The sequence below is a fragment of the Ambystoma mexicanum genome, chromosome 1q (assembly GCF_040938575.1).
Source record: "Ambystoma mexicanum isolate Mex_15411 chromosome 1q, UKY_AmexF1_1, whole genome shotgun sequence".
Lineage (NCBI taxonomy): Eukaryota > Metazoa > Chordata > Amphibia > Caudata > Ambystomatidae > Ambystoma > Ambystoma mexicanum.
The window spans coordinates 521,541,134-521,613,222 of NC_090922.1; positions in this window are offsets into that span (position 1 = coordinate 521,541,134).

Genomic DNA, 72,089 nt, shown 5'->3' on the forward strand with positions numbered 1-72,089 from the left:
GTATATACATGACCTGTACACCAGACGAATATGCTAGGAGAGGGGAGAGCCTTCGGGGAGTGTGTAGAGCCTGGATGCCAATAAAGGTACACCGGCATGGGATGAGGCTGTTGCAAATGAAAAAGAGTGTCAAAGGTGGGATGAGTTACAGTATTCGTTACTTAAGTAACGAAAGGGGGGAATGTATGGGAGGATACGTCTGCAAGACTCCCTCCCTGACATGCCCCACCTACATGAGGTTCGTGGCTCATCAGGGGGCCCCTGTCACGAGGGCCCAGGTGGCGGGGTGACTGCTGACCGACACACAGGGCCAATCGTGTTGTACTGTAACAGACAATAGACTCCATTTTGGAAGCATCAGGACTCCATTTTAGATAATGGCGACCTGAACCTGAATGAGACAGCCTGCCTGCGAATGCTGCAGCTTGGGCCCCACTCACGGTGCACAGCGAGCCATGCCCTCCCCCAGCGCCTCCACTCCATGGTAGATCTGCTGAAGGCACGTTCTCACGAGCAACCAGACACGAACAAGTATCAGAACAAACACTGTATCATTTACCTTCCGCAGTACATCACTGTCCCGAAGTGACCTGACTAGCGGTTCAAGCCTGGAAAATAACAAAAAACCAACCTAACAGAAAAAGCCTCGGCCCAGCATCTAACCCTAATATGTAAAATATATGGTGTCAATACCCTCCTCGTATGAACCCCTGTCGATGTTTCCCAAATTAAGTGTCAAACACACACCAAAGCCTAACGATTCATAGGGTTGCTATGTTAATTAAACACCCGTGTTGGGGAAGTGATAAAAGTTCATAAGTATTGGTAAAGTAAGAATGACCTCAGCCCGTGTACGATATCATGTGCCTAGAAGACTCAATGAAAGAGCTAGATACAGCCCCCCACTAAAGAATGCTGCTAAGTACAAAGGAAGGCGGAAAAAGCATTACCGGGAATATGTGTGTGTTGTGCAGTTGGGCATGTTTAAATGCATGACCAAGAATGTAAATGTACTACCACCTGTGAACGTATTGCTTTTATGCTCCTGAGTACACCACCAAACCTAATGCTACCTCATGTGTTAGCCAACTGCTACCGTGTGTGATTGCTAAAATGTAGTCTTCCAATATTCAGTGATGTATGAAACACTGCCAAACGTTCATAGTCGTATATGAAATAGTACATGAATGTATAGACATTAACTTTATTAACCGTCTCCTCATTATGCATAGTGTGCAGCCCAAGCACAGAGAATTGCTCACACACACACACACACACACAAGGCCATCACCCCCTCCTCCCGCCAAGGTCCGCCAGGACTAGCTGGTGCTCGGGCAGCACAGCCTCACCTCCCCTCATTCCTTTGGACCCGCTTCAAGTATTCACCTCCCCCATATCCGAGGCCGTCATGGTCGGCCAAATGAAGTATTTACAACCCGGTCCTAAACCCCACCGCCTCAAGGGCTAAAGGTGCACCTTCATTGATCCAGTAGTTCTCTGGCTCACCCCAAATTAATGGGACTTGGAAAGCAGATATTCAACCCTGCACTAACATATCATAATGCAATTCTTCACTACATCTAACAAGACCAGAGTGACAGGGCAAGCTCACCTCATGCCCTTAGACCAGACACCCAAGTTTATGACACCCGGTCAACAGGTCAAAAAGTAACAGTGCCCTGATGTATTGGTAAAACTTCACCTTGCATGTGTTTCTCCAGTATCCTATTATCCCTTAGAGTAACATATTGCAGGATTTACAGGACAACTGGAATCATCTAAACGGATGAGTGTTTGTGTGTGTGGCCACAAGGGCAGAATGTTAGGGCATCCATCTATCAACGATACTGATCGCGCCTGGCCTGGCAGCCCCACCCGACGAGCCCAGCTGACCCATCCGCCCCACATTGGCACCACGCTGATGTCCACAAATCCTGGAGCTGCTTATCACTGCTGCGCCTATAGTTAGTCGACGCCACCCAATCCCCAAGACTATGTGCCCCCCATAGTGTGTAGGATTCATGACATGGTTTTGTAATAAATAAGACTGTCTTTGCTATTGTCAGACAGAGCGCTCTCGGAGCTTGCAGAGTCCTTTGCATGCCCTATTTGACTAGATAAAAAACCTTTTACTTTCACCCGCACTTGGTCTTGGTCTCATTCTCTCCTGGGGTGAGTCCTTTACTGCCTCTCTTTGTGGGGAGCGTATTGCCTTTTGGGGACGCTTGCTTTCAATGGTGTCAACCAGGGTCCTCAGAATCTTCTCTTGTGTTCTGTTATGTTGATGTTTGTATAGTGCCTCCTGCCATTGGTATGGCCTTAAAGTGCTGTGGTACATGAACACCCTTTGGGAGGATGTAGTCTGAGCAGACATGTAAATGAAAGAAGCGGTACACTACATGCAAACATTTATTTCCAAATCTGTGACAAGCAGAGAATTACTAGGTTTAAATCAATTGTTTTTAGCCATGCAGCGCATATTACAAAGGCATACGGAAGAGTGCTTTGTCACTTGCTTTGTGACAGCTGGACCGAATTTTGCATGGGGCCCAGATGTACTCTATGGGTTGCAGCAAAAGAGATGTTGAGGGTGATATGAGATGCCTGCCAATCCCCAGGGCAACTGTCTACAGTTGAGGGCCCTGTCTTGCAGTGACAACATTAAAAGTTGAAAGCCTACATCAGCAAAGGTTAAAGTGACAGCGTCTTGCAGTGGAAAAACTCAAAGTTGAAAACTCACAACAGATAAGTTCAAAGTGACTCTCAGAGTCACTCAGTGGCAGAAATTAAAGTGACAGCTTGAAAGTGGCAACAATCAGGGTTATTAAAGCCCCAAAGTGGCAAGATTCAAAACTAAAAACTCAACAGCAGCAAAGTTCTAAATGACAGTCTTGCAGAGACAAGATTTGGAGCGACAGAGTCTCACAGTGGTAAACATCAAAGTTAAGAGAGTCTCACAGTGGCAAAGTTCAAAATGAAAGTTTGGAAGCTTACAGCAGCCAGGTTTAAAGTGGCAGAATCTCACAGTGTCAAAAATCAAAGTTGAGGAAGTCCCACCATGGCAGGATTGAAAGTTAGAACTTGCAGCAGCTAAATTTAAAGTGAGTGGCAAAATTCAGAGTTGCAAAGTGGCAACATTTGGAGTGGCAAAATGCAAAAGTGGCAAAGTATAACAGCGATAAAGTCTAGCGGTGGAGCAATGCAAGAGTGGCAAAAAGCAACAGTGGCAGAATTCAAAATATTAAGACATCACATTGTGAAAATTCAAGATGGCAAAATGCGGGTGGGGCAGAATCTCACAGTGGCAAAATGATAAAGTGGCACAGTTTATCAGTGGCGGAATGCAGAAGTGGCACAACCTCACAATGGTAAAGTGTGAAAGTGGTAGTACAAATCTCACACTAGCAAAACTCAGATTGGTAAAATGCATGAGTGACAACATTCAAAGTGGTCAAATGCAAAAGTGACAAAATCTCACAACGGCATAATTCTTTGTAGCAAAAGCCTTCCAATGGCAGAATTCTAAATGTTAAAAACTTGTTTTGGGAAAACTCAAAACTAAAACTTGGTTAAATGGCCAACCAGTATAACACATTTCATTACCTCCGTCATAGTTTTATGCTCACTTATCTCATCCTCCCATTTTATTTAATCTCGACAAAATATCAGCTGCTTTATTTTTATTCCATGCAACATATCTCACTTCAAAATCATAGTCCTGAATTCCTAATGATAGTCTTGCTAACCGAGGCTCTGCCCAGTACATTTCCCTAACTATCAATACTTCCACTAACGGTTTGTGATCGATGTCAATAGCAAAGTGATTACCCAATACATACATACCTCCTATAGTGGTTTACACCCCACACACATGCAAGCATTTCCTTTTATATAACAAAATATTTCATTTCTTTTTCAGTTAACCTCTTGGACGCAAACAGATAATCCTCTCTTCTCCCTCTACTCTCTGCGATAACATTGCCCCCCAATCCTCATCCACTGGGATTTACCATAATGAAACCTCCCAAGTTGGGTGCTTTGCACACTCCAGCCGTAATAATTTCCACAGCAGTTTCACATTATGAGGACTACTCGAACAATGCTCCCTTTTTCCTCTATTTTGTTAATGGTTCTGTGATGCTCACAAATATTTTCATGTAGTTATTATATAATACTCTGCTAGGCCTAAAAAGAATCTTAGTTCATCTTTGTTACACAGATTAGGTGCTTCTTTTATGGCTTTAATGACATCATCCTTAGGCCTGTATCCTTGCTCACTTGCTACATGCCCAAGATATTCCACTTCGTTCTTCCTGTATTTCCTGTATTTGCTAGCATCAATCTTCAATCCTCTTTCCAGCAATCTGCCCCAAACTATTTTGATCCCCTCGCAATGTTCCTCCCGCCCTTACTGTACACTAAAATGTCATCTTGATACACCAAAGTTTCTTTTAAACCCTCCAACACTGTTGTCATTATTCTTTGGAACACTGCCATTGCAGACGTAAGTCCAAAAAGCATCCTGCAATACCAGAACTGATCTGATGATATGCGTACGAAAGGTCCAACATAGTAAACACATCAGCACCTTGCATGCAGTTTACCATTTCCAAGATTATAGGATGTGGTCTGAGAAACCTTAAGGTGTCTCCCTAGCTAATCCCTGAGGATCTGTCATCCAGGTAGCCAGGACACGGCCATCGCTATTGGATCCAGTTCCTGGGGGAGGACCAGTGAGGGAGGATCACCTGGATGGGGGTCCTCGGGCAGTGGGAGTGGGACACTGATGGGTGAGACACGGTATCCCCCTTCTTTCAATACCTTTTCCCCATCCTACCACGTAGGACATTCAAAACCACTGCCCCCCTCCTTTCTGACACAAACACTTTTGCACGGCACACCAGAGAATGGACTAACACCAAAGCAGTTTACCTAACATGTCCCAATACAAGGGATAGGCAAAGTAAGGCAATTGACCGAATCATACACACCTGACAGCCCTTTCCCTTCCCCACAGGGATAAAAGGTGGAGCAAGAGAGCACAGTACGAGCGAGGCAGACCGCACAACAAGACCGCTATCTGGACCCGGTAGTTCAAGAGGAGGGGAAAGGTGGCAAATATCAAGAAGCAGATGAGAGAAACGACTTTGCCCTCTTTGACAAACCGTGTGAACCCTACGCTGAAAGAATCGTAAGGCAGAGGACAATAGCCCAAGTATGCTGCAGCAGATGTCAATGGTACATGGAGCGTATCAATGCTTTTAAGACACAGCGAGAGAGACTCCTGCTTCCATGGTACCGGCCTTGACTACAGTTAAGAGGAACGCCAAGCGGTTCATCACAGCCGGTGAGTCGAGGGGAGATTCGATAAGAACCGGGCTGTGATGACTGAAAATCACTATGTGGCAAAGTCAGAACATCTTAAAGAACTGTAACATTGTAACGGGGAGACCAGCTGCAAAAGAGAGCCGGCACCGTGTGGGTTCTGCTCCATAAAACCCTGGTCAATCCCCATCTGAATGAAACTACAGATACCAGAAGGCTGTAGGAGAGCTGCCAAGATAGGTCAAAGTGGTCATACAGGAGGTCGAGTAAAATCGCCATACAGTTGAAAGCCTTTGACCTAAGAACTGTGAGAGAGCAAGGGAAGTTAATCCCACTAACATTGAAAACAAATGTGAATGTGAAGTTGGCAAGAGTGAACACAGAAGAGGGATGCTGATGGGGAGGGAGCAGTCTAAAGTTCCAAGAAAGAGTGTGTTGACAAGAGTAAACACGGTTGAGCGATATCCACTGGAACTGTTCAAATAAAAAGACATTAAGATTTGTAAAGGAAGGAAAAGCCAGAGGGAACCCGGTGGAGGGAAGCTAAAAGTAAAGAGGGGTCAGTGCCTGGAAGAGGGGGAACCAGGGGTGCAAAACCCTTACCCTAAGTGAAACCAAGAAACATACTTTCATTTTGTTGAAGGAACTTTTTCTTTCTTCTATGAATACGTCAGGCCCTAGAAGGCAAGAGACTTTCAAGAGAAATGAGACTTGGCCATCAAAGGTCCTGATAACTGCATGTGGAACTGTTGTCTCGTGCTGGAGAAGCATGAGAGTGTGCTGTGCTCCAAAGTCCCACCTTACCCCATGCTCAAAACATGGGGAAGGGAGTCCCAGGCTACTGCATCCTGACATATTATTTGTGAACACTTCTTTCTTTTTTTGAGAACTATCCCACACCCTTTTTGTATTAGTTGTAAGGTTTGGCAATAGTTTTCTTAGTATAGTCCCTTTTAATTTGACACAACGCCACTAGGACTTCCTTATTTTCATTTGATGGTCGACGCTTGTTCCCATCTTAGATTTACTATAGATTAGGCGTTTTTCCAACCTACATGCAGTTTAATAAACACCCTTGAACTGTGATCACTTCTGTTTGTCTTTACTTTTGCCACCATGTTGCCACCATGAGTTCCTTGCAGTGGATATTTGTCCATATTTGTCCACTCTTATGAGAATTCAAGTCCACCCATATATGATCCTTCCCATTCCTTTTATTTGCTACTAAAATGGGCCTGATGCAGGTCGGGGCAATAGTTTTGCCCTTTGAACGACTTGCGATGATCTCCATAGTTGGCAGGAGGTTGAATCTGATTCTCATAAGATAGAGAGTCTGGGAATCTCTTTAAGTAGTCCAGCATCTCACCATATACTCTCACATCATGCTCCAGCTATTTAGGGAGTTTGTACTTATTTGCTTCTTTCCCAGTGACTATCCAGCCAGTCTTTTTTCCACAACTTCCTCTTAGTTTTATCCGGGTTAGTCATCAGCTCTTCTGGTGAGGTTTCTGTTGATTCTAAGCGCTTTCTACACAAACTTTCCCAACATGAGCCTAATGCGTTGTCTCCCTTGGCTAGTTCATCGTGGATCATTTGGAAGCAAAAGGCAGGCTCAGGCAGTATAAATTTCCAGAAGAAGAATAGTGATTTATAGTCCAGAGATGCCCTAAGTAATATAAGGCCTAATTATCTTCTCACAAGTTGTATCAGAATTGATTTAGGAAGACCAAGGACATGCATCCAGAACTTCCCTTCCAGTAATTACCACAGCTGGCACGGGGTAGATAGAAAGGCCTCTGAACCGTATGTGAGTGCAGGAACCACCAACAGTGGTTTCAGGGAAAAGGCACAGAATCTGGTTTAAGGATTAAAGCTTGGTTAGCCAAAGCTTTCACTCTCCTTTATTAGGACCGCAATGTTGATCTTCTCTCCCGCATTAGCTGATATCTCAAGGCCCAGAAACTTGAAAGTTGAAAGACTCTAGCTTTTTCCCACCAATTGACCAGCTAAAACAGTGTTTTACAATGATTTTGTTTGTAGAATTAAAAGACCTTAGTTTTCCCTATGTTGATCAATAGTTTATTCAACACAGTATACTCTACCAGACGGGCCAATTGCCTTTGAAGGCCAATTGGGGTCCTCTCCATCAGAACTAGGTTGTCTGCATACAAAAGATGGGTGATGGCTTCTCCTCCTATTTTTGGATGGAAGCAGGTGCAAGCTTTCATAAACTCTGTGAGGTCAGAGATATATAGATTGTAAATGTATGGGGCCAGTAGGCATCCCTGTTTCACTCCATGCTACGTTTTGATTTTTCCACACAGTAGACCTTCAGCATTTAGCTGTATCCTGTGTGCAAGGCTTTAATTTGGGCTATATGTTCGGAGAGCATTTCCTTTTCATTAGCTTTCCCCACAGCCGTTGTCTGCTGATGCTATCAAAGGCCATCGAAAAGTCTACAAAAGCTAGATAACATTTTTTGTTCATTTTCAACATTTTGGTTTTCAACAGTGAAAGTAGAAATAGCAGTTGTGAGGTTCCAAGGCCTTCCGTGAATCCAAATTGCAGCTCATCTTGGTGCCCGGATTCATTTTCCCACAAATTCATTCTCTGTAAAAGGAGAGTGGCATAGAGTTTTCCAAAGACATCCAGAGCACAATTGGCCTGTAATTCCATTGATCATTTCCAGCGCCACTCTTATAGATCAGGACTACGTTCACCTCATTCCAAGACTGAGGGATTGATCTCGATGCCACGATAATTCCCAGAATTGAGTCTAGTATGGCCTCCCATTCTTCAGGGTTTTCTTTTAACATCTTATTCGACAGGCCGTCAGACCCAGACGCACAAGATGCCTTAACTCGTGTGATCAGATGGATTAGATCATCACGGTTATATGATAGGCACCACAGAGCCAGATTACTCAAGAGAGGGGTGTCTCCACTGGGGGCTGCATTTAGTTCTTCAAAAAAATCTGTCCATCTTGTTTCTTATACACCATTGATCAGTGAGCGATTTTGATTATGGCCTGTAGCGTTGATAGTTGACCATATCTCCCATGCGTTGCTTTTTTTCAACACTGCACTCAGCATGAGCTGGGGATCCCTTTTGAGTATCTCTCCCTTATCAACTTTCACCCAGTTCGTGCATCTATTCTTCCATCGTGCAATGCTCTTTCTGGCCGGTGAAGTATCTAGTCTTTAGAGAAGTCTCACTTCGTGTCTCAGAATTGCATTTTATTTGGCTAGTTGGATGTCATAGCCATGTCTCTGAGACTTGCCCGTGGGGAAGCTGCTGTATCTGGGTTTACAATGGGCCTCTCGCATTGGCAGGTAGTTCATTATATTATCGGATTTCCGTAGCCAGCCCCTGTTCAGTTGGTTGTGCAGAGTTCGGGCCATATTACTGACATCCTGTTTTAGGAGTCTTTTACTGCTAGTCTCCAGCTCAATAGTGCATTGGTGCTTTTTTGTTTGACACATTTCTTCCGTAACCCAGTGCACTCTGAGTAAATTAAGGCATACCTCTAAGTACTCCAATTATGCCAATTAGACTTCTGGAGATGAAAATATGTTCAATAACTGAGGATTGACTCCCCCTGTGCCATGTCGTGTTTTGTTTCTTGTCTTTTTCAAAATCTCTGTTTAAGATATGTCACTCACAAGATTTCATCAAGCGGCCCCATTGAACTCCTCTTCGAGTTTTTAGACGGAGGCAGTTGGACTGTCTGTGGCATCTCCGGCCGGTTATCCCCACAGGACATATTTAAGTCCCTGCACAAAATTATGGAGGTGTTATCCCAGTTATAGGGTTTGTCGATGACCCTTGCTGCATCTAATAACATTTGAGCGTCAGCATTCTTCTTCGGGTTCCAATATATGTTGATCAGAGCTAATTGCTTCTTTATTTTTACTGATGAAAGTCCAGTTTCTCCTCATTGTTTTAAGACTGTAAGCTGTATAAATGCCTATGCCTGTTGTAATTTGTGCATATCTGGATTACCGCAGGACAATATCTTGAATTGCCATAATGTCCTATTCTTTCTCATCTGTAAGATCTGTCATGTCCAATTTATTCTGTTCCTTTTCTTGGGAAAGATTGTTTCTTTCTCTTTCTGTCGATTTTCTTTGATTGTTCACCTTTCTTGATTTTCCTTTCCTTCAAAACACCTAATTTTCATGCTCTTTTCTCATCACATTTACTTGTTGAGTTAAAAGGGATACAAGAAAAGAAAAATGAGGCAACTCAGGGGAAGAGCGAAATAAACAAAAATTAGACTATTTTCTTTTAGAACACTATGCTAAACAAATTGAATCTTCCCCATATCACTTAAAATACTGGATAGTTTTAAAAAACCTGCTACCATCATGAGTCCCACCTTCTAATACCCCTCTTGGTATAATGATCTTTGTGATGTCATATTTGATGTCCTGGGTTTTAGTGTTAGCAATGCATGTAGATGGTGCGAGTTATGGTTGCTTAGCTTACTATAATGGGGGAATGTGCAGTGGTGTTTCATTGCACTGTGAAGTATAACATTCCTTTAGTGATTTTCTTTTACTGAATGTACATGTATATGTATGGCAGGAAGGGAAAAGAAAGGGGCTAAACAAGTGATGTCGTCATTGATGTCATCATTGACATTTGAGATGACATTTTTCATGGTCTGGGTGTTAGTGTTAGCAGTGCACAGGGGTGGTGGCAGGGTTGGGGGCTTAGTTTACCATAACTGTCGAATTTCAGGGCTTTTTCGGTTTTAATTTGAAGCATAAAGGGGAGGTGGAAAGTGTAAAGGTTTTTGTTAGGGCAACTTTACCATAATGTCCCCTCAACAAAGTTTGTTTTGTAGTGAATTTCACTGGTTTTTGGGAGGGCAACTTAACCATAATGTCCCCTAAACAAAGTTTTTTTTGTAGTGAATTTAGCTGGTTTTTGGGAGGGCAACTTAACCATAATGTCACCTAAACAAAGTTTATTTTGTAGTGAATTTAGCTGGTTTTTGGGAGGGCAACTTAACCATAACTTCCCCATAAAAAGGTTTTTTGTAGGGAAATGCATAGGCTTTTGGAAGGTGGAACTTAAGCATGAAATTGTGGCAATGAAGTCTTTCAGCATGATATACACTGTAATCGTACGATTTTGAAAGATATGTAGTATAATGTACGTACTTGACATACATTTAACATAGAACATACAGAACCCCCTCCCTAATGATATTGGAAAGGGACGGACTGAGCGCCTGTTTGTGGACGGGGCTGGACAGGATCAACATTACCCAAAGAGGTGGGGGATAGCTGAAAATTTACTATTGTCTTACACAAAAAATGTGCAACGTAGAAGAAGGACATAAACATATTAGAAGTAGTAATAAATAAATATGGAAACGTGAAGTTAGGAAAAGAAAAGCACACATTTAATAACCACGTAGAATAAAGTGGATGGTACCATAAAAAAGAAAGGATGCCTCCAGCGTAATCACTTCACAGAAACTCGGCAGCCTGGAAGGACAGTGGACGGACGCAGTAGGACGAAGTGACATTACAGCAAAAGAGTGAGTACAGGTCATGTTTTTATATGGGTGATTTTATTTTGTGGTATTTAGTGCAGAAATAGTAATTTCTTTCTGTTGTTTTGACTCAGAAATGGCTAGTACTTTGGAGTGGCTGGAGGAGCATTTCCCACATGAGGAAATGTCTGAAGACAGCGACAATAATGGCACAGAGTGCTCTGCATATGCAAAATAGTGACCAGTATTGTAGAGGCATTCAACCTATGTATTTTTTTTTTTAACAGACCAGGAAAGAAAAGAAGAAAGGGCAACAAACGAGACAGAAGAAGACAGGAAAAAAAGGATAGAGCAGAAAATGGACACATTGAACGACAATTTTCAAAGTTTATGGGAGTTTATGGAGGACTGTGTGAGAGGAAAAGTTTGTTATCATTGCCCCACCTGCACCTGTCATGCTTCTCTATTCCCTAGTGAACCATCCCCAAACCTTGAACAGGAAAATAGACGTTTTGACGAAATATCCATCCCTTCTTCCCCTCACAAATATTCTCCTCATAACCAGCCCGCGTTGAATCCTAATTCCCCCATATTTGTTTCCGTGCCCGCTTCCCCCGCTATTTCTTTAGATTGATGTGTGTGTTTGTGTGTTTGAAATGTTTTTGTGCAGTAGTTGTAGAGAAAGAGTGTGTGTGTAGAATTCTTTTTTAAAAAGATGTAAAATGTTCGGAAAAGCGCGCCTGTTCGACCTATCCGCAAGTAATAGAATGTTGGTGCTGTCTAATGTGAAGTAAGACGGATGTGATGTGTGACTGCACCATCTTCTGAAAATGTGCATACATGAATAAAAAAGGGGTGTCCAAAGGATATACTACCTCGGCGTACCGCTTGGAAACGAGATAATACATGGTCGTAGAACACACAAGATGTCCGCAATGGGTGTAAATGCGTAAAAAGGGAGTGTGTGAAGGACAGTATAGCGGTCCGTATTGGGCGCAGTCAAAATGGTGCCGTCCGTAGTACAGGCATGGTGGCCGGCAAGTTCGTAAGCAAACAAAATGGAGTTGTCCTAAGGACACTGGAACTGTCTGTACAGTGAACATAGCATGCGTGCACATGCGAAGTACAAACGTAAGCATTGCGAACATCGCGCCAGTTCCTAACTGTCTCACTTGTGTCGCACTTTGAAGTAGTTTGAGAACCCGAACACTGTCCGTAGGACACTTGTGCGTTTGCGCATGTTTGATTCTTTGCATTTGCTGTCCAGGGGACTTTCATTACGGGGGCGGGTGTGTTGAGGATGTCATCTTGTGACCGCACCTACGCTGAGCATGGGGACTAGTTTCCGCCGTTTGTGTGCTTCCGCAACAATAAAAATGAACTTGTAGACACAAGGCAAAGTATTGTAGAGTGTAAAAATGTAATTGCACACATCCCAAACAATAGGCCACCTCAGGAGTTTCTGTGTAAAATGTATCTACCGCTTTGTAGGGATGAAGACGGTCACGAGGCACACCCCTGCACCCCTACAAAAGGCCACACCCCTGAGCGCATCTTTATTGTCCTTCTAGCTATAGCAGATTGAGGTGCGTTGCCTTTACTGGTGTAGTGACCAAAAGGAAACTAATCGGTATGGCTTCCATGGCTGCTGTTGGGTTATTAGCCTCTGCACCACCCCCAAACCTGCCACCATCACCACCTCACCAAGGGCCTGCAGAGAGATATATGGGTGAGGATGTAGAGATCGAGGAAGAAGAGGAGGAAGAGAATGAAGTGGAGGAACTCCGCACTAGGAGCACTCGGCGGGAGTCGTGAGTGTGGCAGTTGTTTTCCGTTTATGGGAACGTACCAAAAGCACGTGCGAACCTGGTGAAGTGTAACCAGTGTGATGTGGTGTTGAGTCGCGGGAGATTTGGAGCGTACAGTTTTGGTACGACAACCATGAAGCAACACCTCACTTCGTTCCACACTGCGGACATTCGCAAGCTGGTGCCATGTGAAGAGAGTAGTCGTTTCAGTTCCTCCACAGCATCCTCGGAATACGATCCTCCCACTCCTGTGGGGGAGCGCCTCCCTCCAGCTGCTTCAAAAGCCATTTGCAATGCTGTGGACCCTTACCTTTCAAAGGGAACAGTAGTGTGCACGTATTGTGACGCAGTACTCTGCAGGGAGGAGTGTTTTCGAAGTGCTTTTGAGGCTGCAGTCACCAAGCACCAGGAGATTTGCTCCTTACCTAAATAAAGATCACCCTTAATATTTGTCTGTTCAGTTGCCCTTTCTTATCCCCGTGGCTGGTGTCCCTTCCTTACCCTCCTCTCGCCTCTTCACCTAGTGTGTCGAGTGCTGTTAATCAATGAACATAAAAACAACAAAAATGACGGAAAAGGCTTTTTTCAGAGCCACCTTTCTCAGTGTAACAATAGAACTATGAAGGGAAGGCCGTAGACCCCCGCGGAGTTCAGAAATAGTTCACAGACAGTCGTAGAGGGAAAAAAGGGAGGGTGCAAGCGGAGCAAACTCAATAAAGTGTACATTGGGAGTAAGTGGCGTCTCTGAAAAGAGCCTTTTGTTGGTGTGTTGTGTGGATCAAAAACAGTAGATTGGGGAAAACGGTTTGTCAGATAGGTTAGTGTGAATGCAAAAGAGGGCGCAATGCATTTTGTAAATTGTGAAGAAACATCTGATTGCCAGCATATGTGAGGTGGACTCCATCTCTGCGGAAAATAAAACTGCTACGAAACAAAATATTTTCATTGTGGAAAGAGGACATGCCAACATCTCTTAAAAAGTCACACACAGCCTTATTCACATTGCGTCTCGCTTTCTCCATTTGTGGACCAAATGCAGAAGAACGCAACCCTATTTGTCTTTGGGCAATACGGGAAAAAAGGTATTTGACAATTTGGAAACATGTCCATGAGCTTCGCGAGTCCTTCCTTCATGGCAAATTGCAAAGAAATTCCAGATACATGGCCTAAACTGTTTCCACCACAATGAATGATCAGTATATCTGGAGGACACTCTGTCTGCAAAGTAACACAAAGAGGTACGAAGTCCAGCCATCTCATGCCACGCACGCCATGCCAGTGCACTTCCGCATGTGGAAATCCGAGATTTGTAGATAAACTGCAGCTTTCTGCATGCACCTTCAACCAATGTATCCATGAGTCTCCCACAATCCAGATAATCTGTTTTCGAGCATGGAAAGCCATGGCTGTGTGGTGTCCTGTGAGGGAGAAGACGGTCTTACTAAAGTACGTCGGTCAGAATACACCTACTGAACTTTATGGACCAATCCCATTGGTCCATTGTACTCTCGGGAGTAAAGCAGAAAAAATTACTTTCGATGTTGGGAAGATGGTCATGAGGGCTTCAACCAACTGTGCCAAATCTGCCAACAAAGTAAGTGAAGTCAGGTATCCCAAGTGGCAAGCACCGTAGTGCAAAATTACCACATGAGGAGTGGTCATTCTACGCATGTCTCTGCAAACTTGCAGAATTGCCGCAGCATTGGCATCAGTGTCAGCGCTCCACACCACCTCCACTCCTGACACATCAAGATTCATACAATGGATTGATTCCTGTTACAGTTGCCAGGGTGGGTTGGCAAGTTGTCCGTTCTAAAGTTTTTTCTAAACATTTGCATGTGGGCTCTAACTTCCTTCCATTTGGTGTGTATCTAATTTTTCCATCACTCTTTGCCACATTTATGATCTGCACCAGCCAGGTCTAGGGACACTGATTCCTTATGGTAGCACTCCATGCATGACGCCCCGAGTTTAACCCCAATATATGTAGATATTGGGGGATTTTCAGCAGGACAACAGCAGAACATTTTATGTCTGCAATTTAGCTTTGTGAAGTCATGTACTTGCATTCTCTTTTCTGCTTCATTTCACTTGGCCTCTTTCTTTTTCACTTGATCTTAGTTTTGGATAGGGAACTGATGGGCCCATATATTTGTTTTGTTTGTAGACAACTACCCTTAATCTCCTGATGAAGACGTACCAAACCATCGTTTACACGTCGAAACCGGTTGAGAGAAACCTAGGATAAGGCCACTTGTGAAGTCTCTTTTTGGCCTATCCCGATTGCTGACCACCTCTTCTAAAATCTACTGTGGCCATGCATTGTGTGTTGTTGTTGCTGACCACTTAAAAAACCTATTGTGGCCCTGCACTATGGGTTGTTTTGCACAAAAAACTTTTTGTATAACTATGAAATTGTAGATGAATTGTTATATTTGTTATATGTTTTTATCTTGTACTTATTGATGAGTTGTATGAGTATTTTGATGGATGTTGTATGGATGCGGATAAATGTATGAATGATTTAATAGGATGATTTTTATCAAATTTTGATGATTTTCAAATATTCCTGCTATGTAAAATAAAAAATCGTTAGAGTGCAGATTAATTCGGGATTAAATTCATAGAGAAAAATGTATTAGGTACAATAAAATCCTTAATACGCTTTTTTGCAAATTGTTTCCTCTGGAGTTTCTTTCTGAGATGAATTATTACGGTAATACCCCAATCTAGAGAGTGGGGTCTCCTGTGCCTTTCAGTCACAGAGACACATCGAAATGGTGTGCCACATGCCTACTCTCGGCATAGTGTTGTAAGCCTTGCACAAAAATGTTTCCAAGCAGCAAAACCCTGGCCCTCTCCACCTCTGCCATTTTCAGTGTGCACACCGTCTTTCGACACAAAAGAGTAATGTGAACATCTGACTGGCTGTTGCCTACAGTCGTCTATCCATGCAGGATTTGCTGTAGAAACCCGTATGTGACACGCCCTACCAGCGGACAAGCATTGCCTACGTGCGGCACGTAACTCTTACCCAGTCCTTCCACCCTTTCTACAGCGGTACCAAAGCAAGTCCCTCATTGGACAAAACTAAGCGGGCGCACAATCATCCACCAATCACATAGAACATCGCTAATTTTAACTCCGGCATCAACATTGCGCACTTCACAATTACCCTTGTTGATTCTTAATGGAAATCGCATACCATTGCAAAGCACCTACTTCACAAGCTACTGTGCAAGGATTGCGAATTTCTACGTACAGCTCCATGCATGTCCACATGCATCAGTGTAGAGTACAGGTATGTACATTTTAATCACTGTACATGTGGAAGCCTTATGATTTAAAATAGACACAATAATGTCGGTAAATTTCCATAGGGAACACATTACAACGCTCCCCTTTTTAAAGTGCAAGATTGTCGATTTGTCATTAACAAATCACACGACTGCTTACTGTCTTCTGCATAACCTGTACATACGTTGCAAGCATGCCTATTTAGGCTTAGCTCTCAACCATTTTTGTCTTAAAGGCGGGTGAAATCAGCCGATTTTGTTTTTGGTGGGTGAGACGCCCATTGGAATGAATGGCCGTGCAGGAGCCTTGGCGGGTGAGTCTGCCCTTTACAAGGCGGGTGACACCCGCCAAAAGCGTGTTAGTTGAGAAGTATAATTTAGGGCAGACCTCAATTTTGTATGTGAAACTGTCGGAGTTCTGTACTCTGTACTGCCTACAGTAATGCTACTTGCAATGTGATCGCATGAGAATAGTAAGTGCTCCCGATTGTAGTGCTAACATGTCCTTCGGGGGGTTTCCCGATTTTTGGACATCGTGCTTTTCATTAACACATACAAAATGTTTGCCCATCTAGTACTTTGCCCTATCGCTTACAAACCACTCTCCTATGCATACTACACTTTGTAAAGAACAAGGCATTTGCAAACCCCTAAAAAATTTAGTTATTTTGAAGGACTTTCAAGTACCATATTGAAAGTAGTCTGCAAAGACTGCACAGAGAGAAGTGAAATGTGCATGTGGACTGGGTTGAAATGTGAAAGTTGAATCCTCTGACGAAAAAAATACAAGTAAAGTCTGAAGTATCATGACCGCTGCAAACACACAAAGTAATTGATATTGTTTTTTTAATTCACAGTGAAGACTTCTCTCCTGAAAATCAACAGCATATACACTGTAGACGACATATCCGAAGAAAACTGGTCATCTTGCACAAAAAAGTAAGTACAGTACAACCTTCATATTGTAACTACTCCTTAAAGAGGCTGCATGGGTTATTTGTTTATTTTGGGCACCAAAGCAAGCATTCATTTGTAAATCATTCTACCTACAAATATCCATTTATTGAACAAAGAATAACAGGTGGAATGGCTGACAAATCCCTGTGTGTTTGGTACTGAAATAACATAGGAAATCCTTAGAAGGTTAGATTGTGAAAATAAGTTGCGGTAGCAAGTTTTGGCATTTCGGTTATTAATAATGGTTCTCGTCACAAGTAGGGCACTTTGTACTCTCATCTAAAGCACATTGTAGTAGTATACAAACAGTAAAGTAGCCTTACCAAATGATAGTTATAGGTCACTGTACGTTGACACACCATGCCAAAGAGCTTCCCCATCACACTTATGCACACATGCACACAGCACACATACATTGGACAACAGACCAAAGTATACTTTTTTCTCAATAGACACTAAAGAATGCCTACCAAAAAGCAGCTCCATAGAAAGGAATGCAGAATTAGAGCAAATAAAAATAAAGGTACCCAATGTAAGCATCCACCTGTTGTAGAGTTAGTGGAGAATCATGGTACAAACCACCTAATGCAGTTGGGTAACAAAATAAAAGAAGTCTCAACTACCGAAACTGTACCTCCTCCATCAAAAAGTGTCACAAAACAGAAATGTTGTAAAAAAAAATGGCTGCCAGTACAGCTAACAATGTTCCTAATAATCCTGATAGTGTAAGAAGAACACATAGTAAAAAACGTATTTTAGCCAAAATGTTTTGTCACAGAGTCCTTCAGAATCTACTAAGAAGAGGACCAAAATCATCCTCACCCCTTAAAACGTACCATAGAAAGTTAATTCTACAAGCACTCATGGACAGTGCAATCCTTCTCAAAGGGAAGTTGTTCATATTAGTGTTAAATAGGATGAAAGCACTAACAAAACTAAGTACCAAACTGCAAATGAAACTCAGCAATAAACGGAATGTGAACAAAAATAATTTTTTGCATGTTTGTGGTGGTGAATGGAGTCACACAACAACCACAGAGCCATGTTTTAATGAAGAAGCATACAAACAAAATCAAACAAACACAATTGCCATCCATAGCAGTGGACAAGGGTATGAGAAAATCAATACTACCACCATGGAACAAGAAACACTGCTTACAAAACTATCTTCTGAAAACTCAGAATTACCTCTCGATTCAGGAGAACCACGCCTTCCAGTATACAAATGGCCGTGCACATCAATGTGTGCCATTCCAAACAAAGCTTTCAAATCTTTAAGTCAGTTCCTCAATCAATATGTAAAAGGTAAAGACAAAAGTAAAATGAGAGTGCTGCAAGATACGGATATTTGTGTAGTGCGGAAAGACACAGGACTAAAAGGACATTAATTAGCCTGCATTTTTGGGCCTATTTGCAAAAGTACCTTCCATGATATCAAAAGAATATCAGTACATCATTCCAAAGTAAGACATTTAGTATATAAAATATACTATGCAAAAAGTCCAGCTTCAGAATACCACTCTTCTGCATGGTACACCCAAATACTTACAAGAAGAAATGGACCGTATTTAGAAAATGTATTTTGGAAGTGAGAGCCACATAGAAAATGCAACAGTTTTAGAGCATAGTAGCGACAATTCTGCACATAGCAACCTTCTATTACACACATACAGAAAATAAATACAAAAATTTAAAAGGTCATCGGCTGAAGTACCAAACCATGTGTGTGTTTGTTGCCGCAGAATGTTTTACAAAAGCAACACAAAAAATGTGGACATAGCATACAAAACAGAAAACAATGAAGACTCTAAATGGTTTGAATTAGCTTTGTACCTTTTAGCTGAAAGCAAATATTAAATAACTGAACGCCTAATATGTTGCAGTTACTGTAATGCAAAATTAGACAACAACCACACTCCTTCACGTGCAATTACAAATAATTTGGAATTGTTTCCATTACCAAAAATCCTGCAACAGCTCAATTTGTATGAGAGCATAATAATTTAAACAGTTCACCCATTTCAAGCAATTATATGCCTTCATCCAAAAACAGCAAATTGACCTTCCTCTGAATTGGTGAAAGGCATTTGTGGCAAAGTAGTTTACTTGCCATTAGATCTAATGGAAAATGTGCACACTCTTGGAGTGCAACGTTCAATAGAGCATTCTTTAATAGTCTTGGTAAATGGAGTACCATTTAATTTGACAACAAAGAAATTTGACAACAATTAGTGGACTTACACAAAGTTAGACAAGCATTGCAATATCTAAAAGACAACAATAAGTACTACAAGGAAATAAATATTGATGAAAGTTTAAGGCAAACAATTGAAATAATTCAAGAGCCATCAGAAACTGGACAATTCGAACTTCTGGATCCAGCTACAGTATCCACTCTTTTGGACCATTAAACAATTCATCCATTGCATTCCAATGAAAGCATAGAAGATGCACTAGAAACTTACCAAATGCGACAAACCAAAGGGTCACCAATGAGTATTTGGGAAAAAAGTATAGACGCATATGCTTTTCCACTGCTATTTCCTACTGGCGAAGGTGGGAGATACGATGATAGACCCACTCAGATTGAGACATCAGAATACCGTTCATTATGAATATATTTGCAAGATCCCAGATTTAGACAAAATGTGGAATACATATTCCACCTACTCTATGAAAGTGAATTAGCAACACTATATTATGGAGTTGCACAAATTCTTAAATCTGGAACGCACTTTCAAAATATGTCAGCTACGCAGATAATACATATTTGGGAAAAAAGTATAGACGCATATGCTTTTCCACTGCTATTTCCTACTGGCAAAGGTGGGAGATACGATGATAGACCCACTCAGATTGAGGCATCAGAATACCGTTCATTACGAATATATTTGCAAGATCCCAGATTTAGACAAAATGTGGAATACATATTCCACCTACTCTATGAAAGTGAATTAGCAACACTATATTATGGAGTTGCACAAATTCTTAAATCTGGAACGCACTTTCAAAATATGTCAGCTACGCAGTTAATACAAATAGTACAAGAAAAAGATGAGGTTTTACAATCAAGTATAACAAATTTGTTTGCAAACATGCCTGGTACAAAGGAATACTGGTTTAGATGGCACGGAGACGTTCGTTGCATGATCAGAAACCTTGGACCACCAACTTGGTTTGTTGCGCTTAGTTGTGCAGAATATGCATGGGAAGATTTACATGAGTTCCTACGCATAGCAAACAACAACAAAAACAACATAGATATATTAACACCTGGAGAACTTTGCTCTCTAGATCCAGTTAATGTCTCAAGATATTTCCATCATCGTTTCATTGCAATGCTACAGTTTATTTGCAATAAAACTGTTCCTCCCCTTGGAGAAGTGCAAAACTTCTTTTGGAGAAAAGAATATCAAGCGAGAGGAGCACCACATATTCACATGCTGTTATGGATCAAAGGTGCACCGAAATTTGGGCACGACAGTGATAGCACTGTTTTGCAGTTTACCCAAAAATGTGTCACATGTGAAATCCCTTCACAAGAGACACATAGTGAGCTGCATGGACATATTTTACAATTTCAAAGACACAAATGTGGCAAATATTGTCGCCGTAAATACAAAAACAAAGATAAATACTACACCAAATGCTGCTTTGGTTTCCCTAGACCAGTTACAGAAACAGGTGAAGTAAACAACTTCATGTCTTCAGTTAGACATAATGTTAAAGGTAAATCACCTAAAAACATGTATTACATAAAAAGAAGCGAAGAATCAAAATATATCAATGATTACAATGCAATCATTGCCCTATTATGGAATGCAAACATAGATGTGCAGTACATTTCAGACAATTCAACTGCTGTTGCACGATATGTTACAGCCTACTTAACAAAAGCAGAAAAAACAGAGCTTCAAGACCTCTGGGATGACCTAGCATCAGACAAAATATTATCACAGAAATTGTACGGCCTAGGCATAAAAATGCTCTCTTATAGAGAATGTGGGGCCTATGAAGCAGCAGATCGTTTAACTGGCACTGCTTTGTATGGAAAATCAGACAACATAGTATGGCTCAGTCTTGGTCCTGCAAAATCTAGAAAAACAGTGCTAAAATCATATGAGGACATAGAAACAATTGCCAGAAACGATCCCAACAACCATGACATTCTAAAAAACAATTTACTGGACACATACTAACAGGAGTACCACTCTGGAAAGCATGTGTCTATACCACATAGCTCAAAACTTTGCATACAAAAGTAATGTAAAACCTGATGAAATCAAACGTAGATATAGAGTGACCAATTGTGAAGGGAGCTTAGTGAAACTTAACAAACGAAGCTTAATTAATCATGTGAAATTGTCATTAAAAACTCCTCAACAGAAAGAACTATATTACATGTCTCTGTTACAACTTTTCAAACCATGGAGAAAAGAGGAAGACATACTAGATAATTATGAGTGCTATGAAAATGCTTTCAAAGCAAATGAAAGCACTATCACCAATGTTAACTTTACGCAGTACAAAACAATGTTACACAATGAGCAGCAACAGGAAGAAGAAATTCAGGCCCAACTAGATAAAGACTCTTCCGACAGTAGTCATTCTTCTGTAACAGGAAGTCAAGAACCATTAGGACAACCACTAATAGCAAATGAGGCTGAAGTTGCTATGGCAGAAGTAGAAACACCATGTATCAGTATCAAGAAGATACAGAAGACTGAACTGTACAACAAGCAAAACTTAACAATGATCAGTGTACCATTTTTGAAGACGTAACAAAACAAATTGTGCATGGCGTACAACACGAAAATAAAGAATGTACCTGCCAAAATTACAAACCTATACTGCTGTACGTCAGTGGTGAAGCTCGATCAGGGAAAACATTCTTAATCAAAATTATCAGCAAGTTCCTTCAACAATTGACAAACAACAAACTGTCAGCTGTTGTAACAGCCCCCACAGGTTTAGCTGCCTACAACATAGGTGGTGTGGCTTTACACCGATTACTACTGCTTCCAGTAGAGCATCAAAATAAATTAGACTACTACAAACTTTCTGCAGAAGCTGCAATGGAATTACGTAGAGTATTGAAACAAATGAAAATGCTACTAATAGATGAAGTGAGCATGGTCTCCAATCTAATGTTGGCTTTGATTCATCTCAGATTGCAAGAAGTACTTAAAAGTAATAACGAAGAACTCTTTGCAGGGAAACCCATTATAGTTTTCAGAGATCTTCTACAATTGACGCCAGTGAAAGGTGAACCGATTTTTAAAACCTTAGGCCACAAACTGTGCCGGAAAACTGTTGGTAGCATAGGTAATGTTAACCTTTGGCAACATTTCCAATACAGAGAATTAACTGAGAACATGCAGCAATCTACAGATCTCACTTATGCCAACATCTTAAAAAGTATTAGAGTTGGTGTATTATCGCAAGAAGCACAAGCTGTATTGAAAAAGCGGCATATACATGCACTTTATGGTGATAATGCATGTGCAACTGATGTGAAGGACCAAATAGCGCACAAAAATGTCAATTGTATGGCCTTAATGCCAACTCTTGCAAGCTGTTTCAAATTCAATGAAACAATGTTAAAGAAAGAAATGCAAGCAATAATAGAAATTAGCGCCACAGACAAACTAGACGTACATGGTTTGACAGTACCCATGTGTGAGCAAGCCACAACAAGACTAAATAGTTTAAAAAATTCAATCTCCAACACAGCTGGGTTGGAAAAAATATTGAAATTATCATTAAATTGTAGAGTAATGCTTAAACGTAACCTTGACGTAGAGCAAGGGCTAGTTAATGGAGCACTGGGTACAGTTGTTGGCTTTCAATCATACCCACGTGATAGCAGCATTCAGTTTGTAAATATTGTAAAAAGGATAGGGCGCTCAATGGCTCGATTAATTCTCTTCAAAGACAAGTATGTACGTAGAGAGCAATTTTCTCTAAATCTTGCATATACAGTTACCATTCATAAATCCCAAGGTCTTACCCTAGAGAAAGCATTGATAGACATAGGAAGGACAGTGTTTAAGGAAGGCATGAGCTATGTAGCACTATCACACTTACGTACACTTGACGGCCTATTGCTAATAAACTTTCATTCAAGTAAAGTCAAAGGTGATATTCCTTGCGTTCTAGAATACAATAGATTGCGTTCATTGTACATCCCCGTACACCCCTCATCTGAAACAATACCCTTTTCCAGATAAAGTGAAACGTGGTAAAAGAAAAGTAAATGAAACAGAAATGCAACAGAATGCAACAGGAACTTCCACAAAAAAAGAAAAGAAGCTAAAGTTTCATCAATTGCCTCAAACATAGAAGAACCTATTAGGGAATCTACACCAGGCACGTCGGCAAAGAAGCAACAGAAAAACCGAAAAATGCACTTAGCTACAGAACTTGCTGGCCTATTCAAATTTACAAATGAAAGTGGGGTAAATTGCTATGCAAATGTAGCAATTAACATTCTATTTCAAATGCCACCAATTGTTAACAATATTTACATGCACAGCACAGACCAATTGTGTTTGAAAATGTTAGAACTGCATAGAAATGCAACCAGCAATCCTGACAACACATACAGTGTTCATGGAGTAAGGCAACAATTGGGCGATTGTGCTGGAATGGTGAGATTCACTATGAACTCACAAGAAGATCCATAAGAATTTCTAATGTACATACTGTTAGTATTGGAAAACAAAAGCATACCTGTAAATGAAATCTTCCAAATTTCATACATGTGGAAACATACATGCACTCTCTGTAACAAAGTGATACAGGAAGAAATCCCAAATGAGCGATTTGTGCATATTTCCATACCAAATTGTGAGAGCATTCCATTTCAGCAACTTGTACAAAATGCAAATCATGACAGATTATGTAGTATTTGCAATTCAGACAATCGCTCTACCTTACTGATACAATCACATAGTGCCTACATAATACTTATGCTTCTAAGTTATAATGCAGATGGCACCAAAAACAACTGAAAACTGACTGGATTTACACACGGTCAAGTGTCACTTGGAAAGAAAAGCTTTACAACAGTAGGAATAATCTACCATGCAGGAGCTAAAACCAATGCAGGTCACTACACTGCATACATTAAAAATAATTCTGGATGGTTTGAATGTAATGATAGCACCATTACCCTAAAGCAGAGGTTGCCAGCTAACCTAACAAATGTGTATTTAATGTTCTTAAAACCAAAATGTATGAAATAATGTGAACTTCAAAATTGTCAACAAAGTATGTGAAAGACTACAAACAGTTAGAATACGCCCACAGGTATCTAACTACCCAACAGAATGGAAGAATGACACAAATAAATGATTATCATAGATCATTGGAAACAAATGCACAGGCAGAATACGTCTATACATATCTAACTGTTGTTAAAAATCAGCAGGAAGGCAACAAAGAAAACATTAATGGGAAAGATAAAGGAAACAGGATATGTCAACGACACAAATGAATGAGTATCACAAATCTGTAGGAACAAATGCACAGTTAGAATATGCCTACAGGTATCTAACTACCCAACAGGATGGAAGAATGACACAAATAAATGATTCTCACAGATCGTTGGAAACAAATGCATAGGTAGAATATGCCTATAGGTGTCTAAGTGTTGTTAAAAATTGGCAGGAAGGCACCAAAGAAAACATTAATGGGAAAGATGAAGGAAACAGGATGTAACAACAGCACAAATGAATGAGTATCAAAAATCTGTAGGAACAAATGCACAGTTAAAATACGCCTACAGGTATCTAACTGTTGTTAAAAATGGGCAGGAAGGCAACAAACATTGATCAGAAAAAAGAAGCAAACACTGGAAGGAAAAAATGGAATACTTAGTTGCATAAGAAATGAAGGTTTTTTTTAAATCGACAAAGATTTTTTTCCCCAGACCCAAGGATTAGAAAAGCAAACACAGAAACTGAGGGCAATGCACAGTACACTGGTTTGTAAACTAAATATGAAGGTCTAAAAAAAAGTTAACTGCCTATTATGCAATGTGGTAAATTTGGAAAAACTGCAAACATTAACACACCTTTTTCTTTCATCACAGAAATGGAAAAAGTGATACTTCTGCCAAGTACGACAACCAATTTTAAAAAAGTTTATGGATTCTGAACAAAGTAAGGAGTAAGTATATTGGCAGGCATTTTGTACACATGGGAATCTACTCGTCTAATCTATGGCAGTAATATGCTGCAGTGCCTGTAGGCTGGCCTTTCATCTGCGGTGAGTAACCTACCACCTACGCCTTACAACCAAGTTTCAAGGAGTACAGTTCCTATCCACAACCATCGATGCATATGTAAAACATGGTCCTTGTAAATTAGCTGCTTATAAATTTACTTTTCGGACAATCATCTGCAGCCATGAAGTGAAGAAACTAGGGCATCAACACAACGACCACAATCCGCCACGCCCATGATAACTTGTAACTCCACTGCTTATGACTTCAGTCTTGCATGCATGGGCTTTAGCCATGCACCCAAGACTGCAGGGTCTCCCCACAACCACCTCGGTGATTTGTGGTAGTGGGGGTTATTCTATAGGTGTGTTATCCTTCAGTACCTCTACCCAGAGGCTTCCCTCCTAGGTGTATGTCTGTAGATCTTACATGGGATGGGTGTGCAGTGTCTTCCAAGTCTAGTACTTACCACTTTGTTCTTGGTTGCATGGCCTTCACCCAAGACTGCACACACTCCCCACAACTGGCCAATCAAAACTATGGGTGTGTGCATAGGTGGCACATGTGGCAGTGGTTGTGGCCAGGGCCTACAGTCTTGTAAGTAAGGCCTTCAGCCTTCGGCCTTCGCCAGACGGCCATGCATCCAAGACTCTAGGCCCTGACCACAACCACCATAGCATGTGCCACCCATGGCGGTGTACTAATGAATATAATGATAACCATTAGAAGAAGTAATGCATTCATGGCATGTTGTCAATTTCAATGTTCCCTAACACCACAGTGTCCTTACAAATCTAACAACTCCCCCATGCACTGCACAAACTGAAATATTGCCTTATTGGACCCCTCATTTTCTGTGCGTACAAGGAGGCCACAGGACATACGTCATAAAGTAGGTATAAGTGTACTATTGGGTGCATGGCCTTCAGTGCTGCACCCAAGAGTGCAGGATCTCCCCACAACCACCTCTTTGTTCTAGGGTGCATGGCCTTTGGTCATGCACCCAACACTGCACGCACGCCCCACAACTTGCCAATGAAAATGCAACACAAGGGGTGTATGCATGGGTGCCACATGCGGTGGTGGTTGTGGCCAGGGCCTACAGTCTTGGAAGTAAGGCCTTCGGCTGACGGCCATGCATCCAAGACTCTAGGCCCTGGCCACAACCACCGTAGCATGTGCCAACCATGGCAGCGTACTAATGAATATAATAATAGCCATTGGAAACAGTAATGTATTCACAGCATGTTGGCAATTTCAATGTTCCCTTACACTACACATGTCCTTACAAATGTAACAACTCCCCCATGCAGTGCACAGGCTCAAATACTGGCCTTATTGGACCCCTCCTTTTCTGTGCGTACAAGGAGGCCATAGAACATACATCATTAAGTAGGTATAAGTGTACTGTGCGTACAAGATGTCCATACACAGTACATCATGACGACCGACCCCAAAATTTATGAAATAATGTGAACTTCAAAATTGTCAACAAAGTATGTGAAAGACTACAAACAGTTAGAATACGCCCACAGGTATCTAACTACCCAACAGAATGGAAGAATGACACAAATAAATGATTATCATAGATCATTGGAAACAAATGCACAGGCAGAATACGTCTATACATATCTAACTGTTGTTAAAAATCAGCAGGAAGGCAACAAAGAAAACATTAATGGGAAAGATAAAGGAAACAGGATATGTCAACGACACAAATGAATGAGTATCACAAATCTGTAGGAACAAATGCACAGTTAGAATATGCCTACAGGTATCTAACTACCCAACAGGATGGAAGAATGACACAAATAAATGATTATCACAGATCGTTGGAAACAAATGCATAGGTAGAATATGCCTATAGGTGTCTAAGTGTTGTTAAAAATTGGCAGGAAGGCACCAAAGAAAACATTAATGGGAAAGATGAAGGAAACAGGATGTAACAACAGCACAAATGAATGAGTATCAAAAATCTGTAGGAACAAATGCACAGTTAAAATACGCCTACAGGTATCTAACTGTTGTTAAAAATGGGCAGGAAGGCAACAAACATTGATCAGAAAAAAGAAGCAAACACTGGAAGGAAAAAATGGAATACTTAGTTGCATAAGAAATGAAGTTTTTTTTTAAATCGACAAAGATTTTTTTCCCCAGACCCAAGGATTAGAAAAGCAAACACAGAAACTGAGCGCAATGCACAGTACACTGGTTTGTAAACTAAATATGAAGGTCTAAAAAAAAGTTAACTGTCTATTATGCAATGTGGTAAATTTGGAAAAACTGCAAACATTAACACACCTTTTTCTTTCATCACAGAAATGGAAAAAGTGATACTTCCGCCAAGTACGACAACCAATTTTAAAAAAGTTTATGGATTCTGAACAAAGTAAGGAGTAAGTATATTGGCAGGCATTTTGTACACATGGGAATCTACTCGTCTAATCTATGGCAGTAATATGCTGCAGTGCCTGTAGGCTGGCCTTTCATCTGCGGTGAGTAACCTACCACCTACGCCTTACAACCAAGTTTCAAGGAGTACAGTTCCTATCCACAACCATCGATGCATATGTAAAACATGGTCCTTGTAAATTAGCTGCTTATAAATTTACTTTTCGGACAATCATCTGCAGCCATGAAGTGAAGAAACTAGGGCATCAACACAACAACCACAATCCGCCACGCCCATGATAACTTGTAACTCCACTGCTTATGACTTCAGTCTTGCATGCATGGGCTTTAGCCATGCACCCAAGACTGCAGGGTCTCCCCACAACCACCTCGGTGATTTGTGGTAGTGGGGGTTATTCTATAGGTGTGTTATCCTTCAGTACCTCTACCCAGAGGCTTCCCTCCTAGGTGTATGTCTGTAGATCTTACATGGGATGGGTGTGCAGTGTCTTCCAAGTCTAGTACTTACCACTTTGTTCTTGGTTGCATGGCCTTCACCCAAGACTGCACACACTCCCCACAACTGGCCAATCAAAACTACGGGTGTGTGCATAGGTGGCACATGTGGTGGTGGTTGTGGCCAGGGCCTACAGTCTTGTAAGTAAGTCCTTCAGCCTTCGGCCTTCGCCCGACGGCCATGCATCCAAGACTCTAGGCCCTGACCACAACCACCATAGCATGTGCCACCCATGGCGGTGTACTAATGAATATAATGATAACCATTAGAAGAAGTAATGCATTCATGGTATGTTGTCAATTTCAATGTTCCCTAACACCACAGTGTCCTTACAAATCTAACAACTCCCCCATGCACTGCACAAACTGAAATACTGCCTTATTGGACCCCTCATTTTCTGTGCGTACAAGGAGGCCACAGGACATACGTCATAAAGTAGGTATAAGTGTACTGTTGGGTGCATGGCCTTCAGTGCTGCACCCAAGAGTGCAGGATCTCCCCACAACCACCTCTTTGTTCTAGGGTGCATGGCCTTTGGTCATGCACCCAACACTGAACGCACGCCCCACAACTTGCCAATGAAAATGCAACACAAGGGGTGTATGCATGGGTGCCACATGCGGTGGTGGTTGTGGCCAGGGCCTACAGTCTTGGAAGTAAGGCCTTCGGCTGACGGCCATGCATCCAAGACTCTAGGCCCTGGCCACAACCACCGTAGCATGTGCCAACCATGGCAGCGTACTAATGAATATAATAATAGCCATTGGAAACAGTAATGTATTCACAGCATGTTGGCAATTTCAATGTTCCCTTACACTACACATGTCCTTACAAATGTAACAACTCCCCCATGCAGTGCACAGGCTCAAATACTGGCCTTATTGGACCCCTCCTTTTCTGTGCGTACAAGGAGGCCATAGAACATACATCATTAAGTAGGTATAAGTGTACTGTGCGTACAAGATGTCCATACACAGTGCATCATGACGACCGACCCCCAGAACAAGTACATTAATTACCCATATGTTAATACTGTAGCACCTGGAAACAACCACCGTAGCATGTGCCACCCATGGCAGCCTACTAATGAACATAATAATAGCCATTGGGAAAAATAATGCGTTTACGGCATGTTGTCAATTTCAATGTTGCCTACCTATAGCCGTGTGCTTTCAAGAGTTACAAATTTCCTGCCCACTACATGGACTGAAGTACTATCGTTATTACCCCCCACATTTACTGTACGTACAAGGTGTCCATAGAAATTACATCATGACGGTCGAAGAACAAATGCATAGATCACCCATTTTTTACTGTGTGAACCTTTCCCAATGCTCTGTGACACAGCAAAATAGGGAAATGAAAAAATGCATGTGTACGCAGGTTGTTGCTCTGCTTTCCGCGGATCCAAGATGTTGGGCGCATCCAAACCATCTGAAGCAGAACACGTCTCGCAGCAGCCAATGGGCAGAGACGTTGCCTGTACGCGGTCATGACGGCAGCCCTTTAGCCAATCGGTTTCTTGTTCGTCGACCGAACAGGGAAGTGTGACCGCGGAGCGAACATAGATATCACTAATTATTTCAGACCTACTTTTTCATAATTATAAATATTTATAAACGTACTGCACGTATGATGACAAAATCTACAAAAGCACGCTTTCTGGACCAAGCCCCTGCACCTGCCGCACATTTCGTAAAAATCCGTCTACCGGTTTGACCTGTAGCCGTGCGCAAAGTTTTTCCCCCATTCAGTCTATGGGAAAAAAAAGACATTTTGGGAGCCCCACTATAACTCCGCTCCCCCTGGACGAATTCTCACAAAACTTTACAAATGAATTCAGAGTGGCCCATATACTTTTTTTGCAGAGATTCGTGAGGATTCGTCCAGGGGGAGCGGAGTTATAAGCCGCCCAAAAAGTGCTCTTCCTATGGAAACAGCAATTTAACCATAACTATATGGCCACTACTGTGGCATATATATATATATATATATATATATATATATATATATATATATATATATATATATATATATTGAAAGAAAGGGAGGAAGAAGGAGAGACCGCACTCTCCGCGGACCCAATAAAATCCATCATTCCATCAATCCAGAAGGAAAAGAAAGCGCAGCTCACAGGAGGTTATTGGAACACCCATTTTAATGAAAAACAGCACAAAATATGCAAAACAAACGGCTGGGGAGACAGCAAACAAACAGGCAGGACGCCTATAGGCACGACCTGCTTACAACGCGTTTCACGCTCAACTGAGCGCTTGGTCACGTAAAGAAATGAAGGACAAAAGCACAGTTAAAAAAGAATGTAGTCCTTTCACTATGTCAGTGGGAGCAGGGGTGCATGAGGGGACTGATTCAATGGCGGCCATATTGGAAGGGAAAATCAAGTCATGGCCAGCAATAGAACCAAAAGGGACCGATAAAGTATGCCAGTGGAATGGTAACAGCAAACTAATGTTTGGATAAAAAATTACATGAAAACCAAAGGCATCAAAGACAGACAGACGGTCAAATACAAGAGCAAGGCCATATGAGCCAATTCCCATGCACCCCAATGTCCACTGTTACTGGTCAACAAAGGAAAATACAACACACGTTTAGCAATTGGGTGAGTGCATAGTGCACTCCTAAAATAAAGTCACAATACCCCATAGCATCAGAATACATATGTATAAATCAGTAAGTCAAATATAAGTCAGGCTCAAAACAACATAGTACCATCATATACACAAAGATTAAAAGGCCAAACAGTATGTCATATCAAGATAAAATGTATGGGAAGGTCGAAACAGACTGTACAGAATAAAAGGACTGAAACGTCATGGCGTCCTATAATGACAGTAAGGCCTTGTGCAAATCAGCAAGATAGCAGCATAAATATGTACAGGATGGCAAAAAATGCATCACATTCGTAACAACAATATGTGCAAAAGAGCAAAATTGCAGTCCTAGTAACAAGGTACATAACAATAGTGACTTCTATAAATCAACTGAGCAATAGACCTTGTATAAGTAATAGCAGCATAAATATGTGTAAGACGACAGAAAATGCATTATAATTGCAACATCAATATGTGCAAAAGAGCAAAGATGCAGTCCTGGTAATAAAGTGCAAGGCAACAATAACTTACGCAAGTCAACCAAATGACATTTCAAACTAGAACCAAAGTTGCTAGAAATAAAGTACAAGTGCAGGCCAATAGAGAGCAATATGAATATGTGCAAATAAGTGAAAATCAAGTTGGCAGTCTAAATTAGCAGCACTATGGCTGTAGGTACAGACAACAAGTCAACATAGCAGCATGGACATATAAGCAAAATCAGGATATATCGTCTACACATAGCAACTGTAAACATATGCGGACCAACCAAATATGACTATGGCTGAATAATGTAAGCATGAGACCCATAGATGGAAACATTCGGCCTGACAAAATTCATAAACCAAAAAGGAAATAATAATCTACGGGGTACAAAGGCAAATTTGTGTTGTAATAAAAGAGTGAGAGAAAGAAAGACCAAGTAACCAGAATGAAACATTTTTTTTAAATGACATAGTGTAACAGAGAGTAAACAACACAGACTAGATAAAGAAAATAAAATGTACCAAGAGTCCTACTAGGTCGTGACTGCAGCAGCTAAAGAATGAAGAAATAATAGAACTAGTGCATAGAACAGGGACAGATCAGTGATATGAACAATAAGAGAATACAAACTGGAAAAACTACGCCTATCGACTAAGTATAATCAAAGAATTAGCAGGGGAAGGCAAAACAATCCAGAAGGCAGCATGGGGTATACTCTCATGTACCCAAAAACATATAAAGCTCCTCATCGAGGTTGTGACCATTTGGGAACTTGGTGTCAAAATCCAAAATGAATCTGGTCTCCAACTGTCTGAGCTTTAACACGCGGTCACCACCCCTAGGATGTATCGGGATATGTGCCACTGCGAAAAATTTAAGCAAGGTGAGGTCATTGTTATTTTCTTGCTTAAAATGCTTGGCCATAGGGTATGCAGGATCCGAGTTTTTGATTGCCCTAAGGTGCTGCAATATTCTAAGCTTAAGCTTGCATGTGGTACTCCTGACATACCATTTCATGCAGGGACATGAAAGAACACAAACCACAAAGGCAGTATCACAGTTCATTGAGTACTTGATCAGCTGGTTGCATTGGGTGACCGGATGTAAAAAAAGATTTACATGCAGTGGCATGAGCACAGGCCTTACATTTAAAACATTTGGTAAAGCCTATGGGGGAGGCCGTCAGTGATCTGGAGAGAGAAGAATTAGTGTTGATGGGTGACAAAAAACTAGAAACTAGTTTATCCCTGAGCGAGGGTACTCGTTTGTATGTGATGGTTGGACGTTTGGAAAGCAGAGGGCACAGATCTTTGTCAATGATGAGAACATATATATATATATTATTATATTTTTTTATAAAAAAACTTTGTTAAAGGGACGTTATGGTTCCAAGTAAAACCGAAAAACCCCTGAAATTCGCCAGTTATGGTAAGCTAAGCAACCATAACTCGCGCCACCACGGTGCACTGCTAAGACTAACACCCAGAACATCAAAGATGACATCACACATGTCATTGATGACATCACTGATGACATCACATGTGCATTTACATTTCATGAAAAGTCTGTACATGGGATTCTTATTGCAATGTTAAAAGTAGTGTCAAGGATCATTGGAATAAATATCATGAGGTACGTAGTGCATTAAGCAATTAATTAATCCAAATAGCATTGTATTATGATTTTGTTTCCAGTATACTAAGGTACACATGTAGTAACATAGGCATAGTTTGCAGGAGACATGATGGAGATGCAATATTAATAATCTTGCAATGTTAAATACTAAAATTATAAATGCCTTCTTATTAGAGTTTTGCATACTGTGATACATTTAATAAGTACCTAATAAAAATCACTAACTACATTATTGCATTACTGCACACAAAACACAAACAGACAACTACACATACAAATATGAGCATATACAGGGAAAGTGAAGTAACCTAACTGATTATCTTCATGCACAGAAATGATTGCTCTGCTTCATATTTACTACTTCCCTATGTATAACTATCACATATTCTGACTAGGCCCTAAGGAAAGTAGTGTACGTGCAATGTGTACAAATATAACCATATCCAGGTAAAGTACAGTAATAAAAAAAACAACAGAACTATAAGACAGTGTTGATAACCTTACTAATCATCTTCATACATAGAAAGCATTGCTTTCTTACAAGTCTGTGTTTTCCCCTTTGTATATGTTTCATATGCTTTGAGTGGACCCTAAGTGAATTACTGTAAGATCATATTTGAAGCATAAGTGTACAAATATAGTACTTTTTGAATTTTTAGTTCCTAACTGTTACTGGCCTAGATATATCAGTAAAGGAAAAAAGACTGATCCAGACATGTGATGTCATCAGTGATGTCATCAATGATATTTGTGATGTCATCTTTGATGTCATGGGTGTTAGTCTTAGCAGTGCACCGTGGTGGCGCGAGTTATGGTTGCTTAGCTTACCATAACTGGCGGATTTCAGGGGTTTTTTGGTTTTACTTGGAAGCATAACATCCCTTTAACAAAGTTTTTTTACTGAATTTCATAGGTTTTTTGTAGCGCAAGTTAACCATAATATCCCTTTAACAAAGTTTTTTTACTGAATTTCATAGGTTTTTAGTAGCGCAACTTAACCATAACGTCCCTTTAACAACATTTTTTACTGAATTTCATAGGTCTTTAGTAGCGCAAGTTAACCACAACGTCCCTTTTTACAAAGTTTTTTTACTGACTTTCATAGGTTTTTAATAGTGCAACTTAACCATAACATCCCTTTTAGCAAAGTTTTTTTACTGAATTTCATAGGTTTTTAGTAGCGCAACTTAACCATAATGTCCCTTTAACAACGTTTTTTACTGAATTTCAGAGGTTTTTAGTAGCGCAAGTTAACCACAACGTCCCTTTAACAAAGTTTTTTTACTGACTTTCATAGGTTTTTAATAGTGCAACTTAACCATAACGTCCCTTTAACAAAGTTTTTTTTACTGAATTTCATAGGTTTTAGTAGCACAACTTAACAATAATATCTCTGACTTTATGTACATGTAACATGGAACATACTGAACCCCCTCTACTGAAATTGAGGTCCGCGAACTCCTCTAATGCCCGCGGACATATGCGGACAACAGGAACACTACCCAAAAAGTCTGGGGGGTATGTTTAATTATTATATCATAACATATGAACATTGTACAAATTCACAAACCAGCAAACATACACATTATATGTAGTAAAAAATAAGAAGTGTAACCCATAAATATAACACATTAGCCATTCATTTAAATACAATATGTTCTAAAATGGAATATACCAAAAGAAGAAAGATAGGCTTCCAACATGATTACCTCACAGAAACTCCACAACTAAGAGCAACAGCAGATCTACAAACCAGTAAGAACACACCTTACCAGAAGCTAGTAAGTGTACTGCATTTTACTCATATATTTCTAAACTTTCTGTATCAGATACAAAAAAAGTGATATTATTTTTGTTTCTCACAGAAATGTCTAGTACTCTGGAGTGGCTAGAGGAGCATTTCCCACGTGAGGAAATGTCTGAAGATAGTGAACGTAGTGGTAGACACTTTTCTATACAAACCAATTAATAAATAATATTTTATATTCATTTACATATACATTTTTTTGTACAGACCATACAAACATTGAAAATAGTAAACAAAAAGAAATATTGGATAAGACTCTCCAGCACATAGAAGACGAAATTGGCCTACTCATGGCAAATTTCAACAATTTAAAAAACTTTGTGAAGGATCACTTGAAACAAAAAACTAGATACCATTGCCCCACATGTACCTGTCCCCCCTCACCATATCCCAGCCAATTATCCCCAAACCCTCTCAATGAACCAAAACATTTTGATGAGACTTCCATCTCTTCTTCACCTCATATGAATCCTCTTGAAACCCCCAATTCTCCTGTGTTTGTCTCAGTTTCTGCTTCACCTTCTGTGTCATAAATTTAACATCCATATATAATAAAGTAAAATTATATTGTGTCCTAATTCATTTCTTGGTTTTTTTTTAAAAAAGCAGTTCAGATGTGCCCGGACAGCGCGGGTGTCCGGAATGTCTGTGAAGAAACGAAAATTGAGGTGTCCTAAGAACACTATACCTGTCCGTACTGTTCGTTAGCAAGTCGAAACTGTTCTAAGAACACACAAGATGTCTGGGATATCCGCAATTAACCAAAATGGAGATGTTCTAAGAACATTATGCCTGTCTGTAATGTTCGCAAACAAGTCCAATCTGTTCTAAGAACGCATTTGGTGTCCGAGATGTCTGTAATCAAACTAACACACGCGGTGGCCTGAAAAGTTCATAAATAAACAAAATGGGGGTGACCTGTCCGTGCTGTTCGTAGGCAGGTTGAAACTGATATAAGAACACATCAAGTGTTCTGGAATGTTCGTAAATAAACAAAATGGGGGTGTACTGAGGACGCTGTCCGTATTGTTCGCAGGCGAGTTGAAACTGTTCTAAGAACACAGGCAATATCCTGAAATGTTCGTAAATAAACAAAATGGGGCTATCCTGAGGACGCTGTCCGTATTGTTTGCAGGCGAGTTGAAACTGTTCTAAGAACACAAGCAATATCCTGAAATGTTCGTAAATAATCAAAATGAGGGTGTCCTGAGGACGCTGTCCGTATTGTTCTCAAGCAAGTTGAAACTAATCTAAGAACAGGTGTCCTAACATGTTCGTAAATAAATAAAATGGGGGTGTCCTTAGACGCTATGCCTGTCCGTATTGTTCGCAAGCGGATTGAAACTGTTCTAAGGACAAACGCCGATGGCATCCATGGCTGCACTACTGCCACCTGGTGCTACATCTGCCTCAGCACCACCCCCACCCCCTCCACCACCACCACCTCCCCAGGGGCCTGAAGAGGGGAACAGGAGTGAGGATGCAAAGGAGGATGAAGAGGATGATGAGAATGAGGTAGTGGAAGTCCCTACTACCAGCACTCGCCGTGAGTCTTGGGTGTGACGGTTATTTACCATTCATGGTAACTTACCTAAGGCGTGTGTGAACCAAGTCACCTGCAACGAGTGCAAAATGGTACTGAGTCGCGAGAGGCCTGGTTCGTACAGCTTTGGTACGACTGCTATGAAGCAACACCTAAAGTCGTTCCACGCGGGGGCCGTTCGCAAGGTTGTACCTTGCGAGGAGCGTAGTAGGTTGACTTCCTCTACTACATCCTCTGTTTCCGATCCTGTCACCACAAGGAACACTCCTGTGGGACAGCGTATTACTCGAGCTGCCTCACAGGCCATTCACAATGCTGATGACCCTTACCTTTTGAGGGTCACAGTTGTGTGTATGTACTGTGATGCAGTACTCTGCAGGGGGGAGAGACTTCGAAGTGCTTTTGAGACTCTGGTCTCAGAGCACGAGAAGAGCTGCTCACTACCTAAGTAAGGCCCACTCTACATCTTCCTCTCTCCACCCGCCCTTTCTTAGCCCCGTGGTTGGTGTCACCCTTTACCCTCCTTTTCCCTCCTCTCCTAGTGTGTCGTGTGTAAAAAACCCCAAAAAAATATAAAAAATAAAAATTTAAAAAAGGCTTTTTTCAGAGCCGCCTTTCACAGTTTAAAAATAGAGGTGAAAATAAATGAAGCAGGGCCTTGTGTATTTTTTAGAAGTCCGGAAACATTTAAAATTTTGGGTGCTGCCCTATCATAACCATTGCAGTTTTGTCTGGGAGGAAGTGGTGGCTCTGAAAAGAGCCTTTTGGTGGTGTTGTTTGTGTTTGAAAAACTTGAAATGCTCAACACCTACTACAACATGGATGCTGTAATTCCAAAAAAGGTTGCAGTGCATTTTGTACATTTCTCAGAAAAATCTGATTGCCAGCATCAGTAAGATGGACTCCATCTCTGCGAAAAATGTATGTGCTACGAAACATAATATTTTCATTGTGAAAAGAGGACATGCCAACATCTCTTAGAAAAGCACAAACAGCCTTATTGACATTGCGCCTTGCTTTCTCCATTTGTGGACCAAATGAAGAGGAATGCAGCCACATTTGTCTGTGCGCAATCCGTGAAAAAATTACTTGAGAATTTGGAAACATGTCCATGACCTTCCCAAGTCCTTCTTTCATTGCAAATTGCAAAGAAATTCCAGGCACATGTCCTAAACTGTTCCCTCCACAATTAATTACAATTATGTCTGGATGATGCTCTGTCTCCAAAGTTGCACAGAGAGGTAGCAAGTCCAACCACTTCATTCCACGTACTCCATGCCAGTGCACTTCCACATGTGGGAATCCAAGATCTACAGCTACTCCACAGCTTTCTGCATGCACCTTCAACCAATGTATCCACAAGTCTCCCAAAATCCAAACAATCTGTTTTCTGAAACACACAGCCATAGCTATCTGTTCTTCTCTCAGGAAAAAGAGTATCAGACAAACTCTCTCCTGCACAACACACCCACTAAACTTCACTGACCAATCCCTTGCTCTGCTCATTCTCATTTGCATGCCTCCCCCAAAATCACCGGATGTAACACGTGATGTCCACGGACTACAGTCCTTCTACCATTTCCTTTTCACTTTCCATGCCATTCCCTCATTGGATATAGCTAAGCAGTCACACGACCATCCACCAATCACATCCAAGACTGCTACATCTAACTGCATCATCATAGATCAGCACTTCAAATGTACTGTTAATCACTCTGAGTACAAGTGTCATATCATTGGAAAGCACCTTCTACAAGAAATAAATGTACAAGTCTCCAAGATTTCTACTTACAGCTGCATGCATATCCATATACATGAACACAAACTGCAGGTATGCATATTTTCTGTATAGTACATGTAGAATTCTTATACATTCATATAAACAAATTAACTGACTTTTAGCTTGTATAACCTATGAAATGAACTTACTGTCATTTTTCCCATCGCCTATAATCAACTGTCACTTCCAAGCCTATCTGCTATTTCATTTCTTTTTACACACACATTTGAAAAGCATGTTGAACTAACATATTTAAAGTAAAATATAAAGAGTTCACATAGTGAAACAAAATTGCATGCACACACTATGTTCAAATATCAAACAACAATACTTGTACAAAAACATAAAAATCAATGTCTAAATTAACATCAGTGCTATATACAAACAAAATTACTAATTTGTTTCCTTTACAATTGCAGTGAAGACCACTCTCCTGAAAAGCAGCAGCAGAATTTGAAGTACAAACAACAACTAAGAAGAAACCTGCTCATTCCACAAAAAAAGTAAGTTAAATACCACCATAATATTTGTACTATTATTCAAACATACTGTAAGGTTAATTCATGCTATTTCTGCACCTAAAAACAGAGATTGTGCACCATTTTGTCCACAAATCCCCATTTGTTAAACAGAGATTTATAGGCAGAATGACGCACAAATTCCCATTTTTCGGCGCACAAATGACACAACTCAGCCCCTAGAATTTTGATATTATAGAACAAATCACTGTTTTCATTTTATACCATTAGATTTAATATTTGTACTTCTCCACACCACTAGCTTACTTTCTACTGTCATCTGAACCCCAGTTTAGTAGCACATAAATTCAAGAATACCCATCCCAACTAGTTGTAGTTGCCCAATGCACAAACAAACACCATCACATACATCTTTATCATCATACTCAGACACTCATGCACACAGCACACATACATTGCAGAACACCCCAAACCATACCTTATTTATTTTTTTCAACAGACCCTAAAGAATGCCTACCAAAAATCAAGTCTGTAGAAAGCAACGGAGAAGTAGAGCAAATGAAAATAGAAGTGTTCAAAATAAGCATCCATCTGTAGCAGAATTTGTAAAAAAGTTCAAACAAAACAGCTAATACAGTCATTTAGCAAAAAAAAACAAGCTTCAAGTACAGAAACTTTGCCTCCTCTATCAAAATGTAAAACGAAACAGAAAAGAATTAACAATAATTCAGCTACCACTACTGATAAAACTGCTCCCATAAATCTTGACATACTGCCAAGTAAGCATAAAAAAAAGTATTTTAGCAAAAATGTTCCGCCACAGAGTCCTTCAAAATCTTATAAAAACAGGAGAGAAATCATGCACAACCCTTAAAACCTACCTTAGGAAACTAATCTTAGAAGCTTTGATAGACAGTGCAATCCTTCTCAAAAGAAAATGAAACCACTAACAAAACTAATGACTAAATTACAAAAAAGACTTCTCAATAAACGAAATGTCAACAGAAATACCTTCTTAAATATCTGTGGAGGTGAGTGGAGTCACACTACAAGCACAGAACCATATTTGAATTAAGAAGCATACAAACAAAAGCAAACAAATACAATTGCCATACATAGCAGTGGACGCGGTTATGAAAAAGTTAATAATACCATAATGGAACAAGAAATACTGCTTAAAAAATATCCCCAAAAAACTTAGAATTACCTCTCCATTCAACTGAATCAGAACGTCTAGTATACAAATGGCCATAAACGTCAATGTGTAACATTCCCAAAAAATCTTTCAAGTCTTTACGCCAATTCCTCAATCAGTATGTGAAAGGCAAAGACAAAATCAAAATTGAACTACTGCAAAATATGGATACCTGTCCAGTGCGCAAGTACACAGGACTACAAGGACATTCATTAGCCTGCATTTCAGGACCTACTTGAAAAACCACCTTCCATCGTATCAAAATGATATCAACACATCATTCAACTATAAAAAATCTAGTCTATAAACTGTACTATGCTAAAAGTTCTGCTTTAGCACTGGCCAATTTAAATAACATTTTTCTAGATGGTACAGCAAAAGACCTACTTGAAGAAATCGACTATATCCAGAAAAAATATTTTGGAAGTGAAAGCCACTTGCAGAATGAAATAGCTTTAAAACAAATTAGCAACAATTCTATGCATGGCAACCTTCTACTACACACATACAAAAAAGAAATACTGAAATTTAAAAGTACATCTGTTGAAGTACCAAACCATGTGTGTGTATGTTGCCGCAGAACTTTTTATAAAAGTAACACAAAAACTGTAGACCTAACATAGAAAATAGAAGACAATGAAGATTCTAAATGGTTTGAATTAGCTCTCTACCTTATAGCAGAAAAGAAATACGATATAACTGACCCCTTAATACTTTGCAGTTACTGCACTACAAAACTTGACAACAACCAAACTCCTTCACGTGCTATCACAAATAATTTGAATTATTTCCACTACCAAAACCCCTACAACAACTCAATTTATATGAGAGCATCATAATTCAAACAGTGCACCCCTTTCAAACAATAATACGCCTTCAACCAAATACAGCAAAATTACCTCCCTCTGAATTAGTGAAAGGTATTCGTGGAAAAGTAGTGTATTTACCATTAGATCTAAAACAAAATGTGCACACTCTGGGAGTGCAATGTCCAATGGAGCAATCTTTAATTATCCTAGTAAATGGTGTACCTAAAAAAGACAAAGAAATTTGGCAACAACTGGTAGATTTAGATAAAGTTAGACAAGCCTTGCAATATCTAAAAGACAATAATGAATACTACAAAGAAATTAATATTGAAGAAAACGTGAAAGAAACCACTGAAATAATTCAAGAGTCACCAGAAGCTGGTCAATTTGAGCTTCTAGATCCTGCTACAGTATCCAATACTTTAGACCATTATACAATTCATCCATTGCACTCTAATGACACCGTAGACGATGCACTAGAAACGTACCAAATGCGACAAACAAAAGGATCACCAATCAGCATATGGGAAAAAAGAATAGAAGCACATGCTTTTCTTCTACTCTTTCCTACTGGCAAAGGAGGAAGGTACGATGATAGAACTATTCAAATAACAGCATCAGAATACCGCTCGTTACGGATGTATTCTGAAGATCCCAGATTTAGACAAAATGTGGAATACATATTCCACCTACTCTTTGAAAGTGAACTAGCAACTCTACGTTACGGAGTTGCACAAACATTAAAATCAGGAACCCACTTTCAAAATATGTCAGCTACACAATTATTACAAAAAGTGCAACAAAAAGATGAGGTTTTACAATCAAGTATTACAAATCTATTAGCAAACATGCGTGGCACTAAAGAGTACTGGTTCTGACGTCATGACGATATACGTTGTATGATAAGAAACCTTGGCCCACCCACTTGGTTTGTTACATTAAGTTGTGCAGAATATGCATGAGAATATTTACATGATTTCCTACGCATATCAAACAAAAACAAAACAAACATAGATATACTAACACCTGGAGAAATTTGTCCTCTAGATCCTGTTAATGTTTCAAGATATTTTCACCATCGCTTCATTGATATGCCACATTTTTTTTTAATAAATCTTTTCCTCCCCTCAGAGAAGTGCAAGACTTCTTTTGGAGAAAAGAATACCAAGCCAGAGGAGCACCACATATCCACATGCTTTTATGGATTAAAGATGCTCCTAAAATTGGTCAAGACAATGATGCCACTGTGTTACAGTTCATCGAAAAATATGTCACTTGTGAAATTCCATGGGAAGCAACAAATAGTGATCTTCATGCACAAATTTTACAATTTCAAAGACACAAATGTGGCAAATATTGTCGTCACAAATACAAAAACAAAGGGAAATACTACACCAAATGCTGCTTTGTTTCCATAGACCAGTTACAAAAACAGGTCAAGTAAACAACTTTCAGGCCGATTCATGGAATAATTAGCGCGGCGCAAGTGGCCAAAAACGTGCGATTCGCAGTGGAATAGCGAAAATTGCAGTGCAAGTGCGAAAATCGCACGAAAAGCAGCGCACATCGATTCATGGAAGGCCGTGCGCGAGAAAACCATCGGATGTGCGCTAAAAAAGTGCGCGGCGCACGTTGGCGCACAGGCCATCTAACGGCGTGCGCCAGGTCACAGCGAAAATCGCACAGGCCACAGCGAAAATCGCACATAGCGCGGCGCACACAACAAAAGTAGGCAGAACACGGGGCGTAACACTCGGAATGGGGAACAACTTGCCAAAATGTGGCCGTCACGGGGGAAGTACAGGGTGCAAGTGCGCGGAACGCCCACACGCTCGCCTACAACACGTATTCATGGAATCGAATAGGGCAAAAAAGCGCACGGTCAAACCAGCGCACAGGCACAAACACGACCACCACAAGAAAGCAGGTGGTAGCGTCTCAGCGCCTGTAATAAATGTGCGCCAAAAGGTGCGCCAACAAATAGCACCTATATACAGCCATGATAAATGTCCTATACTGTGGCCCTCCAGGACAAATGACGTGCAAAGGGGTACCCACAAACACGGACACCCGCTGACTGAAAAATAATGTGTGCGTATATTCCGGGGTGCGCGGGAACTTTCACACGCGATTTGGCTGGGTACGTGGATCTCAGGGGTGCGCGGGAAGTCCCACACGCGATTTGGATGTGTACGTGGATCTCAGGGGTGCGCGGGAAGTTCCACACGCGATTTGGCGGGGTACGTGCGCGGGAATTCACACACGCGACTTGGCTGAGTACGTGGATCTCAGGGGTGCGCGGGAAGTCTCACATGCGATTTGGCAGGGTACGTGGATTTCAGGGGTGCGCGGGAAGTTCCACACGCGATTTGGCCGGGTACGTGCGTGGGAATTCACACACGCGAAGTGGCTGGGTACGTGGACCTCAGGGGTGCGCGGGAAGTCTCACACGCGATTTGGCAGGGAACGTGGATTACAGGGGTGCGCGGGAAGTTCCACACGCGAGTTGCCCGGGTACGTGCGCAGGAATTTACACACGCGATTTGGCTGGGTACGTGGATCTCAGGGGTGCGCGGGAAGTCCCACACGCGATTTGGCAGGGTACGTGGATTTCAGGGGTGCGCGGGAAGTTCCACACGCAATTTGGCCGGGTATGTGCGCGGGAATTCACACACGCGACTTGGCTGGGTACGTGGATCTCAGGGGTGCGCGGGAAGTCTCACACGCGATTTGGCAGGGTACGTGGATTTCAGGGGTGCACGGGAAGTTCCACACGCAATTTGGCCGGGTACGTGCGCGGGAATTCACACACGCGATTAGGCTGGGTACGTGGATCTCAGGGGTGCGCGGGAAGTCTCACACGCGATTTGGCAGGGTACGTGGATTTCAGGGGTGCGTGGGAAGTTCCACACGCGATTTGGCCGGGTACGTGCGCGGGAATTTACACACGCGATTTGGCTGTGTACGTGGATCTCAGGGGTGCGCGGGAAGTCTCACACGTGATTTGGCAGGGTACGTGCGCGGGAATTCACACACGCGACTTGGCTGGGTACGTGGATCTCAGGGGTGCGCGGGAAGTCCCACACGCGATTTGGCAGGGTACATGGATTTCAGGGGTGCGCGGGAAGTTACACACACGATTTGTCCGGGTACGTGGCGGGAATTTACACACGCGATTTGGCTGGGTACGTGGATCACAGGGGTGCGCGGGAAGTCTCACACGCGATTTGGCTGGGTACGTGTATTTCAGGGGTACGCGGGAAATTCCACATGCGATTTGGCTGTGTGCTCCCAGGTATTCCCTGTACACCCTCCACGGCCCGTGCAGGCAGACGACACCACAGAGAACTACCCTGCACACCTGCTCATGTCACCCATCACCCCCACCCCCCAGCAGTGCAGGGGCAGCCTCCACCAGGCCCCCACTCATGGCCCCTATCACCCCCACCCCTCACCAGTGCAGGGGCAGCCTCCACCAGGCCCCCACCCATGTCTACCACCACCCCCACCCCCAGCCACCATGGGCATCCCCCACCAGGCCCCCACTCATGTCTCCCACCCACCCCCACCCCCCAGCCACCCTGGGCAGCCCCCACCAGGCCCCCACCAGGCCCCCACTCATGTCTCCCACCACCCCCACCCCCCCAGGAGTGTGGGGCACCCTCCACCAGGCCACCACCCATGTCTCCCACCACCCCCACCCCCCCAGCCACCATGGGCAGCCCCCACTCATGTCTCCCACCACCCCCACCCCCCAGCAGTGCAGGCGCAGCACCACCAGGCCCCCACTCATGTCCAACTCATGTCTCCCACCACCCCCACCCCCAGCCACCATGGGCAGCCTCCACCAGGCCCCCACTCATGTCTCCCACCACCCCCACCCCCCAGCCACATTAGGCAGCCTCCACCAGGCCCCCACTCATGTCTCCCACCACCCCCACCCCCCAGCAGTGCAGGGGCACCCTCCACCAGGCCCCCACCCATGTCTCCCACCACCCCCACCCCCCAGCCACCATAGGCATCCCCCACCAGGCCCCCACTCATGTCTCCCACCACCCCCACCCCCCAGCAGTACAGGGGCAGCCTCCACCAGGCCCCCACCAATGTATCCCACCACCCCCACCCCCCAGCCACCATGGGCATCCCCCATCAGGCCCCCACTCAAGTCTCCCACCCACCCCCACCCCCCAGCCACCATGGGCAGCCCCCACCAGGCCCCCACTCATGTCCCCCTGCACACCCACCCCCCAGCATCCAGGGGAACCCTCCACCAGGCCCCCACTCATGTCTCCCACCACCCCCACCCCCCAGCAGTGTGGGGCACCCTCCACCAGGCCCCCACTCATGTCTCCCACACCCCCACCCCCCAGCAGTGCAGGGGCAGCACCACCAGGCCCCCACTCATGTCCAACTCATGTCTCCCACCACCCCCACCCCACCAGCCACCATGGGCATCCCCCACCAGGCCCCCACTCATGTCTCCCACCCACCCCCACCCCCCAGCCACCATGGGCAGCCCCCACCAGGCCCCCACTCATGTCCCCCTGCACCCCCACCCCACAGCATCCAGGGGCACCCTCCACCAGGTCCCCACTCATGTCTCCCACCACCCCACCCCCCAGCATCCAGGGGCACCCTCCACCAGGCCCCCACTCATGTCTCCCACCAACCCCACCCCCCAGCAGTGTGGGGCACCCTCCACCAGGCCCCCACTCATGTCTCCCACCACCCCCACCCCCCAGCCACCATGGGCAGCCCCCACCAGGCCCCCACTCATGTCCCCCACCACCCCCACCCCCAGCAGTGCAGGGCCAGCACCACCAGGCCCCCACTCATGTCCAACTCGTGTCTCCCACCACCCCCACCCCCCCAGCCACCATGGGCATCCCCCACCAGGCCCCCACTCATGTCCCCCTGCACCCCCACCCCCCAGCATCCAGGGGCACCCCCCACCAGGCCCCCACTCATGTCTCCCACCACCCCCACCCCCCCAGCAGTGTGGGGCACCCTCCACCAGGCCCCCACTCATGTCCCCCTGCACCCCCACCCCCCAGCATCCAGGGGCACCCTCCACCAGGCCCCCACTCATGTCTCCCACCACCCCCACCCCCCCAGCAGTGTGGGGCACTCTCCACCAGGCCCCCACTCATGTCCCCCTGCACCCCCACCCCCCAGCATCCAGGGTCACCCTCCACCAGGCCCCCACTCATGTCTTCCACCACCCCACCCCACCAGCAGTGTGGGGCACCCTCCACCAGGCCCCCACTCATGTCCCCCACCACCCCCACCCCCCAGCCACCATGGGCATTCCCCACCAGGCCCCCACTCATGTCTCCCACCCACCCCCACCCCCCAGTCACCATGGGCATCCCCCACCAGGCCCCCACTCATGTCTCCCACCACCCGCACTCCCCAGCAGTGCAGGGGCAGCCTCCACCAGGCCCCCACCCATGTCTCCCACCACCCCCACCCCCCAGCCACCATGGGCATCCCCCACCAGGCCCCCACTCATGTCTCCCACCCACCCCACCCCCCAGCCACCATGGGCAGCCCCCACCAGGCCCCCACTCATGTCTCCCACCACCCCCACCCCCCCCACACTGTGGGGCACCCTCCACCAGGCCCCCACCCATGTCTACCAGCACCCCCACCCCCCAGCCACCATGGGCATCCCCCACCAGGCCCCCACTCATGTCCCCCTGCACCCCCACCCCCCCCAGCATCCAGGGGCACCCTCCACCAGGCCCCCACTCATGTCTCCCACCACCCCCACCCCCCCAGCAGTGCAGGGGCAGCACCACCAGGCCCCCACTCATGTCCAACTCATGTCTCCCACCACCCCCACCCCCCAGCAGTGTGGGCCACCCTCCACCAGGCCCCCACCCATGTCTACCACCACCCCCACCCCCCAGCCACCATGGGCATCCCCCACCAGGCCCCCGCCCATGTCTACCACCACCCCCACCCCCCAGCCACCAGGGGCATCCCCCACCAGGCCCCCACTTATGTCCCCCTGCACCCCCACCCCCCAGCATCCAGGGGCACCCTCCACCAGGCCCCCACTCATGTCTCCCACCACCCCACCCCCCCAGCAGTGCAGGGGCAGCACCACCAGGCCCCCACTCATGTCCAACTCATGTCTCCCACCACCCCCACCCCCCAGCAGTGTGGGGCACCCTCCACCAGGCCCCCACCCATGTCTACCACCACCCCCACCCCCCAGCCACCATGGGCATCCCTCACCAGGCCCCCACTCATGTCCCCCTCCACCCCCACCCCCCAGCCACTGTGTGCATCCCCCACCAGGCCCCCACTCATGTCTCCCACCACCCCCACCCTCCAGCCACCATGGGCAGCCCCCACCAGGCCCCCACTCATGTCTCCCACCACCCCACCCCCCAGCATCCAGGGGCACCCTCCACAAGGCCCCCACTCATGTCTCCCACCACCCCCACCACCCCAGCAGTGTGGGGCACCCTCCACCAGGCCCCCACTCATGTCTCCCACCACCCCCACCCCCCAGCCACCATGGGCATCCCCCACCAGGCCCCCACTCATGTCTCCCACCACCCCCACGCCCCCAGCAGTGTGTGGCAACCTCCACCAGGCCCCCACTCATGTCCCCCTGCACCCCCACCCCCCAGCATCCAGGGGCACCCTCCACCAGGCCCCCACTCATATCTCCCACCACCCCCACCCCCCCAGCAGTGCGGGGCACCCTCCACCAGGCCCCCACTCATGTCCCCCTGCACCCCCACCCCCCAGCATCCAGGGGCACCCTCCACCAGGCCCCACCCATGTCTCCCACCACCCCCACCCCCCAGCCACCATGAGCATCCCCCACCAGGCCCCCACTCATGTCTCCCACCACCCCCACCCCCCAGCAGTGCAGGGGCAGCCTCCACCAGGCCCCCACCCATGTCTACCACCACCCCCACCCCCCAGCCACCATGGGCATCCCCCACCAGGCCCCCACTCATGTCCCCCTGCACCCCCACCCTCCAGAATTCAGGGGCACCCTCCACCAGGCCCCCACTCATGTCTCCCACCACCCCCACCCCCCCAGCAGTGCAGGGACAGCACCACCAGGCCCCCACTCATGTCCAACTCATGTCTCCCACCACCCTCACCCCCCCCAGCCACCTTGGGCATCCCCCACCAGGCCCCCACTCATGTCTCCCACCACCCCCACCCCCCAGCCACCATGGGCATCCCCCACCAGGCCCCCACTCATGTCCCCCTGCACCCCCACCCCCCAGCATCCAGGGGCACCCTCCACCAGGCCCCCACTCATGGCCCCTATCACCTCCACCCCCCAGTAGTGCAGGGGCAGCCTCCACCAGGCCCCCACCCATGTCTACCACCACCCCCACCCCCCAGCCACCATGGGCATCCCCCACCAGGCCCCCACTCATGTCTCCCACCCACCCCCACCCCCCAGCCACCATGGGCAGCCCCCAACAGGCCCCCACTCATGTCTCCCACCACCCCCACCCCCCCAGCAGTGCAGGGCCAGCACCACCAGGCCCCCACTCATGTCCAACTCATGTCTCCCATAAGCCACCATGGGCATCCCCCACCAGGCCCCCACTCATGTCCCCCTGCACTCAGGTCCTCACAATCCCCAATCATGTGCGTTATGGTCAGCCTCCACAGCCAAAAGGCCCTACCAAGTAACCCATTCACCCACATGGAAATGGAAATTACATGTTACACCCCCAATGTTCATAAAGCAAATGAACCCATGTCCGTCACACACAATGGTTGCAATTGAATGGGAAAACACCCAACATGACATGCATGAAACCAATGAGATGATACCACACAGTGAAGTATGAAAACAAAATTGTATTAAAAAAAATTGAATGCAAATGAAATGAAACAAACTACAATGGCAATGAAAAAAATATAAGCTGCATGTCCGTCCAAAAAAATCAAAACTACAAATCCAAATCCAAAAAAATGTTGTTCAAAGTCACATTAAAAATAAAATCAATCCGACAGAGAAAAATAAATGCAAAGACCATTGCTCCATGGAGAATAAATTAAAAATAAAAAAATAAAACAATCCAATGAAGAACTATGTACAAAACATCCAAGGGTCCATGAGCACAACTGAACAAAGGAAACCTACAAAAAACCCTAACTAAAATCCAACTATATACAAAAAGTGGAGCAGTGTCCGTCGACTCCAAATCATAAGAAGAAACAAAGGAAACCTAAAACTAAAGAACTATATACAAAGGCGGCGGGCAAGTCCAGCGGCTCACTCCGTGGTGTTCTGGGCCAGGGCATCATCAAACTCCTCGTCTATGTCCCAGAGGCGGTCCTGTTCCATGGCCCGAGGGTCCGCAGGGACGACGCCATCTGCTCCTCCAACCCCCTGCGGATTGCCTCGAGGCACTCGGCCCGCCTCAGGGCCCTCCGCATGGAGTTCTCCGCCCTGACCATCGTGAGCCGTGCCTCTTCCGCCCACCGCCGCTCCGCACCTATCTGCTGGCCCAACCGCAGCCACACGGAAGACACTTCCTGTCCTGGGTCCTCCTGCCCTCCGGCCGATGCCTGCCCCTCCGATGTTGATGGCCCCGAGCCATGATGCCTCCCACGTTGACTCTGCTGCTGCCTCCGACGCAACTGCCTCTGCCAGCACGACGGCATCCAGGCTGATGGAATCCACTGACGCCGTTGTGCACGTGCCCTGCCTGATGATGCCGGCACATCCTCCATCTGCTGGGGTACAGTTGCTGTGGTGTCCACCCCTGCTGGACCTCCGACTCCCGACTGTGGCAGGGATGGGATCCCCATCGACCGGCGTATAGCCTCCACAGAGGAGGAGAGGGCCGCCAGATTGGCCGACACATGCAGGAAACCCCCGAACATGGAAGATCCCAATTGGGCCACGTCGGCACAGTGCTCTTCGTGATGATGTGCGTGCTCCTCCCGGGAAGCACGCACGTCATCACGAATTGCACCAGCGCGCATCGCGACCCCAATCAGGACCTTCTCCATACGGACACGGGTCACCTCGTCCGCAGGTGGAGGGGAGTCAGGTGACAAGGACATCCCGTCTACCTGCGGACGGGCCTGGGACGGGGCATCCCTGCTGGTGCATGGTGGTGCACTCACAGGGTCAGGGACAGCGACATGCACAGGCCCCTCCATGGTGACCTGTGCTGCCTCCTGCCCCTGCCCCTGGACTGCACCACTTGCACCAGCAGGGATGCCCCCACCAGGCCCCATGTGTGCCTCAGTGGCGGCCTCCTCCTCCTCTGTGGAAACAACCAACCTGGATGGCTCCTCACTGTCTTCCGCCGTAGCAGGCCCCTGTGGGGGCTCACCCACCCCTTCCGCTGCAGCCGTGGGGGCATCCCCGCCGCCTTGCTCCACAGCGCCGTCTCCGCCCTCTTCTTCACTAGCCGCTGCGTAGAGGGAGACATAGAACACAAGCATCAGGGTACTGTTCAATGGTCCCCTAGACAGGAAGCAATAGCAGATGAGTACCACTGTCAAAGTACACTTCCATCATGTCCCTCCACAACACATGGGCCAGTCCAGGCAAAACACACACAGTAACAGGCATGGTGCATGCCATGGGCATTTCCATACATGTCCAATGGACTCCATGATATGGAACTCACATGCATCATGGGTCATGCCTATCACATGCACACACTTCACCTCAGTCACATCCATCTGGCCTCATACACCCCAAACACAGCGGATACAAGGGTAACTAGGCTGCATCAGTGAATCTGTGCATTGTCACACACATGTGTCATGCATCCATGGCATTCACAAGTCACAGACACGCAGGTCAGGCACACAGACATGGCTACCATATATGTACCCGGCATCAGCACACATCCCTCACCCCCACCCATGTCCAGGAACAGAGACTGGCATGCTCTCATGTGTACAATCTGCATAGGGCTCCCCATTTTGCATTTAAACACATGCAACAACCATGTGGTTCACACATCACTGTTCGCACATGCATTACCATGATGTCCCTGCACACATACATGCATACATGGCCTATGTCACACATACAGGCAAGTATCAGACAACCAGCACACCGCAACATGCCCTGTCTCATACAGCAATGCTTGGACACTTACCGCTCAACTCCAGATGGGTCTCCCTCTCAAGGATCTGGGCGTGGAGCGCTGGGCGTACACGTTCCAGGACCCTCATCTGGATGGAACTCATGCGGCCCCGGCCCCGCTCCACGAGGCGCCGGGCCTTCACGAGGGTCCTGGACCTCAAGTCCTCCCAGCGCTTCTTGATCTTCTGGACGTCGCAGGTTGCCACCCCCTCCGCGTTGATGGCAACCACACAGTCGGCCCAGATCCTCTCCCGTCCTTCCTTGCTGGCGCGGGACGATCCAAAGAGGGCATCATACTGCCCCAGGACATGCTCCACCAGGACACCAAATTCGGTGGCAGTGAAGCTGGTGCCCCTCTGCCCCTCTGTCCTGGGGTTGCCACTGGTGCCAGATGTGGAAGTGCCCGACATGGCAACCCCAGAGGCAGGAGTGGGTGGGCAACTGGGTCCTGGTGCTGGGCTGTGGAGCGATGTAATCCCAGTCGGGAGTCTTCTGTTCCAGCAGGGGTGGACACAGCAACTGGACCCCTGCAGATGGCTGATGTGCAGGCACCAAATGGCAGGGCACGGTGTCAGCAGGCAGGCAGGCAGCAGCAGCAGATGGCATGTGCGAGGCTGCTCGGGGCACTGGGGGGCAGTAATTCGGCCTTCTGGGCAGGAGCGTGGTCTTCCGTGTATTTTCGCATGGCCAGCTTGATACGGAGTGATTTGGCACGTGAAAATCCTGCACGTCAGCGTGAAATTCGAGGAAAGGCCCTTAGCACGTAAGCGCGTCAGCACGCATACGCGATTCTATTGGTCCAAAGGCCCTCAGCGCGTAAGCGCGTCTGTGACGTGACCCGCACGGGTGTTTCCCTCATAGCACGTGATGACGGAGCACACGTGGAAAGACTGCACGTCAGAGTGTCAGCACGTGTAATTGGACAAAAGTGCACGTACACGCGATTGGCCTATGTACGTGTATTTCAGGGGTGCGCGGGCACTTACACACGCGAGTACATCAGCGCACGTGTATACCGGGGTGCGCGGGAATTTCCACACGCTATTGGCCTGGGTACTGGATTTCAGGGGTGCGCGGGAAGTTTCACATGCTCGCCTACAACACGCGCAAAGAAACACGTACGCCAGTAGGAAGCAGGCATACGTCGACCCGCGACGCATAAATTTGCACGCAAATAAAATTACAAGCTCAGATGCCAGGATGAATATACCGTTCCTAGCAGCAATGGCCGTGGGCTACCAAAGGAGGAGGAGGAGGATAGTCAGGGCCAGAATATTCACACCCAGAACCAGCCTTTTCGGGATGCCTGATGACCAGGTGTATGGGAGGTACAGGTTTCCACCACACATAATACTGGACCTGGTGAGTGAGTGGGAGGATGACCTCACATCACCCACCCTGTGCTCCCAAGCACTCAGCCCCCTGGAGAAGGTCCTCAATGTACTGCACTTCTTAGCCACTGGATTCCCCAAAGTGCTAGGTGCCATCGACTGCACCCATGTGGCTCTACGTCCCCCCAGGGCATCTGAGCACATCTATAGGAACCGCAAGCACTGGCATTCCATCAACGTGCAGGTAGTATGTAATGCCAAGGGAATCATCACCTCAGTATATGCCAACTATCCCGGGTCCACCCACGACAGCTTCATTTACCGAATGTCCACCCTAAGCCGGGACCTAGAAGCTGGGCGGCATGGCGATACATGGCTGCTTGGTGAGTATGAATGCCACTGCACATGCATGCATGTCAGATACTGAGCAAGGTCACAACCCCACCAATGATACCAATCACCACCTCCACAGGGGACAGTGCCTACCCTCTCAGCCCCCACATAATGACGCCAATTCGGAACCCCACCACGCCACCCGAGGTAAGATATAACACAGCCCACATTGCAACCCGGGGCATAGTGGAGCGCACATTCGGAGTGCTTAAGTCACGCTTTCGCTCCCTTGACCGTTCTGGCGGGCAGCTGTTATACGCTCCCCCAGTAGTGTGCAGGATCATAGTGGCAGCATGTGTCCTGCACAACGTTGCAACATGCCGGGGCCTGGCCGTGGACATGGTGGTGGCCCCACATCCCCAACCACATGCACGGCCGCTGCGCATGGGAGGGGAAAGGGCACGGGGGGAGGCAGCCCATACACAGCTAGTGGCTAATTACTTCACATAGAAATCACACCCCTGTGGAGTGCACACTGCCCTGGCACATACCATCTGACAATCAATGATGACTCAACCTGACACTGATCCTGAATGTCTGGAGAATCAACCGTCCAAACCATATCAGCCTGAGATTGTTCACCTGGAAGTGTTACAATGTGTGCATCCCTACCTACACAGACACCACCAATGCAGTTTCGTGAAAAAACACATTCATGCAGCTAAAATGAATACCCACTTGCAAAATGCAACATGAGGACAGTGCCATGTCACCCAACCCATCCCCAGCACCGCCACACGACACACCGTGCCATGTCATGCTATGTGCAGGTAAACAAAGTAATCCCCACAACATGACACAAGTGTCACAATGTACAGTGTCCCTAATTAAAACTCGCGACACCTGAAATGCTCACAGTAATGCAGGACCAACAACACACTTGAGCAGGTATTTAGCAATAACACTTATCAGCCACTGACCCTCTAAACTACCATTAACATGACATTACGAATGTAAGGAATTAGTAGTCTCACCACCTCGAAATGCCTGCACTCCCACCACTTCCAACTGTACAGTGTTGCCGCCATATAGAGTTGTAGGTGCACTGCTGCCAACATGGACCCCATCTCCAAAGTACAGGGCCTTGTGTAGACATGAGGAAAGGACCTGCAAATTAGGAGGTAGACACGGATAATGAGTTACACATCAATGCAACATGCAGTGTACAACACAACAGCAATATGCACTAGGAATGTATACACAGTATTGACTAGACTACCCACACATGTAGTGGGAGTCCAATGTCACTATGTACGTCAATGTCACTTGGGCACACCCTTTGCAAGCCCATGGAAACGGGAAGCAGGAGGGGTGTGTGTGACAAAAACCCAAGCATCTGAACCAAATACATGACAAGCCTGCATGTGCCCAGCCACAATGCAGCGTATGCCCACAGGAGCCACAGAAGGCAACACATTGTCCCAAAAAAAAAAAATTTAAAGAAAAAAAAAATAAATAAATAAAAATCAAAAATGGCCATTAATGGGCACGGGGGGGTTGGGGAGGCCACCCAGGAGGTCCGAGGACAGGGTGCACACCAAAACCCACCTGTGTGGATCTTGCGAAAAAAAACACCTCCATGGGCTCATGGCCCACACGGCTACCCTATTGTGGGAGTATCACTGCTGTCGCTATTATCACCCTGTGCAGCTGCATCCGGAGGTGGTTTCACTATGGGAGGCAGCCCACGCAAGGCCCTAGTCTGTTCCTCCATGGCTGCAAGCATGCGGGTGTGGTAGGTCTCGTTCTGGAGGATGAGTATGCGGAGGTCCCCATGCAACAACTCACGGGATGCCCGGACCTCCGCCCTAGTTGCCTGCATCTCAGCTGAGAGCGTATGGGTGAGACACTCCAGCTGCTGTTCTGTCCTTCGGTTTGTTGAAGCCTCAAGCTCAACAAGAGTCGTCCTGAGGTGAAGGAGCTCCAGCCTCAGGGCTTCCCTGTGGCCCTGGGACTCTATGGAGATGGCTTCCTGCAGAGTCGCCAGTGCCGCCCGCCTGTCCCTGTTGGACGCCAACATGTCCTCCCTGTGTGACTGGCAGATGGAGTCGGTTGCCTGCTGTAGTCGCTCCATCAGCCTTTCGGGGGGGACAATGGAAGTGGCCACCCTATCCATGGCCTGAGCCATCATCTCTGATGATGCTGCCTGTTGGGTTGCCATACCGTAAATGGATTGCTCCCATGCGGTATTGCCAGGTGGCGTAAGGCCACCACGTCGGCGGGCACCACACCTGTCTGGGGCAAGGCGAACTGCGCCTTGCTGTGCCAGCACTGCCTGAGGCTGCAGGACTGCATTCCCCCTCTGATCTGCTGGCTCAGGAACAGGATAAGATGTCGCGGAGTGTGACCCTGCATCCGTAACCATCAAAGGCGTAGCTGCCAACACTGACATCCCCATTGAGGGTTCTGACCCTGGTGCAGGTGGGTGGGACAGAACAGAATCCCTCCCAGGAACACTCACCTGCGACGGCACGTAGGTCTCATCATCCAAATCAACACCTGAGTACAGCTCGGGGGAGGTGCAGTCAGAGACACCCCTTGAGAGCACGACCTGCAGCACTTGTGGGTTCTCACCCACCACCACACCACGTCCCTCACTGGTGGTCGGTCGGCCCTCAGACCCCTCCTGGGTCTGCACCATCTCCACAACCCCAGCAGTATCAGGTGCGTCTTCCCCTGCAAAGACATAAAAGCAAACAAATGGAAACAGGCATTAACACCATGGCACACAATGAGGGCTGAGAAGCAACAGAACCAGTACTTGATTGGCACATGTCCCACATGACTAAAACCCTCCCATGCATGCACCCTCACTGCGTATGAAGGGCAGGCAAATGGCACACACTGATGACACCAAGATGGAAGATGAACACATTTTCTGCATGCTGCCTGGCAGTGGCATCACACATTGGCCTGTGATTGCCAGGTGAAATACACATGCCATCACACAGATGGCATGTACCATTGCTATTGAGTGAAGATGGAGAGGAGGGCAGCACTTATTCATTCAGTCCAGTTCCCGCATGTAATAGCTTTTCTAATTCAAACAGGTCTGATTTTTCACCTGGAGCTGCCAGTCCAAAATGGTCCGATTGCACAGGGACATGTGTGAACAAATGATATCCAGGTAACAAAGTCACTCCACTTTACCATAGCCATGTGAGACATGTGACTAGAGGACTGAGAAATGCCTAGTAAAAGTGGTGGAATGCAAACAATCTGCCTGAATGAACAGAGAAAAATAAGCAACAATGTTGTGGCAAGGTGACACTTCAAGGGCAACTGGCGTGCTGTTGGGCTAGATGTCTACTGTTGGCAGAAGGGATACTGCTATGGCCAAATGCTGCTGCGCAGAATGTATTGCATGAAGCACATGGGTGACCCATACGACTCAGGCGCACACACCTCCACCTGGCACACAAACAGAAGTCCTCACACACACACCATGCACATGGATGACACACACATGCATGTGCACTCACCGGAAAATGCCTCATAATCAGGCAGATCTCCCACGCCTTGGATCTGTTCCTCCGTGACGTAGGTCCCAGCGACTGACTCATGTGGAGTGAGTTCCATGTCTTCTACTGGAGACCCACCTCCAGTCACTAGAGTTGCGGCATGACTTGAGGCCAGCTTATTCTTTGCCCTGCGCTTTAGGTCATTCCAGCGCTTATAGCATTCATTGGCTGTGCGCCTCACGATTCCAAGGGCACTTACGATGTCCGCAACGGTCTGCCAGTGTGCCTGGCGTTGCGCAGGTGTGGTCTTGGATCCTGCAACAATGACCATCTCGTTATCATGTGAGGACACATACTCGACAAGTGCATTCAGTTCGGCATCTGTGAAGCTGGGCTTCCTCGACGGGCCGGACTGTGTAGCCGTGTCTGGGGCATCAGCCTGTGCCGGACGAGCACTCTTCCTCTTCCGCTTAGAAGGTGGTGGTGATCCTGAGTGTCCTGCGCCGCTCTGGACACTAGGGGCAGGAGCCCTGGTGAACTCTGTATCAGGAGTGTGGGATTGCACACTGAGCATGGGAGTTGGTGCAGGCATTGGCTCAAGTGTAATGGTGTCAGGGGGAATGTCAGCAGGATGGACTAGGACCGACACTGTCCTGGCTGGGTGTGTGAGAGCTGGGGTGGATGGAGCCGCAGCTGCCCCTGCAGCCTCTCCACCCTGCCTACTTGGGGCAGCAGATGACCTTGCTGCCCCTGATCCACGTGGCCTGATGACATCAACGTGCACCAGCGCACGTGTCATAGGCCTGCTGACCTGGAAGTCAGCCAGGTCTGGTGCCACAATGGGCTGGTCCAACAAGTGCTGAGCATGGATGGTGTCAGCCACATCAGCCTCATCCGGGGGGGGGATTATGGGTGCCCTTGACTGGTCCTCCACACATGGGGGGACAGGGTCACCCTGCAAGTAACGACCACGTCCCCTTCCGGATCCACCACGGCCACCACTTGTGGCTCGTCCACCTTTGCCACCCTTACGGAATCCTCGCCTCCCAACCATGGCACTGATGTTAATGTGCGTATGGGAGTGGCTGTAAACTATTGTCCTGGGCAATTGGGGGTCAAAGGGGTTGGGTACCAGATGGTAATTGTACCCTAGTGCTCTAGCAAGGCTGAATGTGACCCCTGGGGAAAGATGACGGGTCACGCAACGCACAGGAAGCCCAAAAAAGGGAGATGACGTGCACGCAACCCCTCCTAGACCACATATTCGGAAAAAAAACCTGCAGTAAGCTGTGGCACCCAGTAACACAAGAATGAACGTATGCGTGTCACACGCAGCCTAGAATGACCTCTGAAGGGGTAGGCTACACACTGGGCAAGCACAGATGTTAGATACGTGCGTGACTCACCATCTGCCAGGAAAAAGAGCGTGAAAAAGAAGCGCGTTTGGTTGGCAACACCCCCGCCAAAAGAAGATTTGTACGCTGTCTGAGGAGACAGGACAACAGTAGAAGGGAACACTGTTTGAGGGAACAGGCCCAGGAAAACCAGAAAAAGAGAAAAAAAGAGAAAAAGCTGTCAGAGGTAACAGGGAGTACGAACTTGAAATGCCGTGAAGTAAATCGCGTGTGAAACGACAAGAAGTACAGAATTCACCCACTCGCTCTCCACGAAAAGCACGTACAAGGAAATGGTGTTCTACACGTACCTTTTATGCAGGCCCACACGTCCAGCGTCACTTCCGTGTGTACGAGCTTGGGCCATTTCCACCAATTACAGCTTTGTCACTTCCGCGTGTACCCGTTGTATCCACCAATTACACGCTTTGTCACTTCCGCGGGTACGTGCTGTTTCCACCAATTACACACTTTGTCACTTCCGCAGGTACGCGCTTTTTCCACCATTTACACGCTTTGTCACTTCCGCGTGTACGCGCTATTTCCACCAATTACACGCTTTGACACTAGGACGTGTCTTTCATTTTTTTAACACGAAACATTTCAAACATGTGCCATATTCAACGTGCATGTTACTTCATAGACCCGCATACACTGGTGGCCTTTGGGCCAATGAATGTACAGACGTGTGCTGACGCGCTTACGCGCTAAGGGCCTTTCCTCGAATTACACGCAGACGTGCAGGATTTTCACATGCAAAATCACTCCGTATCAAGCTGGCCACGCGTTCACACACGGAAGACCACGCTCCTGCCCAGAAGGCCGAATTACTGCCCCCCAGAGCCCTGAGCACGCTCCCACCTGCCATCTGCTGCTGCCTGACTGCCTGCTGCCCACGTGCCCTGCCATTTGCTGCCTGCACATCAGCCAGGGGTGCTGTTGCTGTGACCACCCCTGCTGGAACCGAAGACTCCCGACTGCTTTTCCATCGCCCCACAGCCCAGCCCCAGGACCCAGTTGCCCACCCACTCCTGCCTCTGGGGTTGCCATGTCGGGCACTGCAACATCTTGCACCAGTGGCAACCCCCGGCCAAAGAAAGGAGGCAGAGGGGCACCAGCTTCACTGCCACCGAAGTTGGTGTCCTGGTGGAGCATGTCCTGGGGCAGTATGAAGCCCTCTTCGGAAGGTTGCGTGCCGACAAGGAAGGATGGACTCGGATCTGGATGGACATCGTGACTGCCATCAACGCGGAGGAGGTGGCAGTCCGCGACTACGAACGTGTCAGGAAGCGCTGGGAGGACTTCAGGTCCAGGACCCTCAACAAGGCCCGGCGCCTCCTGAGGGCAGCGGATGCTAAGGGGCACCGGGGCCACTTGTCGGAAGATCAGATGAGGGTCCTGGAACGCATATCCCCAGCGCTCCACGTCCAGGTCCTTGAGAGGCAGACCCGACTGGAGTCGAGCGTTAAGTGTACATGCATACTGATTGTAAGCTGTGGGTGTGGTGTGCCAGGAGTGTGCAGGTTGAACATGTATTTTTATGTGGGCAAGTAGGGGGGGTGTACAGGGCCGTGAGGGTGACACATGCGAGGGGTCTCATGTGTGACACATGGATGGTGCTTGTGTGTGTGGGCTTGCATGGCACAGGATGTGGAGGAATGATTGTCAGGTGTGACATGGATGTCGATCGGAACACTGCGACAGTTGGCAGAGGTGTACACATGCATGCAAGTTTGGTGGTGTGTGTGCATGTGTAGTGTACTCCCTATGTTGCATGTGATGTGTGGATGACCTTCGGCTGCTCATGCTGTTGTATGTGAATGGATGGTGCTGGCTGTTGCAATATGCCTGTGGTATGGCTCATGTGTGCAAGTTGAAATGACATGTGTGTTGGGGATTGTGATGCCATGTCTGAGGTTTACCAATGCCACTCATGTATGACTGTCATGTGTGTATGAGTCCATTGGACAGTGCCCTGATGCCTGTGTTTTCTTTCTCCCTGTCTGCAGCGTCAACTGATGAAGAGGGCGGAGAAGGTGCTGTGGAGCACAGCGGCAGGGGTCGCACCACCAGCCGGAGACGCAAGGCCCGGATCCCCTCCCAGGTTCTGATCTCATCAGGGAGTGAGGAGTCCGGTGCCGTGTCCCAGGCCGCAGCTGCCGAGGGGAAGTCCAAGAGGTGGAGGTTGGAGTTGGACTCCTCGGCAGCAGAAGAGGCATCTGGGACCCCACAGGGCCCAACAGAGGAAGATGGCACGGAGTCATCCAGGTTGGTGGGGGGTTTGGAGGAGAAGGAGGCCGTGCAAGCGACAGAGGCGGGGTCTGGAGGTGGGGATTCCACTGGTGCTAGTGGTGCAGTGCAGGATCTGGGACAGGAGGCAGCACAGGCCACCGCGGAGGTGCCTGTGTGCAATCCTGTCCCTGCTCCTGTCACTGCATCATCTTGCACCAGCGGGGATGCCTACCTCCAGACCCGTTCTCAGGGAGGGGATTGGCTTACAACACCTGGCCTTCCTCTACCTGCGGATGTGGCTATCCTGCACCAGGTTGAGCCTGTCCAGGGTGGGGTGGCGTTGCGTCAACGGGCCATGCGAGCTGACCTGCAGTCTTTTCATGATGAGTCTGCACGTCTTCTTGCATGGCTCGTTGACTGCGTTGACCTACTGGGACAGCTCACCAGGGCTGGATTCCTCCGTTTCCTGGACCTTGTTCCGACCCCCTCCTCCACGGAACCCCCTATGCCCCAGTCGTCCTCCATGCCATCTTCCCACCCATGTGTCACCTGGGTGCCCTGTGGAGCTGCCTCCGACCGTGCGGCCAGGCTGGTGGACAACAGATCCCTGCCACAGTAGGGAGTCGGACGTCCACCAGGGGTGGCCACATCAACGACTGCACCCCAACTGGAGGAGGATGTGCAGGCACCATCAGACAGGGCACATGGACAGCAGCAGCTGCAGCAGCAGGAGGCTGTAGATGGGAGCCACGATAGCTCGGGGCCTTCAACATCGGAGGGGCAGGCTTCGGCCGGAGGGCAGGAGGACCCTGGACGGGAAGTGTCTTCCGTGTGGCAGCGGTTGGGCCAGCAGATAGGTGCAGAGCGGCGGCGGGCGGAAGAGGCGCAGCTCACGATAGTCAGGGCGGAGAACTCCATGCGGAGGGCCCTGAGGCGGGCTGAGTGCCTCGAGGCAATCCGCAGGGAGTTGGAGGTGAACATGTCGGCCTCCCTGTGGTCCCTCGGGGCCATGGAACAGAACCGCCTCCGGGACATAGACGAGGAGTTCGATGATGCCCTGGCCCGGAACACGACTAAGTGAGCCGCTGGACTGGCCCGCCGCCATTGTATATAGTTATTTAGTGATAGGTTTCATTTATAGTTTATTTTTATTTGGAGTCGACGGACACTGCTCCACCTTTTGTATATATTTCCATTTTAGGTTTTTTGGTAGGTTTCATTTCTTCTGTTGGGATGATGGACCCTGAATACTTTGTACATAGTTGGACTTTGGATTTGGATATTTTTTTTACTATGGATATTTTTTTCCATGGAGCAATGGTTTTCATTTTCTTTTTTCCCTTCATTTCCTTTTTATGGACTTGAACTTTTGAAGACATTTTTTAGGATTATCATTATTGATTTTAATTTGAAAAGGGACAGCCAACTTGATTTTGTTATTTTTTTTACTTGTGTATTTTGTTTCATTTTGATTGCCATTACTGTTGTTATTAATACATTATTTGGATTTTTTCATTCTTCAATGTGTGGTTTCATCTCATTGTTTTCATGCATGTCATGATATGGGTTTTCAGGTTCACTTGCAACCATTGTGTGTGTGTGAGACACATGTGTTGATTTACATTGTTTCCATTGGAGTAGTATCATGGGTGCATGTAATACTTGGTTGTGTCTTTGGGCTGTGGTGGCTGGCCATGAGGCCCATGCTTGAGGATTGTCAGGGCCTGTGGGCAGGGGGACATGGGTGGGAGCCTGGTGGGGGATGCCCATGGTGGCTGGCTGGGGGGTGGGGGTGATAGGGGACATGAGTGGGGGCCTGGTGGAGGCTGCCCCTGTACTGCTGGGGGGTGGGGTGGTGGGAGACATGAGTGGGGGCCTGGTGGAGGCTGCCCCTGCACTGCTGGGGGGTGGGGGTGATAGGGGACATGAGTGGGGGCCTGGTGAAGGCTGCCCCTGGTGGCTGGGGGGTGGGGGTGATAGGGGTCATGAGTGGGGGCCTGGTGGTGGCTGCCCCTGCACTGCTGGGTGGTGGGGGTGGTGGGAGACATGAGTGGGGGCCTGGTGGAGGCTGCCCCTGCACTGCTGGGGGGTGCGGGTGGTGGGAGACATGAGTGGGGGCGTGGTGGAGGGTGCCCCTGCACTGCTGGGGGGGGTGATGGGAGACATGTGTGGGAGCCTGGTGGAGGCTGCCCCTCAGTGCTGGGGGGTGGGGGGTGGGAGACATGAGTGGGGGCCTGGTGGAGGCTGCCCCTGCACTGCTGGGGGGTGGGGGTGGTGGGAGACATGAGTGGGGGCCTGGTGGAGGCTGCCCCTGCACTGCTGGGGGGTGGGGGTGGTGGTAGACATGGGTGGGAGCCTGGTGGAGGCTGCCCATGGTGGCTGGGGGGTGGGGGTGATAGGGGACATGAGTGGGGGCCTGGTGGAGGCTGCCCCTGCACTGCTGGAGGGTGGGGGTGGTGGGAGACATGAGTGGGGGCCTGGTGGAGGCTGCCCATGATGGCTGGAGGGTGGGGGTGATAGGGGACATGAGTGGGGGCCTGGTGGAGGCTGCCCCTACACTGCTGGGGGGTGGTGGTGGTGGTAGACATGGGTGGGGGCCTGGTGGAGGCTGCCCATGGTGGCTGGGGAGTGGGGGTGGTGGGAGACATGAGTGGGGGCCTGGTGGAGGCTGCCCCTGCACTGCTGGGTGGTGGGGGTGGTGGGAGACATGAGTGGGGGCCTGGTGGAGGCTGCCCCTGCACTGCTGGGGGGTGGGGGTGGTGGGAGACATGAGTGGGGGCCTGGTGGAGGCTGCCCCTGCACTGCTGGGGGTGGGGTGATAGGGGACATGGTTGGGGGCCTGGTGGAGGCTGCCCCTGGTGGCTGGGGGGTGGGGGTGATAGGGGAGATGAGTGGGGGCCTGGTGGTGGCTGCCCCTGCACTGCTGGGCGGTGGGGGTGGTGGGAGACATGAGTGGGGGCCTGGTGGAGGGTGCCCCTCAGTGCTGGGCGGGGCGGGGGGTGGGAGACATGAGTGGGGGCCTGGTGGAGGCTGCCCCTGCACTGCTGGGGGGTGGGGGTGATAGGGGACATGAGTGGGGGCCTGGTGGAGGCTGCCCCTGGTGGCTGGGGGGTGGGGGTGATAGGGGACATGAGTGGGGGCCTGGTGGTGGCTGCCCCTGCACTGCTGGGCGGTGGGGGTGGTGGGAGACATGAGTGGGGGCCTGGTGGAGGGTGCCCCTCAGTGCTGGGGGGTGGGGGTGATAGGGGACATGAGTGGGGGCCTGGTGGTGGCTGCCCCTGCACTGCTGGGCGGTGGGGGTGGTGGGAGACATGAGTGGGGGCCTGGTGGAGGGTGCCCCTCAGTGCTGGGGGAGGGTGGGGGGTGGGAGACATGAGTGGGGGCCTGGTGGAGGCTGCCCCTGCACTGCTGGGGGGTGGGGGTGATAGGGGACATGAGTGGGGCCTAGTGGAGGCTGCCCCTGGTGGCTGGGGGGTGGGTTGATAGGGGACATGAGTGGGGGCCTGGTGGTGGCTGCCCCTGCACTGCTGGGCGGTGGGGGTGGTGGGAGACATGAGTGGGGGCCTGGTGGAGGGTGCCCCACAGTGCTGGGGGGTGGGGTGGGTGGGAGACATCAGTGGGGGCCTGGTGGAGGGTGCCCCTCAGTGCTGGGGGGTGGGGTGGGTGGTAGACATGAGTGGGGGCCTGGTGGAGGGTGCCCCTCAGTGCTGGGGGGGTGGGGGGTGGCAGTCATGAGTGGGGGCCTGGTGGAGGGTGCCCCTCAGTGCTGGGGGGTGGGAGGTGGGAGACATGAGTGGGGGCCTGGTGGAGGCTGCCCCTGCTGGGGGGTGGGGGTGGTGGTAGACATGGGTGGGAGCCTGGTGGAGGCTGCCCATGGTGGCTGGGGGGTGGGGGTGATAGGGGACATGAGTGGGGGCATGGTGGAGGCTGCCCCTGCACTGCTGGGGGGTGGGGGTGGTGGGAGACATGAGTGGGGGCCTGGTGGAGGCTGCCCCTGGTGGCTGGGGGGTGGGGGTGGTGGGAGACATGAGTTGGACATGAGTGGGGGCCTGGTGGAGGGTGCCCCATGACTGCTGGGGGGTGGGGTGGGTGGGAGACATGAGTGGGGGCCTGGTGGAGGGTGCCCCTGCACTGCTGGGGGGTGGGGGTGGTGGGAGACATGAGTGGGGGCCTGGTGGAGGCTGCCCCTGCACTGCTGGGGGGTGGGGGTGATAGGGGACATGAGTGGGGGCCTGGTGGAGGCTGCCCCTGGTGGCTGGGGGGTGGGGGTGATAGGGGACTTGAGTGGAGGCCTGGTGGAGGGTGCCCCATGACTGCTGGGGGGTGGGGGTGCAAGGGGACATGAGTGGGGGCCTGGTGGAGGCTGCCCCTGCACTGCTGGGGGGTGGGGGTGATAGGGGACATGAGTGGGGGCCTGGTGGAGGCTGCCCCTGGTGGCTGGGGGGTGGGGGTGATAGGGGACATGAGTGGGGGCCTGGTGGAGGGTGGCCCATGACTGCTGGGGGGTGGGGGTGCAAGGGGACATGAGTGGGGGCCTGGTGGAGGGTGGCCCACAGTGCTGGGGGGTGGGGGTGCTGGGGGACATGAGCAGGTGTGCAGAGTAGTCCCCTGTTTTGTGGGCTGCCTGCAGGGGCCGTGGAGGGTGTACAGGGAACACCTGTGAGGACCCACCCAGCCTAATCGCGTTTGTAACTTCCCGTGCACCCCTGTAATACACATACCCAGCCAAATCGCGTGTGATAATTCACGCGCACCCCTGTAATACACGTACCCGGCCAAATCGCGTGTGATAATTCCCGCGCACCCCTGTAATACACGTACCCAGCCAAATCGCGTGTGATAATTCCCGCGTACCCCTGTAATACACGTACCCTGGCTAATCGCGTGTGAAACTTCCCGCGTACCCCTGTAATACACGTACCCAGCCAAATCGCGTGTGATAATTCCCGCGTACCCCTGTAATACACGTACCCTGGCTAATCGCATGTAAAGCTTCATGCGTACCCCTATAATACACGTACCCTGGCCAATCGCGTATAAAACTTCCCGCTTACCCCTGTAATACAAGTACCCTGGCTAATCGCGTGTAAAACTTCCCGCGTACCCCTGATATAAACGTTACCCACTTTGCGTTCCTTGTTTGGCAGCCCTGCAAACTGGTCCAGGGTTAGCGCAGCCCTTTGCGATGATTCAGCGATTTTGATGGCTTTTCCTTGCGCAGGACGTTCTTGGGGGCATTACTGGCGCTGCTGCAGGGTCGCTGCGATACTCTGCGCCACGGCTGGTTTGGGAGCCTAAAATCAATGAATATGCTGTGCGCGGAAATCGGTTTTAGCGCACGCGCCTGGCGCAGACAATCGCACGCGGACACTCTGCGCCAGCCGCTTGTGACACTTTTCTGCGATATTCTATGAAATACCCTGTTTATGTCTTCAGTAAGACATAGTGTTAAAGGTAAATCACCTAAAAATATATATTACATAAAAAGAACAGAAGAAGAAAAATATATCAATGATTACAATGCAATCATTGCCATTTTATGGAATTCAAACATAGATGTGCAGTACATTGCAGACAATTCCACTGCAGTTGCACGATATGTTATAGCATACTTAACCAAAGCAGAAAAAACAAAGCTCCAAGACCTCTGGAATTACCTGTCATCAGACAAAACACTGTCTCAGAAATTATACAGCTTGGGCATAAAAATGCTCTCCCATAGAGAATGTGGCTCCTATGAAGCAGCATATCGTTTAACCGGTACTGCTTTGTATGGAAACTCTGAAAATATAGTATGGCTAAGTCTTGGTCCTGCAAAATCTAAAAAAAGAGTTCTGAAATCATACGACGATATAGAAACAATAGCCAAACATGATCCCAACAGCCAAGATATTTTAAAAAACAATTTGCTGGACACATACTACCCAAACAGAAGTACCACTTTAGATACCACATAGCTCAAACTTCACATTCAAAAATAATATAAAACCTGGTGAAAGAAAAGGTAGATACAGAGTATCAAATTGTGAAGGCAGCTTGGTAAAACTCACCAAACCAAATTTAATTAATCATATCAAATTGTCATTAAAGACTCCTCAACATAAAGAACTATATTACATGTCCCTGCTACAACTCTTTAAACCATGGAGAAAAGAAGGAGAAATACTAGATAACTATGACTCCTACGAAGACGCTTACAAAGCAAATGAAAGCACTATAACAAATGTAAACTTTACACAGTACAAAACAATGTTGCACAATGAACAGCAACACGAAGAAGAGCTCCAGGCCCAACTCGATAAGGACACTCCTGACAGTAGTCAACCTTCTGTAACAGGAAGCCAAGAACCACTGGGAGGGCCACTTATAACAAATGATGCAGAATTAGCTATGACGGAAGTAGAAAACACGATGTGTCAGTATGAAGATAAAGAAGACTTAACTATACTACAATCAAAACTAAACGATGAGCAACGTAGCATTTTTCTCGAAGTAAGACAAGAAATTGCACATGGTGTACAACATGAAAACAAAGAATGCACCTGCCAATATTACACACCTATACTACTGTACGTCAGTGGTGAAGCTGGTTCTGTCAAAACATTCTTAATCAAAACCATCAGTAAATTCCTTCGACAATTGACAAACAACAAACTGTCAGCTGTTGTCACTGCCCCCACGGGTTTAGCTGCCTACAACATAGGTGGTGTCACTTTACACCAATTACTACTCCCGCCAGTAGAACACCAAAACAAATTAGACTATTACAAACTTTCTACAGAAGCTGCAATGGAACTACACAGAGTATTAAAACAAAGGACAATGCTACTAATAGATGAAGTGAGCATGGTCTCCAACCTAATGTTGGCTTTGATTCACCTCAGATTACAAGAAGTACTCAAAACAAACTAAGAAGAGCTCTTTGGAGGAAAACACATTATTGTTTTCGGAGATCTTCTTCAATTGACACCAGTGAAAGGTGAGCCTATTTTTAAAACCTTAGGCCACAAACTCTGCCGTAAAACTGTTGGCAGCATAGGAAATGTCAACCTTTGGCACCATTTCCAATACAGAGAATTAACAGAAAACATGCAGCAATCTGCAGATCTCACTTATGCCAACATCTTAAAAAGTATTAGAGTTGGTATACTATCTCAAGAAGCACAAGCAATATTGAAAACCCGGCACATTCATGCACTTTATGGTGATAATGCATGTGCTACGAATGTTATGGAACAATTAGCCCACAAAAATGTGAATTGTATGGCCTTAATGCAAACTCTTGCAAGCTGTTTCAAATTCAATGAAACAATGTTAAAAAAAGAAATGCAATCACTAATTGCAATTAGCGCCACAGACAAATTAGACATACATGGTATGACACTACCCATGTGTGAACAAGCCAAAACAAGACTAAATAGTTTAGAAAATTCAATCTCCAACACAGCTGGATTGGAAAAAATAGTAAAATGATCCTTAAATTGCAGAGTAATGCTTAAACGTAACCTTGACATGGATCAAGGACTCGTTAATGGAGCACTGGGTACAGTTGTTGGCTTTCAAACATACCCACGTGACAACAATATTCAGTTTGTCAATATTGTCTTTGACAAACTTTCAGAAGTGAAAAGGATAGGATGCTCAACAGCTCGATTCCTTCTCATCAAAGACATGCATGTACGCAGAGAACAATTTTCTCTAACTCTTGCATATGCAGTCACCATTCATAAATCACAAGGTCTTACCCTAGACAAAGCATTGATAGACATTGGTAACACAGTCTTTAAAGAAGGCATGAGCTACGCAGCACTATCACGCTTACGCACACTTGACGGTCTATTTCTAATCAACTTTGATGCAAGTAAAGTAAACGCTGATATTCCTTGCATTTTAGAATACAATAGACTTCTTTCACTATACACCCCCATCTAAAAACATATCCTGTTCCACAAAAAGTAAAATGGTCTAAAAGAAAGCTAAATCCAACAGAAACGCAATAGGATGTAAGCAGCAAATCCTCCAAAGAGAGTAAAAAAAACTAATACTTAATCAAGTACCACAAACAAAAAAGAAACTATTAGGGAAAGTAAACCAGGTAATTCTTCAAAAAAGGAAGACAAACTCAAAAAAAGCACTAAGATAAAGAACTACGTGGTCCATTTAAACTTTCAAATGTAATTGGTGTAAGTTGCTACGCAAATGTAGCAATAAATATTCTATTTCAATTACCACCAATTGTTTACAACATTTACTTACACAGTACAGACCAATTGTGTTTGCAAATGTTAGTACTTCATAGAAACGCAACAAACATTCCTGACAACACGTATAGTGTTTATGGAATAAGACAACAATTGGCCTACTGTGCTGGAATGGTGGAATTCACTATAAACTCACAGGAAGATCCACAAGAATTTATAATGTACTTACTACAAGTACTGGAAAACAAAAACATACCTATAAATGAAATCTTCCAGATTTCATACATATGGAAACATACTTGCACTCTCTGCAACAATGTGACACAAGAAAAAATCCCCAATGAGCGCTTCGTGTATGTGTCAATACCTAAATGTGAATCCGTTCCATTTCAGCAACTTGTACAAAATGCAAACCATGGTAGATTATGTACTACCTGCAATTCGGATAATCACTCCACCTTACTAATACAAACACATAGTAAATACGTAATACTAATGCTTCTACGTTACAATGCAGATGGTACAAAAAACAATTGCAAGCTGACTGGATTCACACATGGTCAAGTATCACTTTGTAAGAAAACCTTCACAACAATAGGTATAATCTACCACACAGGAGCCACAATCAATGCAGGTCACTATACTGCATATTTAAGAAAAAATGTGGATGGTTCGAATGTAATGATAGTACCATTACTCTAAAGCAGAGATTACCTGCAAATCTTACAAACACTTATTTAATCTTCTTAAAACCAAAATGTATTAATTAAACTGTACTTAAACAGTAACAAAACTTCTATTAATAAACTATAAACTGTTAAAATATGCTAACAGCTGTCTACTGCCCCAAGATTCTACAACAACTAAACAGATAAATGCATACCACTAAATTATATCATAAAATAGACAGTTAGAATACGCCAACTGGTATCTAACTGCCCCAAGATTTTAAAATAACCAAACAGATAAATCAATACCACTTCATTATTAAAGAAAATAGACAATTAGAATATGCCAACAGGTATCTAACTGCCCCAAGATTCTGCAACATCTAAACAGTTAAATGAATACCACTTAATTAAATAAAAAAATGAACAGTTAGAATACACCAACTGGTATCTAACTGCCCCAAGATTTTCAATAACCAAACAGATAAATCAATACCACTACATTATAACAAAAAATAGACAGTTATAATGTGCCAACTGGTATCTAACTGCCCCAAGATTTTACAATATCCAAACATATGAATCAATACCACTTCATTATAACAAAAAATAGACAGTTACAATATGTCAACAGATATCTAACTGCTCCAAAGATCTGCAACAAGCCAACATATAGAACATTAGCCAGAAACAACAAGTGAACACTAAAAACAAAAAAACAAATAGACTGTAGCATAACAAAAAAAGTTTTTTTTTTAATCCAACATGGATTTTTTTTCCCCACAGACCCAATGATTTTAGCAACAAACACAGAAACTGAGAAAATTGCACAGTACGCTGGTTTGTAATCTACTAAATATGAGGGTAAAAAAAATGTTGGTTATTCCATGTTATAAGTCGTTACAAAATACCAATACTAACATGATCTTTTCTTTTATCACAGAAATTAACAAGGAATACATGCACTCCAGTTACTAAACCAAACAGTAAGTATATTATAATAAGTATAACCATCGCAGCAAACCACACCCATAGTGACTTATAACTTCAGTGTTTATAAATTTGGTCTTGACCATGCACCCAAGACTCTAGCCCCTGGCCACAACCACTGCAGCATAGCACACCCATAATTGCTTATAACTTTGCTGCTTAAGAATTTGATCTCGTCCATGCACCCAAGACTGGATAAGCCACTATGGGTGTGCTATGCTGCGGTGTTTGTGGCCAGGGCATAGAGTCTTGGGAGCATGGCCATACGGCCATGCTCCCAAGACTCTATGCCCTGGCCACAACCACTGCAGCATATCACACCCATAGAGTCAAACACTTTAACTATGCCATATGGGCACTTTTAATGTCCGCGAGCATGACTAGTGTTCTTAGAACAGTTTCAACTTGCCTGGGAACAGTACGGACAGGCATAGCGTCCTCAGGACACACCTATTTCATTTATTTATGAACATCCCAGGACACTTGATGTGTTCTTAGAACAGTTCCAACTTGCCTACGAACAGTACGGACAGGTATAGCGTCCTCAGGACACCCCATTTTGTTTATTTACGAACGCCCCAGAACACATGTTCTTAGAACAATTTCAACTTGCCTACGGACAATATGGACAGCATCCTCAGGACACACCCATTTCATTTATTTACAAAGATTTCAGGACACCGCGTGTGTTTTTAGGACAGTTTCAGCTAGCTTGCAAACTATTCGGACAGTTCTAGCGTCCTCAGAACGCCCCATTTTGTTTATTTACGAACATCCCTGGACACTTAATGTGTTCTTACAACAATATCATAGCGTCCTCAGAACACCCCCATTTTGTTTATTTACAAACATCCCAGGGCACTTGATGTGTTCTTAGAACAATTTCAACTTGCCTACGAACAGTACGGACAGGTATAGCGTACTCAGGACACCCCCATTTTGTTTATTTACGAACATTTCAGGACATCGTTTGCATTCTTAGAACAGTGTCAACTCATCTGCGAACAATACGGAATGTCATAGCATCCTCAGGACACACCCATTTCGTTTATTTACGAACATTTCAGGACACTGCATGTGTTCTTAGAACAGTTTCAGCTTGCTTGCGAACAATTCGGACAGTTTTAGCGTCCTCAGAACACCCCCATTTTGTTTATTTACGAACATCCCAGTACACTTGATGTGTTCTTAGAACAGTTTTAACTTGCCTACGAACCATATGGACAGGCTTAGTGTCCTCAGGACACCCCATTTCCTTTATTTACGAACATTTCAGGACACCCGTATTGTCCGCGGTCAGAACGAACACAACAGGGGTGCCTGCGACCTAAATAAATACAACATTTAACCCATCTCTTACTCCCCCACCAACCCCAAACAGTCTTACACACCGAAACACTTTACTAAATAGTATTTTTTCACCAGGTTTCACTGCGCTGTCCGCGGACCTGCGCGAATCCAAGATGGCGGGCGTTTCCAAAAATCTGACGCACTTCACGCTCTTCACCGTCCAATCAGCAAACACGTTGCATGTCCGCTGACATGACGCAAGCCGATTGGCCAATCAGGACACTGTCCACGGAGTGAACAGGGAAGTGTGTCCGCGGACCGAACGTAGATATCACTCATTTTTTGTGACCTACTTTTTGGTCATTTTTTAAAAAAACTACTGGACGGATTTTGACCAAATTTGCAAAAGCACGCTTTCGGGACCAAGCCGATGCTCCTGGTCCAAATTTGGTGAAAATCTGTCCAGCGGTTTGGGCTGTAGGCGTGAGCAAAGTTTTTTCCCCATTCAGTCTATGGGAAAAAAAGAAGTTTTAGGACCCCCCTATAACTTTGCCCCCCCCGAATCAAACCTCACCAAACTTTGTAAAACAATTCAGAGTGACCCATACACTTTTTTTTGCAAAGATTGGTGAGGATTTGGCCAGGGGGAGCGGAGCTATAAGCCACCCAAAAAGGGCTCTTCCTATGGAAACAGCAACTTAACCATAACTATACAGCCACTACGTGGCTGTGTAAAATATATAAATATATATATATATATATATATATATAGTGAAAAAACTTTGTTAAAGGGACGTTATGGTTAAGTTGCACTACTAAAAACCTATGAAATTCAGTGAAAAAACTTTGTTAAAGGGACGTTATGGTTCAAAGTAAAACCGAAAAACCCCTGAAATTCGGCAGTTATGGTAAGATAAGCAACCATAACTCGCGCCACCGTGCACTGCTAACACTAACACCCAGGACATCAAAGATGACATCACAAATGTCATTGATGACATCACTGATGACATCACATGGCTGGTTCTCCCTTTTTTTCCTTTACTGACATATCTAAGCCACATAGTTTTGTTCAGTAACAGTCAGGAAGTAAAAATTGAAAAGGTACTATATTTGTAGACTTAGGGTCAAGTCAAATCATATGAAACATATACATAGCGGAAGACACACGCTTGAAAGAGAGCAATCCTTTCTGTGCATGAAGATAATCATTAGGGTTATCAGCACTTTCTCATAGTTTTATTTTTATTACTCTACCTTCCCTGTATATGCTCATATTTGTATACATTATACTCAGTCTACTTTCCTTTGGGTGCAGTCACATCATGTGATACACATACATATAGTAAGTAGCAGCTTTGAAACAGAGCAATAGTTTCTCTGCATAAAGACAATCAGTTAGGTTATGAACTCTTTCTGCTACTACTTCTGCTTTTTTGTTTACTTCACTGTCCCTGTATATACTCATATTTGTATGTGTTGTTGTCTCTTTGTGTTTTGTCTGTAGTAATTATGTATTAAGTGGGTTTTATTATCTACTAATTAAATGTTTCACAGTACGCAAAACTCTAATAAGAAAGCAGTTATCATTTCACTATTCAACATGGCAAGATTATGAATATGGCACCTTCATCATAAATGCTGCACA